This window comes from Pinus tabuliformis, chromosome 4_2 (genome assembly GCF_031772625.1).
Source record: "Pinus tabuliformis cultivar Carrire ecotype Pingquan chromosome 4_2, CPIR1, whole genome shotgun sequence".
NCBI classification, from domain to species: Eukaryota; Viridiplantae; Streptophyta; class Pinopsida; order Pinales; family Pinaceae; genus Pinus; species Pinus tabuliformis.
The window spans coordinates 350,354,896-350,426,984 of NC_142304.1; the positions used below are offsets into that span (position 1 = coordinate 350,354,896).

The 72,089-nt window shown below is 37.7% G+C and overlaps 1 pseudogene across 1 annotated transcript; it reads right to left on the reverse strand.

Annotated features, from left to right (window-relative positions):
* Nucleotides 1–17,881: 17,881 nt before the first annotated feature.
* LOC149169353 (pleiotropic drug resistance protein 1-like) lies at nucleotides 17,882–37,730 on the reverse strand (annotated as a pseudogene). The gene is made up of 24 exons (XR_016259785.1): nucleotides 37,369–37,730; nucleotides 37,130–37,250; nucleotides 36,949–37,037; nucleotides 36,718–36,802; nucleotides 36,009–36,168; nucleotides 35,836–35,911; nucleotides 35,683–35,736; nucleotides 34,886–35,278; nucleotide 34,824; nucleotides 34,498–34,778; nucleotides 33,945–34,261; nucleotides 33,681–33,841; nucleotides 33,479–33,582; nucleotides 33,246–33,387; nucleotides 33,096–33,127; nucleotide 32,490; nucleotides 27,931–28,157; nucleotides 27,457–27,789; nucleotides 27,063–27,342; nucleotides 26,556–26,772; nucleotides 25,854–26,080; nucleotides 25,581–25,752; nucleotides 25,235–25,489; nucleotides 17,882–18,151 (listed from the first exon to the last, which is right to left on the reverse strand). The product of XR_016259785.1 is annotated as a pleiotropic drug resistance protein 1-like (transcript).
* Between the last annotated feature and the right edge of the window lie 34,359 nt (nucleotides 37,731–72,089).

Consider the following 72,089-nt stretch of genomic DNA (forward strand, 5'->3'; position numbering starts at 1 on the left):
ATATTATATATGTCATTATGCCATGAATGATAGATCGATTTCGCTCACTTCTGCCATTCGTTTCTTCCAGTCATGAATGCATAGCTTAACTGAGACCTATTCATTAGGCAAGTTAGGAGTGGCTATACAGCGTGCAGTAGCCTGTGGTAGGACGCGAACTTGGGGAGAACAGAACCTAGATCGGGCCTTCCCGCTCTCCTTAACAGTCGAGCACCTAAAGGTCCTTATGGTCGAGTACCTCTCCTCTCCCTTGGGGTCGAGTACCTCTCCTCTCCCTTGGGGTCGAGTACCTCTCCTCTCCCTTGGGGTCGAGTACCTCTCCTCTCCCTTGGGGTCGAGTACCTCTCCTTATTAGTCGAGCGTGCTTACGCACCCTAAAGGTTCAATTTACTTATTGGCCTCCCAAATAAGTAAAAAAAGGTCGAGCCTGCTTACGCATCCTTAACAGTCGAGCACCTAAAGGTCCTTATGGTCGAGACCCCAAGGGAGAGGAGAGGTACTCGACCCCAAGGGAGAGGAGAGGTACTCGACCCCAAGGGAGAGGAGAGGTACTCGACCATAAGGGAGAGGAGAGGGAGAGGAATTTACCACAATCAGATGAAGCCGTTGCTTTCGATTTCTGGTAGGATAGGCAGCTAGTTATAGTGTGATCTTGATCCAGTTGAAGAACCTTTCGGAGTGATCAGGTTTTCACGATCGAAGCGCGAAGAATGCATCGTATAATAACAGATATAGCAATTTAACCCCGAATGCCAAGGCAAATGATCGTCGATTTCAGATGATCGTTTCAGTGATTGGTTCGCTTCGACTGCCTTTAGTTACTTATTTGAGAGGGGGGCCGTCCATCATGCTGTAGTTTTCAATCATACTGTAGTATTCAATCATATTGTAGTTTTCCATCATACTGTATTTTTTCATTGTATACGTTTTTCCATTGTATACGTTTTCCATTGTATACGTTCCTATCCCTTGATTAAGATTTAATCTTGGTCGTTGGAGTCCCAACAGAGTACTATAAGAAGAAGTCGATGGGCACTTGGAGAAAATACACTAGTAATTCGATTTCCTTGGCATATTGATTTCTAGAGAGCAACAATAATTTTCAGAGAGCCAAAGATCAAAGAAGTGAGTGAGAGGCAAGGACAGTGAGGCTGGAGGAATATTTCAAGATCCAATGAGTGCATTTGCAGAGAGGCAGAAGATGCAAAGTGAGGCTGATGCAAGGTTTGCGTAGTAGCCTCTAAAGGTAGTTCGATTGAAGACTCAAGAAGTCGTTTCAGTGTTCCGTTGGCAGAAGAATATGAAGAGGTCGATAGAAGAAATTCCAGAGTTAGTGGAAAATTGAAGAATCAACTCAGATTGAGTCCAGGTTGTTCAAATTAGAGCATGCACAGATCCCACGTAGAGGGTGACGCAAGGGAATTCGTAAAGGGTTTCAAAGGCCAATCTTCAGTGCCAGATTTTCCTATGGAGTGAGGAAAAATAATCACTAGATTTTTTCCAGTATTTTTCTTTGTAGGATGGCCAGATTTGGCATCCAAATTATTGTACTAATAATTCATTGTTGCATAATAATAAAACCCTCAGTTGTTGCACTGGTTTTCCCACATTGGGTTTTTCTGGGGACATTTGTTAAAAAATAATGGTGTCATTGTGTGTGTGTGTGTGTGTGTGTGTGTGTGTGTGTGCTAGTGTTTTCTCAGTTCTAGCGCTATTTATTTTTTGCAGTTTTATTTGTGAATGATGCAGTGTGATTAATTTGGTATTTTTCGTAGCAAATAAATTGTTAAAATAATTAACAATTAAAAAATTAATTCTAGTTGCTGCAATAGGATTTCAACAGTAAGTTGAAATTTTCACAGGCACTCATCCAGGGAAAAGCTCCTCTCAAGGGCAAACCCAACCAAAATTCTCTTCTTATAGAATCACTTTCAAAGGAGACTTACAAGAGCAATCCAACCACCGTGCAGTATTCCTTGACCAATAACAAGATCTTCAATGAGTCAACTAGGTTTACCTTACTGGAATGTAGCTTCTCAAACTTTCGGCCTCACCAACCAAGTCATCAACTTCGGCCTTTTGAATTCAGACCTAAAGTAACCCTAGAAGGCTAAGAATTCACATGTATGAGTCAAAACAAAGATTTTAGACTTCCTTCTTTTCAAGGATTACTCCTTACATTGTTGGGGTAATTTCCTTGTCTTCTAGCCTTCTCGCACTTGCTTTCTTCGCTTTCTATTTTAGATCGAACTTGGAGATATGTATGTTCACAATGGAGGTCGAACTCCTCTTATTTATAGTCTTCCACATGTCTCCTCAAGCCTACATTAGGCCAACTTCATGTAGGCTAGCTGACTTGGTCTTGGGGTCTTTCTAGACTCTTCTAAATATTAAAATATTTTTTATTTTCTTGTTACAAATGCCCAATAGGGTCTTTTACATTATGACAATGACTTTGACTCAAGACAAAAACCCTAGAAGCACTCAATGGGTGCTTTGAGCTAGGAACTAAAAACTTTGAGCATGAAATCCATGCTTTAATCATTTTTCTTCTAAAAAATATTTTTATTTTTCTCCTTTCGACAAGTATACATGAACTACATCATGTCATGAGCCAAATAGAAATTATGAAGACTAATACTAGTTACACTTTTCAACATAGGTCCACCTAGAAACTATGTGATCACACTAGGTCTATCTAGGTTTGTCTCAGACCATACAGGTCTAATAGGGAGTTCCACTGGCCAACCAACTCAAGAATCCTTTTTTTATTAACATCCTGCCCTTCCTAACAACATCTTGTCTGAGGAATCACATCCATTTCCTCCCTTGGACCTCCTCCGACTAGGTTCCAAGTCTCTAGCTCACTTCAGGGCCTTTCCCTCTCACTCTCTTGGCTCCCTTTTCCCATATGAGATCATTTATCTCTTAGGGAGAGGAACAAGTGTCTTTTTAACTATCTGGTAAGTGAAACTCTCGCTTAGTAATTTTTTTTTCTTTAGTGACTCTTTGGTTGGCATTGTTATCACTCCAGGAAACTCTCCTAGGTTGCAGCTCGGAGATGCCTGGTAACATATAATATTTAATATTGTTCTTAGAACTATTGGAATGGATGACGGTTTGGATCAAGTCAGATAACCATTTCAGCTCTATTCTCACTCAAGACATGCATGAACACTCTCACCAATACAAGGCTTTAGACCACTAATGCTCAATAATTTATAGATTTAATGGATAGATGGAGAATATTGATTGTACCAGTAGATTGCATACATAAACATAAATGAATGGCTAGCTATAGGCAAGAAAAGAAAATACTGACTGTACTGGTAGATGCATATATGACCACATATGAATGGCTACCTACAGGAAGTAAATGAGACTTGCAAATCTAATTTATCAATGCAGAGATAAGATGTCAGTTATTTGGCATTAGACATAGCAGAAAACCTGAATAACCATTCAAGTGCAAGCATATAACAGCAAAGAGAATGGACATTGAACATATAATAGCAAAAGAAGCTTATATTGCTATAATGAAGATGAGAAGCTTGAAGGAACAGAGGAGGAACAATCTCTAGAAGTTGAACCTGTATTACAGCTTACTTTTAGATATTTATAGCTCTTTACAATTCTCTCGAGCCTTCTGAGGCTCCAGAGGTCTCAATCTATCCCTCTGTCTCTTAAACAACTTTGATGCCCTCTAGGAAAGCATGGGCTCGGAGCTTTCTACTTCTGACAAAAGAGTAACTGCTTTCAGATATTTTGTGTAGTTTGTTGTGTTGTCTGGGAGTTCTCCCGTGCCAGAGATGCTCCACAATCATTCTGTTTGTTCTAGTTGTGTTGTGTTGTGGATGCATGATTGTTTGTGGTTGATTTGGCTGTGTTGCGTTGTCTATGCTCCTTGATCACTTCTGTTGCGGGCTGCATCATGTTGTGTTATCGCCTTTCCACCTCCAGCCTTCTGTCTCTATCTCTCATCCTCTTTTAGGTGATGGAATGGCTATTAGGGCCTCTGTGATCTCTTGAAAATGCTTAATAATGATTGTTTTCTGTTGTATACAGAAAACGTTGTAATACTGAGAAACCTCACCCATTCTGCTTCTTTCGGACTTCAAAAGTCCTCAAGTATGGTTTAATTATCTATCGGGTCCACCCCTGGGTTGCTGTTTTATGTCGCACTCGACCTGTTCTATGATTCCCTTTATATTTGGAAATACGTGAAAAATGCTAGAAACCATGAAAAATCAGCCTTGGTAGACTTGAAACTATATATGTTTTCATTCGGAAACACATCGGGTCTGGGTTTCATCGCTATCAGCACTGCCCTGTTTCCCATTGTATTTCGTTATATACGAAATACATTAAAATGCGTTAAAAATGACTTTGGTGCAAACCTAAAACCTTATGTATTTTGCTTCTGAAACCCATCGAGTCTGGGCCTTATCACATCGTGCACATAGATGCAAAGGCCCTGCTCCATGGTGATCACTGATAGTGATCCAACGATGTAATGTGGGCCGTCGATCTGTGCACACGATCGACGGTCCACGTTTAATCGTCGATCACATTCTCTCATTCCCCCTGGTCTGTACTGATAACCGCTGAATCGCCTTTGTTGATTGCGACCCACCGATCCGATCATCAGCGATCGCTAATCAACGGTGTCTTGCCAATTGTCATTGCCCACCTGTGACGATCAGATCTAGACCATTGATTGGCCAGGTCAGACAACTGTCGTGCATTTGGACTGTTAAGCCTGCAATAATGGTTTTTTAACTTTTTTTCTCTGTTTTAGCCTCCAGATAGTGTATTTCCGCCCTTCCAAGGGCTCTCCTCTTGCGCTGATTTTGACTTTGAATGATCCTTAAGAGGATTTTAAAGACTTTTGGGGCATACTTGGATCCGTTGTTATGATTTTAAGCAAACCTTGGAGAATTTGGGAGTGTTTTGGGTCCATTTTTGGGCCAAATGCCTCCAAGGCTAACATTGGCTCCTTCTGGGGATGAAATCCTCCCTGTGAGGTTTCAAGAACTATAGAACAATGTCTTTCCTATAAAAAACAAGATCAAATCTTCCTATGATTTTACAATACCAAGGCTTAAAAGCCTTAACTGAAATAAAGCTTGAAGAACAGCCCATTGACTGGGCCATCAAAAACATCTCCTCCTTCCTTTAATGTATCCCTTTTGAGAAAACAGTGACCAAATTGAAAATTGACCCTTTTTACCTTTCTATCAAAGGTTTCTTTCTCTTGGTCAATGTGTATATCAGCAAAATCATCAAAGACTTGCAAAAACCTATTGATTTGATCCTCTACTTCAAAAACTTTCCAACATTTGGTATTATCAGGCAGAGATGGTCTATATTTCACCTCATCTCTATATGCTTTCAACCTTGGATGTTTTGCTTGGAAGGTTTTGTACACCTACTGAATGATAAGGTATGCTTCATACTCTGTTGTGTCATTTGTGTCCTGAAAAGTTAATATAAAAGATGAATCAATGTATACCTCTGTGGGAGACACAAGGACTTCACCTGTTGCTGCAGCTTCCTTAGAGCAAGCCCAATCAAAGAACATGTCCCAAATTTGCGGGCCTTATTCCTCTATGATATGGAAAACTGGTTTTTTAAGCTGCGTAGAGGCCAAATAATAAGGCTTGGTAATGTCAAGACCGAGCTTATCCATGACAGCCTTGGGCATTGGATTATGGCTGGCTCTAGTGTCCAGAAGGCAATTATGAAGGATGTCATTATGAATAGACAGAGAAACATAGAATGATGGGGAGTTGTCTTCACACTTTTCAATCATTGGGCTGAGAATAACAGCTGGTGGTCATCTTGTAGATTTACATAATCAGTGGAAGCTTGGATGGAATTAGTCTCAAGAGCCTCAAGGATAGATTTCTTGAAGGAATCATTCTTCATTGGTTCAATCAGAGGCATAAGTATTTTTAGCTTCTGAATTTCTGATTGAAAATTGAAAGAAGAAGGGGACTTGTCAAGGCCTCCTACCTCTATGGTTGGAGCTTTGAGGATGATAGGATCAACTGTTGGTTGCTTCTGCTTATTAGCTTGTTGTTCTGCAGGGACAACAACTTTATTAGCAGAAGTTTCCTTGACATTATGCATCTTTGACTTCAGATTATATCTTTGCTGATCTTCAGTTTGTAGAACAACTTCACCATCCCATTCTTGGCTGATCTGGTCATTGAATAATGACTTCTCATAGGCAGATTTGGTTAAAAAAGTGGTGCTACCTTTTTCTTCCATATAATGGATCTCATCATCTTCTTTGAACTAATGTTCTTCCATTATTTCATTCTAAAAAGGGACCTTCACCCTTTGGTCTCCATTGGCATCTTTGTTTCTTTGCAGGATCTGCAACTGGTCATTTTCCCTTCTATATGGATTTGGATTTGGAGGAGAAAAGGTATTAGGAACTCTTCCTTTCCCATAATGTTGCTAAATCTTTAATTTGGAAACTTCAGAGGCTAATGACTCTATCATCTTGGCCATTTTATCGATCTTGGGATCTGAAGATGATGAAAGCTCACCCCTCTGTCTCCTTCTATTAGTATCACCTTTGAGCTTTTCTGCAGCCATGATGTTTGATTCTACTTCCAAGACTGCATCTTGCATATCAGCCAAAGAAGCACATCACCTCTCCATCAAAAATAAACAAAAGTCAGAATCAAAGGCATTGGCATAGATGAATCTAGTAGAGGTAGTGGTGGGTTTCACTTCAGCTGGTATCTTGGTGTACATGCAATTAAATCTCTTATCTCTTTAAGTTCCCAAACTCAGTGTGGTAGTAAAGGAGATCTTTCTTACCCCCCCAATGCTTTAGGAATGCATCATCTAAGGCCTCAATATCTGCTATAGATCTTGGGTTCAGTTCCCTGAACAATTTTCTAGCCTCTCCATCTAGGCTTTGGATAAAGACTCTCATCCAGACATCATCTTCACTAATGTCCAGGTTATCAACATAGCTATAGAATGACTCAAGATTTTCTTCAACTGAAACACCTTCAGTTCCAGTGAACTTAGGCATATACTTCTGATATTCTCCAGTAGACATAGCATTCAAAGGAGTGGGCAGTATTAGAGGTCCATACCTAGCAGCTATGATTCTTTCCATTTTGGTAGGTGCTTATGGACCTACCATAGTTGTGGTGGCTAAAAGAGTACTAGAAGTCTAAATGACAGAGGGTTGAGGAGTGAAAGATAGGACTAAAGGAATATGATGGATAGGAGGTGAGGTTTCCTTTGGGCTTACAACAAAAGGAAAACCGAAAGAATAAGGAGCTTTATGAATCTCTAAGATTTTTTCTTCGCTGCTAGTATTACTAAGAAGCTATACTCTCAATATATATTATTCTATTACAGGTCTTTCTTGAAGAGATATAGGAGATTGTTTAGGTTTACCTGGACCTAATGCTCCTTTCTGCGATACCTTTCTTTCTTTAATGATGTTTTCGGGGTCAGGTACTGGGTCAGCTTGTGACTTCTGAGGATTTCTCCGAGTATGCCTCACAAACTGAGACAGAACTATGATGTGGAGTTACTAAGAGGTTCGGCCTCCAGTAGAGTCACCAAATAGATGATTACAACCAAAAAGTGCCCAGACTTTGTCTATCATCAAATCTAGATCTATGTCGTTTACCAGGGAAACTGAGCTTTAGTTTCCTCTCCCCGGCAACGGTGCCAATTATGTTATCACTCCAGGAAACTCTCCTAGGTTGCAACTCAGAGATGCCTGGTAACATATAACCTTCAATATTGTTCTCAGAACTATTGGAATGGATGATGGTTTGGATCAAGTCAGATAACCATTTCATCTCTATTCTCACTCAAGACATGCATGAACACTCTCACCAATACAAGGCTTTAGATCACTAATGCTCAATAATTTATAGATTCAATGGATAGATGGAGAATACTGACTATACCAGTAGATTACATACATAAACATAAATGAATGGCTAGCTACAGGCAACAAAAGAGAATACTGACTGTACCGGCAGATGCATATATGACCACATATGAATGGCTAGCTATAGGAAGTAAATGAGACTTGCAAATCTAATTTATCAATGTAGAGATAAGATGACAGTTATCTGGCATTAGACACAGTAGAAAACCCGAATAACCTATTCAAGTGCAAGCAAAGAACAACAAAGAGAATGGACATTGAACATATAATAGAAAAAGAAGCTTATATTGCTAGAATGAAGATCAGAAGCTTCAAGGAACAGAGGAGGAAAAATCTCTACAAGTTGAACCTATATTACATCTTACTTTTAGATATTTGTAGCTCTTTACAATGCTCTTGAGCCTTCTGAGGCTCGGGAGGTCTCAATATATCCCTCTGTCTCTTCAACAACTTTGATGTCCTCTAGGCAAGCATGGGCTTGGAGCTTTCTGCTTCTGACAGAAGAGTAACTGCTTTCAGATATTTTGGTAGTTTGTTGCGCTGTCCGGGAGTTCTCCCGTGCAATAGATGCCCCAAAATCATTCTATTTGTTTTGGCTATGTTGTGTTGTGGTTCCATGATCGTTTCTGGTTGATTTGGCTGTGTTGCGTTGTCTATGCTCCTTGATCACTTCTGTTGCGGGATGCATCGTGTTGTGTTGTCTCCTTTCCACCTCCATCCTTTTGTCTCTGTCTCTTGGCCTCTTTTAGGTGATGGAATGGCTATTCAGGCCTCTGTGATCTCTTGAAAACGCTTAATAATGATTATTTTCTGTTGTATATAGAAAACGTTGTAATATTGAGAAATCCCACCCATTCTACTTCTTTCGGACTTCAAAAGTCCTTAAGTATGGTTTAATTATCTATCGGATCCGCCCTTGGGTCGTTGTTGCATGTCACACTCGGCCTGTTCAATGATTCCCTTTATATTTGGAAATACATGAAAAACGCTAGAAACCATGAAAAATCATCCTTGGCGGACTTGAAGCTATATATATTTTCATTCCAAAAACCCATCGAGTCTGGGTTTCATTGCTATTGGCACTGCCCTATCTTCCGTTGTATTTCGTTATATAATGAAATACATTAAAATGAATTAAAAATGGCTTTGGCGCGGACCTGAAATCTTATGTATTTTGCTTTTGAAACCCATCGGGTCTGGGCCTTATCGCATCGTGCACATATATGCAAAGGCCCCGCTCCATGGTGATCACTGATAACGATCTGACGATGAAATGTGGGTTGCCGATCTGCATGCGCGATTGACGGTCCACATTTAATCGTCGATCGCAATCGCTCATTCCCCTTTGTCTGTACCAATAACTGCCAACTTGCCTCCGACGATTGCGACCCACTGATCTGATCATCAGTGATCGCTGATCGGCGGTGTCTTGCACTGATTTTCGCTGCCCACTTGTGCCGATCAGATCCGCCGATGTGATCCTCTGATCAGATCTGGACTGTAGATCGGCCAAATCGGACAGTTGTCGTTCATTTGGACTGTTAAGCCTGCGATAATGGTTTTTTCACTGTTTTTCTCTATTTTAGCCTCCCGATAGTGTATTTCCGCCCTTCCAAGGGTTCTCCTCTTGCGCTTATTTTGACTTTGAATGATCCTTAAGAGGATTTTAAGGACTTTTGGGGCATACTTGGATTCGTTGGCATGATTTTAAGCAAACCTTGGAGACTTTGGGAGTGTTTTGGGTCCATTTTTGGGCCAAACGCCTCCAAGGCTAACAGGCCTCAACTAATTTTATTAATGAAAATAAAATAAAATAAAATAAACATCTATATTTATAACTTAAAAAGTAAATTAGGAATATTTACAAACCACTGAGAGGGTAACATCTCTATACTAGGTTTTAGAGTGACTCTAACAATGATTTCAAAACTACACGCTATGCAAAATTACTCTTTTTATTAGTATTTCACATAAAAATTATTTTAAATTATTTTATTCATTAAATTTAATCATAAGAAATTTATGTTTTAAAATCTATTAAATTTAGAAATTATTTAACATCAATCTACTTTTTTATATTTATATTTTAAATATTTTACAATGAAATATAATTTTATTAGTTTTTTAAAAACTTAAAAAAATATAATTTATTATTATCATTATGATATATTGAAATCAACTAATATATTATCTTAAGAAGAGTCTTTTCGGTAGAAATCACATAGAGAAAATTTTTCCAACGCGTTTCAAACTAGCTAGTGTGGTTCATCATGTTGACACCTAATCATCAGGATTGGGCGAATAAGTGTAACTGATGTAAATAAATAATAAGAAATATGAATAGTCATCGGGAGATGAAGTGAACAGTCTCTCCCTCATGTATATAATAAAGACCAACCTGAATGAATGTGAGTGAATTGATTGGGAGGAGTTACTACCTGGTCTTACATGGTATCAGAGCTAGCTCCAAAATTAGCTTTTGTGTAACTCCTGGTGTCAGTTTCCTGCCTATGTTCTGCCTATTTTGCAGAACTCACACCTCTGTCTAGTGTCAGTTGCCTGAAGCCTGCTCCAACCGTCCATACAGCTCCAACCGTCCATACAGCATCATATACATTTTATATTCTCTCTAAATAGTTCGCCCTCCAACCATCATGCTCGACGGTATCGCTGGTGACCTGTGTGAGCGTTCCAATCGTAATGAAATTCCTCGACATGCCTCTCCAGTATCCTTCCCCATGGCTACACAACTCATGTGCACATTGAATTAAATCAATTATTGATATTTCATCGTACCTGGAATAATTGCATATATTCAATGTGTATATGCATGAAGAAAATTGTTTTATGTGCATAATATACCTTTCTTGATTTTGTGTGAGCACCTGTTAGACTCTTGAAGCAGGTTGTCTGATACACAGCCTTGGTCGTCAAATACACATCGCTGGCCTGACCTACTCTAGTATTGCATTTCGTGTAGTGATATTGAACCTGGTATTGAACCCCATACCTTATTTCGATGTGGTGTCTGGTGGAGATGCGGGGTCTGGTGGAGGAGTACTGGTTCCTAGCTTCTCTTTTTAAGTAACAACGCATGATTCAAAAAAGGCATTTACTGCTTCCTGTGGAGAAACGCTCTGAAGATCGAAGCTGAGATCTCGTTTATGCTCTAGATTTCATCTAATCTCCCTCTCAAATTTTCAACAAAATTCCACACTCTCAACGTTTATGCATTAAAGCCAACTATGAATCCTTTTCCAGGTATAGCAACGTTTCCCCACGAATTATACTACAGCCAAGTTGCATGACTGAATGTCTTTGGGGTCCACTGAATAGCTATCACTGAACATATCAATAATCCGTTAATACACTGAAACCTCCTATGTACTTATTAGACTGCTAGTTTGAATATGTACTGATTTGTTATGTGAGTTATGCAACTATGATTTCTGGTCGCAATACATTCTAAATGAACTAGCATATTGCATATTTCCTTGGTGATGAAATTTCATATGGTGGATTTAAGACTGCTGGTTTTAATACACTGTTGTTTTAATTATCCCTCGTATTTTTTTTCAAAGTAAAACAGAGTTTGCCACCAGAAGTACAATTTTTTTACATTATATTGCCAGAAGTATTTTTTTTGCAATACACAGATTTTACAATGCATTCAATCATATCCATTGTGGGAATAGTTCTCACTGGCAAGGAGAACTATCTTGAGTGGTCTCGGATGATAAAACACACCCTCATTTTCAATGAGTTGTGGAAAGGAGTGTGTGTTGGAGATGGAGACAAAGAGCCAGAATAGCCTACCTCAGACAAAGATTTCGCCATTTGGGAAAATAAGAACAGTAAAGCCTATGCATTAATTGCAGCATCTATAAGTGAAGAGGTGAGTCGCCATATTTCGCCATTTTCAACTGCTTTCGAAGCCTTACAAAAGCTTAAAGAACTCTATGACTCACATTCTGCACTTGAAGTTGTTCAACTTGTGATTAAACTCTTCACTCTTGAATTACAAAATAATGATCCTCTTGCTCTTGCATCTGAAGTAAAATCTATAATGCATGATATCAAAGCCACTAAGGTTGAATTGGATATTCCTCTTATCGCTTTTCTCAAGGCACTTTATCCTACTTAATCCAGTTATCTTGAGTCATTGCAAGCAAATGGAAATATCAAAGATATTACCTTTGACTCTCTTGTGAAAAAAATTGCTGAAAGAGAGAAAGCTTTTGGAAAGAAGACAACCCCTGAATCTTCTAAAGAGGTTGTGTGCCTTGCTCATAAAGAGAAGAATCTTGCCCAAGATTCTTCTAGAGGAAGAGGTGGTCAAAGATGAAGAGGAATATATTTTAGAGGCAAGGGGGGCAGACACTCTCAAGGAGAAAAGTCAAATTTGCATTGCATACGCTGCAAAAGAAATGGATCACATGATGCCTCTACATGCAAGTTACCTTGGGACAAAATTGAGCAGCAAAGAAACCAACCCAAAGGTAAAACTAATGACACAAACAAAGGTAAAGCACCTGAATCCGCTCATGGTGTTGTGCCACAATGTAATATTGAAGTAAATGAAGACTTATTTAATGCTTCACTTGCTTCTTGGAAAAATGATTGGTTTCTTGATTCAGGAGCAACTTGCCACATGACTCATAGAAAATATTTTTTTGAAGAATTTACTGACAATGTTGATGGAGCAGTATACTTTGCAGACCAATCAAAACTCAAGCTATCAGGGCTTGGCACAAGCAGGCTTAAGTTGTCTGGTCTTCCAGACTTTATTTTGTATCATGTTTTATATCTCCCACGGTTGAAGAGAAACTTATTGTCCTTGGTCCACATCCGCCAGCAAGATCACTCCATTCATATGTTTGATGGCAAGTTTGAGGTGAGAAAAGCATCTGACCACTCACTTGTCATGAGGGGGATAGAAGAAGAAAGGCTTCTCAAGCTGCAAGTTACCTCTACTCGTGCATAACATTTCTCATACAACTCTCATTATGAAGAAGGTACACTTCCATCAAGTTTATTATGGCATGCTAAATTTAGACATTTGAACTATGACAGCCTTCGCTTGTTGAAGAAAAATGGTGTTGCTGGTTTGCCTACAATTCCTAGGAAACTTAAGCAATGTGATTCTTCTATTCTAGGAAAGCATAGCAAACAGTTTTTTCATGATTCACATTCAAGAGCACATAGAAAACTTGAACTCATTCATTCAGATTTATGTGGTCCAATGCCTGTTCCTTCTGCAAAAGGAAATAAATATATGATGACATTTATTGATGACTACACCAGAATGTGTTGGGTTTATTTATTGAAGAACAAATCTGATGATTTTTAAACATTCAAGAACTTTCATACATGGATTGAAAATGATGCACCATCTCATATTGGCTCTATTGGCATTGATAATGGAAAAGAATATACTTCAAATGAATTTGAAAACTATCTTTGCCAACATGGGATAAAACATCAAACAACTGTGCCTTATAATCCCCAACAGAACGGTGTAGCTGAAAGAATGAATAGGACAATCTTAAATATGATGCGCTCCATGATGTTTTCAAAAATGTAAAATTGATGTTTTGGGCTGATGCAGTTCTATGTGCTGTATATCTAAAGAATAGGTTTGTATCTAATGCTATCAGAAACAAGAGTCCCTATGAAATGTGGTATGGGCACGTTCCTTCGGTAAAGTGTCTTAGGGTCTTTGGTTCCACCTGTTATGCCTTGATACCAAAGGTACATAGAAACAAACTTGGTGCAAGAAGTCGTAAGCGTATCTTCCTAGGGTATTCAAACACCTCCAAAGCATACCATCTCTATAATGAAGTCAATAGAAAGTTTGTTGTATCTAGAGATGTAATCTTTCTTGAATCATCCAAAACTGACAATGTTGTTGAGCAGTGACTTGATCGCTTGGATAGATTTGCGAATGAAAAATCATTTCAAGAATTTGATAATTAGATTCCACATCTTGAAGGGGGGATTCCTATACTAGATCAACATGCAGAATCTTCTTCTGAAGAACTCTCTCCCCCACATGAAACAACAACAATGGATGATACTTTAAGTGATGTGATTGATAGAATTTGGAGACTCAATCTTGATTCAATCCCAACTCAATCAATGGAGCAGCCTGGACCATCTGAGAAAGGTCCCCCAAAGTGGCTAACAAAGACACTTGAAAGTGTTCATCCTAATGAGGTTGGAAAGATAGGAACTAGAAATTCAAACCGGCAAAATGGAGGTGATGTAGATGACTCTGATTCACCTGTTGATATGGATGTTTCTTATGATTGTGAATTGAATTTGTCTATAGATTTCAAACCATCTTCCTTCAAAGAAGCTGCTTCTCATGATGAATGGAAAGAAGCGATGGAAAAGGAGTATGATGCCTTGATAAAGAATGGCACTTGGAAGCTAGTTGATCCTCCATTAGGAACCAAACCAATTGGTTGCAAGTGGGTCCACAAGAACTAGTATAAAGCTGATGGCTCACTTGACAAGCACAAAGCCAAGCTTGTGGCAAAAGGTTTTGCACAGAAGGAATGGGTCGATTATGAGGACACTTTTTCCCCCACAGCAAAATGGGCTACCATCCAGATACTCTTTGCCCTAGCAGCTTAGAACGGTTGGAAAGTCCATCAAATGGATGTAAAAATTGCTCTCTTGAATGGAGATCTAAAAGAGAATGTTTTTATGTCTCAGCCTGAAGGATTTACTGTGAAAGGACATGAACAAAAAGTATGCAAACTTGTGAAATCCTTGTGTGGACTCAAACAAGCACTGCGAGCCTGGTATGAAAAACTAACTGAGCATCTTCTGAAACTCAATTTCAAACATTATGATCTCGATGATGCAATTTTATTTGTCAAGAGAGTTGGCAAAACAGTTGTATATCTTGTGGTATATGTAGATGATCTTTTGATGACAGGGAACAATGAAAGCCACATTGCATCCATAAAGAAGGAATTGAGGAAAGGTTTTGAAATGACTGATTTGGGCTATGTTCATTATTATCTTGGTATTGAAGTAACTCAACATCCGAAGTCCATATTTCTTTCTCAAAAGAAGTACATTGGAGATCTGTTGAATAGGTTTGGCATGACAGAATGCAATCCTCTTACTACTCCAATGGAATAAAACTTAAAGCTCACATCCATTGAATGAAAAGAATTTGAGGATGCAACAAAGTATAGACAGCTTGTAGGAAGTCTCAACTACCTACCTACTACCAAACCAGACATTTCGTTTGTTGTTGGAATCCTCTCTAGGTTTATGCAAAAGCCTTGTGAGGGACATTGGTCTGTTGCAAAAAGAGTTCTAAGGTACTTGAAGGGAACTCAAGACTTTGGAATCAAGTATACACAGGTGGACGACTTCAGCTTGATTGGATACTCTGATTTAGACTTCGATGGAGACAAAGAAACTGGGGTATCTTCCTCAGGTTATGCTATGAGTCTTGGATCAGGAGCTGTCTCTTGGAGATCACGCAAACAATCAGTTCCAACAGATTCCACAACAAAAGCAGAATATGTGGCAGCAACTGAGGCAACAAAAGAAATTGTGTGGCTCAGGAAAATTCTTAAAGATTTGCAAGTAAAACAAGTACAATCGACTCCACTCATGATTGACAATACCTAGGCAATAAAGTTGGCCAAGAACCCAAAGTTCCATGATCGAACGAAGCACATCAATACTAAATGTCATCTGATTCGACATCATGTTGAGGCCAAAAAGTCCATCTCCGCCATTGTTCCACTAATGAGCAAATTGCAGACATCTTCACCAAAGCGCTTGGAAGAGAAAAGCTTGAACGATTCAAAACGATGCTTCGACTCACCAACATCCCTTCAGATTAAGGGGGGGAATGTTGACACCTAATCATCAAGGTTGGGTAAATAAGTGTAACTGATGTAAATAAATAATAAGAAATATGAATAGTCACTGGGAGATGAAGTGAACAATCTCTCCCTCATGTATATAATAAAGACCAACCTGAATGAATTGATTTGGAGGAGTTACTTCCTGGTCTGACACATCATCACGACTAGATGAAGATGTGGATCATGGCACAACCTTAAATAGAGGGAAATGTAGAGACCAAAAGATCATTTCGCCCTCTATTTAAGCCTGTTCCATGATGTGCATCTTCATCTAGTCCCGATGATGAACCACACTAGCTAGTTCAAAATGTGTCGGCAAAATTTTCATCTATGTGATTTCTACCAAAAAGGCTCTTCTTAATATAATATGGATCATAGAAGCCTGAATTCATAGAATATATTATCCTATTAAAAAGTGGATAAAAATTAATTATTAATTTTAATATTTATTTTTAATTTATAATTAATAAACATTTAAAAAAATTCTTCTTTCTTCATTATTTTTAACAATAATGTGAGCTATGAAAATCTCATATTTTTGTATTTAGAAACCTATAAAAAAAACCTTATACTAAACTTACGATATTTTTATTTATTTATTTAGTAAGGAAAAAAAGTTGTATTATATTCATAGATATTTTGGAATATACAACATTTGACAGATAGCTGGAGTCAGCCAATAGGCTCATGAAGTAGGATCATGAGAATGAAAACTATAAGAGCCCGAGCATTGACATGCAAAACAATGGAATGATATAGATCCATATCAGAACAGGATATGACTGATTCATCTCTAGACATACCAAAATATATAAAGATCTGCTTAATAACAACATCTGTAATAAAAGAGGATGATAGAAAATAGAAGAAACATAGAAGACAACAGATTCATGCTACGTATCATATATGAGAAGAGAAGGAATAAAAAATATAGAAGAAACAGGTTCATACAACGTACCAGATATGAGAAGAGAAAACTATTATGCTATGTACCGGGGAGACAGAATTCTTGGATGTTATGCTGAATTTCTCCAAAAGTGATGGAAACCTGCCATAATTCGTTTGGAGAGGAAAGACCTTCTTTGGACAGCGCATCTGCGTCCTTGTTGAATGATCTTCCAATGTGGTGAATTGAGTAATCCCTGTGAGAATTGAGTAATCCTTGTGATGAATTGAGTAATCCTTTAAAGAACTTACGATCTTTAAAAACTTTATAAGAAAAGATACAACTTTGCCATCTTTAAAACCCCACAAATGAGGATCCAGCAGATATGAAATCAACCCAATTGTCAATTACTATAAACACTTAAAAAGATCTTGAATTAATTTATATTTTAATAACTAAACTTTATATTTTCATTTTCTTAATTTTATTGATTATAACCAATTTTAAAACATACCGTTTATTATCAGCACGCACTTATTTTGGAAACTCATTATGAAACTTTATATCTATATCCTGTATACCTATGTTAGTTGCCGAAAGTCTAAATTCATTATAGAAAATGCATATAGACATTTGAATGTAACATTTGTTGTTTCTTGCCTATGACTTTTCACATGAAATCACAATTAAACGTTTTCCACATATTTTGCTTTCAAAATTGACTTGCATCCATCACAAGCGAAATTTCATGTCCATTATTTTGTCATATGGTTTCATGTCAGAATTCTGACCTCTGACCAAAAATAGTTAATGACATCAACTATCATACTGTCATGCAATTTATTTAACTAATTAACAGTGAATTAAAAAACAAATTGCCCCCAATTGACCAATCGTGCGTCTTTTCATTAAAAATTGATTTAAAATCTCATTGAAATTGATTGAAAAATGATGACCTGGGATTTGCAGAATGCGGTCTCCTTTCATATAATATACAGGGGGGACAAGCTATATCCCTTACGAAAAAGAAATATACTTAAATAGAATAGGAAATATAGTGGTATATACGTATGTATGTACATATATATATACACATCTATAATCCGTCTTCTTGTACTCTGTAATATGATCGATCGGATAGATAGGACATTTTTTAGGTGATTATCTTGACTAGAAGTTGAGCTTTTTGATGGATATGGCAAAAATGAATGCAAAGAGAATGCTCCATCCTGCTGTCACGACTGCAACAGGTCCCAAGAAGCTGTGTCTGAATCCAAAATAACTTTTGATAAACTGTTTCAATAGCTCTTGAGTGCCGTCTGTTCGAGTCATGAGAGTTTCATAATCCCCAAACTGTGATGCTATCAAACCGTACAGAGTCCATGCAACAGGGCATGCCCAGTAGTACCATCTCCACCACACCGGAATTTTCTACATAAAATTTATTAAATATTGTTAGAGGTATTAATTGAATTGAATCCTGACAAAAAACTGTAATAGAATGCAGCACAAGCAATATGTGTCCATCTATGTTTGTTATGGTTGTAATGTTCAGATATACACAGTTGAATGAGCAAGTATTGCATGAATCTTGGCAGACTTGGATTGGCCAAAAAAAGCAATTCATGGAATTTTGTAAAAGTAGAATTTTGAAGTTTTGTGAGGTATCGGGGAAACAGGTTAGCTTTGACAAACAAGTTACATCAAGCCTTCTAACAAGTACCCAGCAGCAAACTATTAATTAATCGTTGTATACTTTGGAATATTATTGTTGGATTTTGTTGGGGATTTTTCTGTCAAAATCCCAAAAACACAATATAAAATGCACACAGAGACAATGCTCTGTTTTTCTCCAGAATCTTAACACAGCGAGATTATTAGAACAGAGTATTGCTCCCATAAACTAAGATCTGTATTCAAAAAAAAATGAAAAGCCTAATACAATGTTCTTCCTCTTCTGCTCAGAGGGATTCACCAAAAAAAAAACATGACATTACAGTCTACGCTGCTGCGTAAAAACATTCACAGCCATTTTTTTACACACATATCCAATTACTCTAATAACTACAATGCACATATCTAACTTGCATACATAATCTGAATAGTTTTTAATGAACAAAAATGGAGTCCCATACTGGGAACTACTCGAGGCTGTCCTTCTCGTCCTCGACTGAGTTTCATATTTACTGTGGTTGTTGAAAAATTCAATGTGAAACAGCTTAAACGCAACCTGCTTCCTTCTCGCCCATGCAGAAAATTGAAAGCTTCTGCCTGCTATGCTGTACTGCTCCATGCTCACTTTAACTGCTTCCGCGCCAATTCTCTGTTTCTCCATATATTTGAAATCATACATGAACGCTGCAAAACCCAAAAATTGCCTTTGGGCAGATTTCAAATATTATACGGTTTGGCTCCGGAAACCCATCGGGTCCGAGCTTCATCGCATAGCGCGCATATATGAAAAGTTTTGCACCCATGGTTTCCCCGATTGCGATATGCCGATCGCACTAAATACCGATACCTCCGATCATATATATATATATATAAATGCCCTGAGCGCGGACTTGAAAGTTTATCAAAAAACTATTTATAATGTTGTCGGGTCCGCTCCATCGCATTGCAACATTACTTATGTTAAAAGCCCCGACCCTATGACATTGCCGATAGCGATGTGCCGATGCGATATCGGCGATGTTTCATATCAATGCCGCTGCCTGCCTCCGATGCTCCAACCCGCCGATATGCCGACTTGCCGATACGCCGACACGATCTGGACCGCTGATCGGCCAGATTTAACGGTTGAGATTTAAAGTGGATCCTTAAGCCTGCAATTTTAAATTTTGAGTGTTTCTGCCTCCCGATCCTTGGTGGAGTGCGTGGCTATAGTCTTCATGCTGCTGCATGGCTCAACTGTTGCATAGTTGAAATTATATTTTCAACACTCCCCTTTAATTTCAACTGTCGGGCATTCAATCATACCCAAACACTTCCTCAAAAATTCAAAGCTTTTCTGATCCAATGGCTTTGTCAAGATGTCTGCGACCTGTTCCTGAGTGCTGCAATGTTGCAAACTGATTTCTCCATTGCTTACCAATTCTCTGATATAATGAAACCTTGTATCAATGTGTTTCGTTCGTTTGTGAAACACAGAATTCTTGGACAAAGCAATAGCAGAGCTATTGTCACAAAAGACCACTGTTGCTTTTGCCTGCTCTTGGCCTAAGCTTCTCAACATCCTCCTCATCCAAACTGCCTGACATGCTGCTGCTGTAGCTGCCACATATTCTGCCTCTGCTGTAGACAGTGCTACAATGGACTGCTTCTTAGAAGCCCATGAAATGGCTCCTGAACCCATATTAAAAACATAACCGGAAGTGCTCTTCCGATCATCTACACTTCCAGCCCAATCGCTATCAGTGTACCCAACCAAATCTGAATGTTCTGAGGCATGATATAAAATTCCAAACATTTTGGTGCCTTTGACATACCTCAAAATTCTCTTTGCTGCCTGCCAATGTGCCTCCTTTGGCCTCTCCATAAATCTAGAAATCAAACTAACAGCATACATTAAATCAGGCCTAGTTGTTGTTAAATACATAAGGCTGCCCACAATGCTTTTGTACAGGCTAGGATCAAAATCCTTGCTGTTGTGCTCTCTGTTGAGCTTTAATCCCATTATTGTGGGAGTGATTGCTGCCTTGCATTCTTCCATCTTATATCTGCCCAAAACTTGATTTACATATCTTGCTTGAGATATAAAAATTCCTTTTTCATTTTGATCTACTTCTATGCCTAAGAAGTATCTCAACAAACCCATGTCAGTCATTTCAAATTCATTCTTCATGACTGATTTAAAATTCTCAATGAGCTGATCATCATTACCTGTGAAAATCACATCATCAACATATAAGACAACAATCAAAATTTTACCATCCTTTTCTTTGATGTAGACTGTGGGTTCTCCTTCACACTTGTCAAATTCATTATCCAATAGATATGAATCTATCCTGTTGTACCATGCTCTTGGCGCTTGCTTCAGCCCATAAAGAGCCTTCTTCAATTTGCACACTTTGTGCTCTTCTCCTTTCTTCTCATATCCGAGAGGCTGTTCCACATAAACCTCTTCCATTAACACTCCATTTAGGAATGCTGATTTCACATCCATTTGGTAGACTTTCCATTTGTTTTGAGCTGCTATAGACAGCACTGCTCTCACGGTTTCCATTCTTGCAACCGGGGCGAAAGTCTCCTCATAGTCTCTTCCATACTGCTGCTTGTAGCCTTTGACAACCAGCCTTGCTTTATGCCTTTCAATCTTGCCTTCAGCATTGCTCTTGGTCTTGTAGACCCATTTCACACCAATGACTTCTTTGCCTTTTGGTAGCTCAACCAAATCCCATGTTTTGTTTCTCTCTATGGCATTCATCTCCTCATCCATAGCTTCTATCCATTTCCTATCTTTGATTGCTTCTTCGAAATGAATAGGATCATCAACATGACAATACAAGGCAAATAAGGAATTCATTCCTTCTTCATAAATATCACTTAGATTTCTAAATTTCTTACCTCTTTCACTTGGTGTGCAAGTGCTTGAAGATGCAGTTGAATTTCCTCCTTGTGGTGTGCTTGGAGAAGCATTCTCATTTATCCTCAATGGTGTCCCTTGCTGTCCTTGTGTTGGTGCTGCTGTTTGGGGATTCATTTCAGCCACTTCCTCTTCATCTTCATCATGAGACAAACAGTTCTTGACATTTACTGTTTTCTCTATGCTTCCATCCCAAGCTTCCTCCTCAATGAATTGAACATCTCTGCTGACAAAAAACTTCTTGGTAGATGGGATATACAGCCTGTAGGCTTTGGATTCCTCACTGTATCCAATGAAAAGACATTTCTCCCCTTTGCTGTCCAACTTCCTCCTTAGCTGATCTGGAATGTGTGCATAGGCCACACATCCAAAAACTCTCATGTGGGTGACTCCTTGCTTTCTCCCACTCCATGCCTCTTCTGGCACTTTGTTCATCACTGCTTTTGTAGGACACCTGTTCAAAATATATACTGCACAATTTACAGCTTCAGCCCAATACTCATTCGGCAAATGCTTTGCCTTCAGCATGCTCCTCGCCATATCCATGATGGTCCTGTTCTTCCTTTCAGCAACTCCATTTTGCTGTGGGGTGTACCTTGCTGTAAATTGTTTGTGAATTCCATTTTCTCTACAAAATCTTAGGAATTCCTTGGAGATATACTCACCTCCTCTATCAGTTCTCAAAACTTTAATATGCAGCCCGCTTTGGTTCTCCACAAATGCCTTGAAATTTTGGAATTTCTCAAACACTTCACTTTTGTTTTTAAGGAAATATATCCAAGTCTTCCTTGTAAAGTCATCAATGAATGTTAGGAAATATTGGCTGCCTGCTAATGATGGAGCTTGCATTGGTCCACACAAATCTGAGTGGACAATCTCTAAGGGTGCCTTTGCCCTTATACTTTTCCCTGATGGAAAACTTTCTCTATGTTGTTTGCCCAATATACAACCTTCACAAAGGCTGTCCGGCTTCTCTATCAATGGTAATCCTCTTACCATTCCTTTTCTGCTCAACAAGTTTAGACCTCCAAAATTTAGATGCCCGAATCTCAAGTGCCATAACCAGTTCTCATCCTTTGGCACGCTTTGGAAGGCCTCTTGGGTGACTGTTGCCATTTCCCTTTTGTTCTTCAAGTCTGCCCGGATCCAGAGAGGGAACATCCTGTTCCTTGTCATCTTCACTTCAGCAATGCATCTTTTGCTGGGTGGTATATCCATGATGGTGCACACATCATTTACAAAGTAAACATTGTAACCCTTTTGGATAAGCTGTCCAACACTCAATAGGTTACATCTCATTCCGGGGACATAGTATACATCTGCTATGGTTTTCCTTTCTCCTTGTTTTGTAAATATTTTTACCTCCCCTTTTCCCATAACAGACACTTTGCTATCAGTTCCTAGTGTGACCTCTGACTTCAAGTTTTGATTTAAGGCTGAGAAGAGGGCAATGTTTCCTGTCATATGGTTGCTGCAACCTGAGTCTAAAAACCATATGTCTTCACTATGTGTTTCAGCCATGTTACAAGCTAACAGGACATTATTTTGACTGCTGTTTTCTCTTGTAACATTTGCATTTTGTCTACTACTCATATCATGCTGCTTCTTTCTACAATCATTTGAATAATGTCCATACTTTTTGCAATAATAGCATTGAACATTAGATTTATCATACCTTTGTCCTTGAGCATGATGTTGTCCTCTTTGTTGGCTGCTGCCTTAGCCTTGGTTCTGATTTGGATTGTTGCCTCTTCCTTGTGCATTTGCTGGGCTGTTCCTTCCACCTCTGTTCTGGCTTCTGCCTCTTCCTCTCTTGTTTCCTCTGCCTTGACCTCTTCCTCTTCCAAAGGACATCTGGGTCTTGAAGGCTTGCTCTAGAGATGAGTTTTCATTCCTACTCAACCTCTTCTCATGTGTTATCAGTGATGCATGTAGCTCATCAACTGAAAATCTTGAGAGATCCTTTGTCTCTTCAATGGTGGTGACAATCGCATCAAACTTTGAGGGTAAGACCCTCAATATTTTCTCCACAATCCTTCTATCTTCAATGGTTTCTCCATGGGTTCTCATTTGTGTGATTACACCAATCACATGAGTGAAGAATGAGTCAATGTTATCTGACTCCTTCATGTTCAAGTTCTCAAAATCCTTTCTCAGCAATTGTAGTTTTGCTGTCTTTACTCTCTCCATGCCTTGATAGGCTGTCTTAAGGGTTTCCCATGCTTCATTGGATGTCTTAGCTGCTGCTAACCTTGGAAACACACTCTGGTCTACTGCTAGATACAACAACACACGGGCTTTTGAGTCCTTCTTCCTATTGCTCTTCAGCAAATCCTTCTCTCCCTGAGTTAATGCATTGAACTCAGTTTCATCTGCTGGTTCTTCAAAACCTTCCTCAACTATTTCCCATAAGTCTTGGGAAGCAAACAAGGCTTTCATAGTTATTGACCAGTAGTCATAGTTCTTCCCATTAAACTGTGGGAGCTGGGTGTTAAACATACCCATACCAGTGCTGGTGCTGGCCATTCCTTGTATTTTGAACTATGGCTTTAAATCCTTGACTGTGATTTTTTTTTAAAAAAACTGACTGTCTTCAGCAATAACAAGAGAAATGCTTTTGGGGAATACCTGAATCCTTCGTTGTTTGAGTTTTCTGTCTGTCTGAGAAGTTTTGCTGCAGCAACAACCTTCTCCCTTCAGCTTCTTTAACTTCTTTAAAGAGCCTAAGCCTACTCTGATACCACTGTTGGGGATTTTTCTGTCAAAATCCCAAAAACACAATATAAAATGCACACAGAGACAATGCTCTGTTTTTCTCCAGAATCTTAACACAGCGAAATTATCAGAACAGAGTATTGCTCCCATAAACTAGGATCTGTATTCAAAAAAAAATGAAAAGCCTAATACAATGTTCTTCCTCTTCTGCTCAGAGGGATTCACCAAAAAACGACATTACAGTCTACGCTGCTGCGTAAAAACATTCACGCCTATCTTATTACTCTAATAACTACAATGCACATATCTAACTTGCATACAAAATCTGAATAGTTTTTAATGAACAAAAATGGAGTCCCATACTGGGAACTACTCGAGGCTGTCCTTCTCGTCCTCGACTGAGTTTCATATTTACTGTGGTTGTTGAAAAATTCAATGTGAAACAGCTTAAATGCAACCTGCTTCCTTCTCGCCCATGCAGAAAATTGAAAGCTTCTGCCTGCTATGCTGTACTGCTCCATGCTCACTTTAACTGCTTTCGCGCCAATTCTCTGTTTCTCCATATATTTGAAATCATACATGAACGCTGCAAAACCCAAAAATTGCCTTTGGGCGGATTTCAAATATTATACGGTTTGGCTCCGGAAACCCATCGGGTCCGAGCTTCATCGCATAGCGCGCATATATGAAAAGTTTTGCACCCATGGTTTCCCCGATTGCGATATGCCGATCGCACTAAATACCGATACCTCCGATCATATATATATATATATAAATGCCCTGAGCGCGGACTTGAAAGTTTATCAAAAACTATTTATAATGTTGTCGGGTCCGCTCCATCGCATTGCAACATTACTTATGTTAAAAGCCCCGACCCTATGACATTGCCGATAGCGATGTGCCGATGCGATATCGGCGATCGCTCATCGGCGATGTTTCATATCGCTGCCGCTGCCTGCCTCCGATGCTCCAACCCGCCGATATGCCGACTTGCCGATACGCCGACACGATCTGGACCGCTGATCGGCCAGATTTAACGGTTGAGATTTAAAGTGGATCCTTAAGCCTGCAATTTTAAATTTTGAGTGTTTCTGCCTCCCGATCCTTGGTGGAGTGCGCGGCTATAGTCTTCATGCTGCTGCATGGCTCAACTGTTGCATAGTTGAAATTATATTTTCAACAGATTTGTAGTGATTAAAACCATGAATTCTTACCGGACGAGGGATTATGAAACCGCAGAAAAGCATCCAGATGGAATAGAAAGCCGAGGAGACAATGGCAGCCATGTTGACATTAGGAGTCAGAGCTACTGTCATCATTCCGTAGTATGTGTAGTACAAAAATGTGAAGAACATGAAGAAGAAAAACCAGAAGAACTTGTCTGCCTGCCATTGGAAGTTGACCATCGCGTACACGATCACTCCATACACCACCGCTTGAACAAATACACATGGCACTTCGATCAATACCTGTATAACATCATTGACATATTAGGGACGAGAAGAATTCAGAAAGCTTTTAGGCATTAATGGGAGGGATGAAATGACATTGGGGGTTTACTTGTGCGAGGGCATAAGGCATAGCAGAGTACATCCCGGCTGCCTTTTCTCTGTAAAAGACTGTCCTTTCAACATCCACTACAGGTTGGACTGAAGAAGCATTGTTCACACCTATGAATAACACAGCCGAGAACAGTGATCCCATAGCATTCAAAACTTTTTGTTGCTCCTTTCTGCAATAATGCATTTATATCACAAAAAAAAGATGATATAGCAGCTTGTAACGATAACAAGCATCCAAATGTTGTAAAGGCTGCAAGGTATAATTTCTTACATCTTTTGACCCATTCTCCAAAAGATGGTACCAAAAAGCAAAGCAGTGACCAAAGTGAAAAAGAAACGGACGGCATTGTACTCGGGGTTTCTTCAGTATGACCAGTGCTGCTTCCACAAGCAGGCCCAGGATTGAATTATCAAAGATTGGGAAATTGAGATTCGAAGTGTAAATTCTTCATTCCCGGAGCCGGCACGCTTAGTTCCTTGATTAGAACTTCATTTCGTCTGTATTTAAATTATATAATTTGTTAAGTCATGTGAAAAATAGATAATTTGGGTAATGATAAAAATAGAGATGATAAATATAGGTATAAAAGAGCACATAAAATTTGCAGATGAAAACAATATTATATTACAAGTAATCACAATTTTAAATAAATGAGAACAAAACTGTTAATATAATTTTCAAAAACTTGTACTGATAATGACTGCAGTTGTCTATAACGCGACTTTTTGAAAGCTTTTCCGGACGGTTTTTCCGGTCGAAATCCGGCAGGAATTTATTGGAATCGCAAGTTTGATAGCTAATTTCTGCACAATGAAAGTGTCCCAGGGGTTTTCCAGGGTGCTAAATCCAAATATGCAGTTAAAAAACCATTTTAACTGCAACAAATCAAGATTTAGCCTCAATTTCTTCCGCCGGATTCCGTCACCGGAATCTCCAAAAAGTCGCATTATAGACAACTCCATAATGACTTACTGGTAGAGGGATGAATTCCTGTATGCTTCTGCAAAATCGGTTCCAAGACGCAATTCTGCGCCCACAGAAGACATTTCAAGCATCCATGTCGCAGGATTGTACCCCTCCGTGATTTTGGGAACGCCTGGAATGGCCTCGAAATAGTGGATCAGTGTTTGGGATGGCGGCCAAGAGGACCAACGTATATCGTCTGCCCTCCTCGCTTCATCAACAGAAGCTGCAAATTTTCCAAATCCATTCTTATTACCACTTCAGCACTAAGAACCATAACGAGCTGTTTCCTTGTTTTGTAAGGATTTTGTTTCTTTTACAAATTCTGTATAAAAGAGGGATTTCATTTGTGTCTGAAGATTCCCAATAGTTATGTAGTTTAATTTACCAATCAAATAAAGAAATTTAAGATGTATAAAGCCACCCAAATATTTAGCATTTTATTGTGGATTGAAAGATAAACGTTGACTGTAATAATGATCCATAGATTTAAGAGAGTGTATTTTCAGAACATACCTCATCGAAAGCTTCAAAGATGTCAATGCTGGGTTGATGAATAGTACAAACAACAGTTCGGCCTGTGTCCACAGTGTTTCGGACAGTTCTCATCACAATAGCAGCAGCTCTTGCATTCAGTCCTGATGTTGGCTCGTCCATGAAGATTATTGAAGGATTTGCAACCAATTCAACTGCTATTGTCAATCTCTTACGCTGTTACGTTCACTCCAGGAAGCCCGACTAGAGCTTGTCTCAGGTTATTCAGTTCCACAAGATCCATAACTTCATCCACAAATGTCTGTTTATGTTCGAATACAATACCCATCAGTTAAATTGAACTCCATTCCGACATAAATACTCTTGATAATGCTGTTAAATTAGAGATTTGACGATATTAGAGAAAAGGGATTACCTTTCTTAATGCAGTATCGACCTCAGATGGGAGACGAAGCCAGGCAGAGTATACCAGTGACTCATAAACAGTAACGAAAGGTGAATGGATATCAGTTTGTTCGCAGTAACCCGAGATACGAGCAAAGGTTTCTTGTTTTTTGGGATAACCAGAGATGGTGATGGACCCTTCGATGTATCCACCAGTTTTCCTTCCAGCAAGAGCATCCATTAGGGTTGTTTTTCCAGCTCCACTCACACCCATTAAACAAGTGAGGACACCAGGCCTGAATGTTCCACTCACTCCACGCAATAACTGGAGTCTATTTTCTTCAATTCCTTGTTGCCTCATTTCCTGTAATATGTACAGCAGTAAAAATTACTGACAAGCTTTAAAATCAAATTATTAACAGCCATTACAAGGGAAAACAGAAAGGTTTTCCAATATTTTCTTATTAATAGTAATTAATTCAAAAGGATGGGAAGCTTAACGTACTGAGGGCATGTCTACAAAGTAATTGACATTGTCAAAAGCCATCGCCAGAGGTTGAAAAGGTAAAACCATTCCTTTCGTTCCGGATTCTCGTGTAGAATTTGAAGCAGCATTGTTCGTACCAGAAGCTTGAATCTCTTCATGGTTTTCTCCTGGCATCGTCTGCATTTCATTTATACTGTTTCTTTTCACAACACCGGTTTGAGCTGTCAGCTTTTGTTTCAAATCATCTTCATGATAGGAAATGCAGAAGACAGAAGATTAGACAAACACACGGGAGCTCACAGGTGCAGATCACCAGGAGCTCCCACCGGCAAATGCATTCGCTTCCATTATTCATTAATCATCAGGAATTAAATAGATACATAGGCAAAAACAGATTCCTAATTAATAGGAACTGAATGTCAAATAAAGAGCAAATGATAACTACGTAACCTATTCTCCATTAATTTCTAACATCCCCCCTTAATGGAGAAAGGGATTTTTAAACACACCTAAAATGTCCCTAAACAAATCAAACTTCAGTCTTCCTAGTGGCTTAGTGAATTGTAGTTCCTGTGTCCTTGGACACCGAAGGAGATTGAGATAGCGAATCGAAGGATTCATGCATAGGCGATTGTTCTCCTCTTATTTCTTCAATCATCTTCACAACATGACTCATCTTTGGGCGTTGCTCAAGGGGCACGGACACACAGACCATTGCGATTTGAAGCATGCCCACCATTTCCTACTCGATGTTCTTGTACCTCATGAGTTCTAGATCAAATACCTCGGCTGTCCATTCTTCCCTCACAACAGATTGTACCCACTTGGGAAGATCTATGCTTTCATCAGATGCGTGTCGTTGAACAGGGGCTTTCCCAGTAAGAATCTCCAGGAGTAGCACTCCAAAACTATATACATCTGCTTTCTGAGATATCTTTCTTGTCTTGGCCTGTTCTGGAGCCCTGTATCCCGCAGCTCTTGATGCAGCAGATGCAGGACTAATAAGCACAGCAAGACCAAAGTCTGAGATACAAGCATTTCCACTCTTATCTAACAAAACATTGGAAGACTTGATATTCCCATGGGCCAGCTTGGGAGATTTACACGAGTGGTGAATGAAGGTCAAACCACAGATTGCACCCAACGCTATTTTCATTCTAGTTGTCCAGTCAAGCGGAGTTCTCCCAGGACCAAGATGCCACAGATTTTCAGCAGACTTATTTGACGCCATCAAGGCTTGCTGAGGCGTACTTTTCACATCCAACTTGTAGAGTCCTCCTATGCGAATACCTGTAGCAATGGGCTTCATCTGATCCAACAAATCTTTAATAATGCAATAAGATTTAAAAAATTCTACCTTGAGGTCCTGATCTGTGATCTTGGACACAGAAATCAGGTTCTTCTTAATGCCAGGAACATACCACACATCAGATATATTCCTGATCTTACCATCAGGCAGAGTAACAAGGACATCTCCATGTCCCTTGATCTCATACCCACTATTATCTCCAAGATAGACTTTTACTCCAGAGTTGGATTCTTTAAAATTTCTGAACCATTGCTTTTTACCTGACATATGCGAGGAGGCTCCAGAATCCACGATCCAAATATCTGATTCATCCTCCTCAGTAGCAGTGTCACCCTCGGCCATAAATAGTCTAACATCCAGATTCTGATCTGGGTCTGTATCTGCATCTGCATCTGCCAAATGACCTGCATGCCTTTTCTGATTGTACCTCTCTTGATTTGCCTTCTTCTTGCGACAAAATTTAGCAATATGGCCTATCTTTGTTTAGTAATCTTCGGCAAAATCACATAATCAATCTTTTGTCGACGCGTTTCGAACCAACCAGTGTGGTTCATCGTCAGGACAAGTTGAAGAACTAATCTGGCTTAGCTTGATTAAATAGAGTGTGCAGAGACTCCAACGGCTATATAGCAACGGCTAATTTTGACCTGATGATCAAAGTCAAACTAATAATTTTATTATTAATAGAGACATATTATTAATAGTTAATTGAATAATACAATAAATTTATTGTTTTAAATATAATGGTCATTAAATCTACATATTTATTAAAAACCTATATTTATTATTATTCCTAAATTATTTAATTACAAATAAATAGTATTAAATTACTATCTGTGTATTTATTTAATAATAATTGTTTATATCTAGGGATCCAATGGTAAACTAGATATAATGGTCATTAATAAATTATGGTAAATTAATAATGGTAAACTAAATATAATGGTCATTAATCAATTATATCTTCATATAACCTATATTTATTATTATTCCCAAATTATTTAAATACAATTAAATAGTATTAAATTACTATTGTTCTTAGAATTTAGTTACAATAGGTAAAAGTTTAAATCCAATAAATCATTTTAATTTAATATTTAAATGTAAAGGCCCATTCGAAATTAAAATAATAAGTTCTATACAATAATCTATATTTTCTTAATAATTTATAGTTCTAATATTATTAAAAAACAATAAATAGTATTCTAGTTAAATCATTAATATTCCTAGAATATAGTTACATTAGGTAAATACCATAATTAAAGTACATGTTTATTAATAATAGTATATCCATTATCTCAATGTTATTGGTATATCATATATTTCTAATAATTTCTTGTTTATCATTTAAACCTAAGGGTCATTTGGTAAAACTAGATCACCTCTTATCATTAATTTAATAATTTATATTCATTAATTAATCAATAATTATTTACTAAATTTTTTATTAAAATTAACTATGTTATTAGTTAATTATCTTATTACTTATAAGGTTTAAAAAAGGGGGTCTTTATTAATTCGATATAAGGAAATCAGTTAAAGGTAAAAATCAATGTAAAAAATCTAATCTAATTCTAAAATACCCCCTGGAATAAGGTTAATACAATAATTAGCCCGAAATTACTTAATAACATATTAATACCCTATGCACTCCATAATAATAAGACAAACCCGCCAAAACCAGAACTTGAGGAGAGGGAAGACAGAAACCCTAAGACTTAACAAAGGGGAAGGAGGAGGCTAGGAAGACAAGGCTGGGACCCAGCAACTGCTAATCTTCCAGCCATCATCCCTATTAAGATTGTTCGGCCTTTTCTCAATCTCCAGGGCCTCTCTAAATTTGCGATGGTGAAACTGCGCAACTTTGGCAATGACTTGAGCATCTTCTATACAAACATGATGCATAGTCTTCCCCGCATGCTCAGCCAGGGTTGAGGACTTGGTCCTACCATGTCTTAAGTCAGCCGAATGCTCGCTAATCCGTCAGGAGCAGAGTCATTTCTATACGAGGTCATACCTTGTGGTGTCATTTCTGATGTGTTGCCCCTCCTCTGATCAGCCATTGCTCTCCCTTTTGGCTTGAACTTTGTTATCAATGCAAGATCTGGATCTTGAGGTTTGAGAGACGACCTCCTTTCCTCTTCATGTAGCAAAATTCCAGTAAGCTCTTCAAAACTTGGAGGCTTTTCCCTTGCATTCAATCCAGTTATAAACATCTGATAGTCATCTGTCATACCGTTCATGGTGATTGTCACCAGGTCATCATTTGCCACGGTTTGACCGATATCAGATAGTTTATCTTTAACTTCCTTTATCCGAGATAAGAATGACGAAACAGACTCATTCTCCTCCATCTTGATTGAGAGGATCTTCTTCCTGAGGAACAAGGTTCGGTTGGTGTTCTTGATTTCATACATGTCTTTGAGAGTTGTCCAGATCTCATTCGCTGTCTTGCAATCCCGAATATGAGGGATGATGCAATCTTTAACTGACAATTTTAGTAGGACCTTTTCCTTCAGCTCCATTTTCTCCCATTCTTGAGTTGTTGCATTCGTTCCACCATTTGCAACAGTTGGCTTACCTTCATCACCGATGACAATGCTGTAGGTATTCTGACCTTCAAGCAAAGTCTGAAGCTTAAATTTCCAATTTATGTAATTGGAACCATCCAATTTGCTGCTTTCATTTAAATAATCTGCCATCTGAGAATTCATCTTGAAAAAAAAAAAAAAAAACAGGTTACCCCGGCAACTTAAAAAACGAACAACTCTCGATTATCACAACAAATTGAATATGGTTGAATTACAACAGTTGTGAAATACAAATTATGAATAAAAAATCTGACTGCAGCCTATTGAAAAAAAAATGTTTTCCTATGTGTTTAGCAGACAAAGTTTCCTTGATACTAGTGACCTTCGCATGATGCAGAAACTTTGGTGGAGATATAGAAACTCTACAGCGGAATGCACCAAACACAAGCCGGAACGCTGCTCTTATGGATTCACGTATAATGGATACGTCCAACAATTAAAAAAAAAATAGATCGATTCTGGCCCAACGTGCCAACACTCCAAGGCACCAAAGGCCGCAACAATCGATCCACAGAAATCAATCCACTGGAGGGCGTAACACCAATTCTTGCTCTGCCTCCGCTCACCGCACGAAATACCATAGCCTGCCCACCAGCAATAAAATGCAGCTTTTCTGCCTTCACACAAGAAATCACACGCAAGAGATCACTTGCGCTTTCTATCAACGCCGCCTTCACCCTTCAAAACGCCTTCACGGCAACAAGATTTCCCTCACGCATTCAACAGAGAACGATATTGGCACAGAGTTCACAAAAAAAACAACACAGAGGATTGGACAGATATACCAAATTCTGGAGCCACGAGTCGGACTTCGTTGTTGCTGCACTCCTCCTTTCTTATCCGCACAGCCAAAACGTGTGGGCTCCCTTCTCGTGTCTTGACAACGTTCAGCAACTAGCCTCTTCGACCAAGCAGTAAAGGCTCACAGCAGATTCACACTGCATTCCAGCTCTCTTCATGCAGATCGCTTCTCAACACGCAACCGCAGCAATCCTCCACGGAACCTCACGTCCTCATATCTCTATAAATCACATGTCCACTTAGCAAGCTCTGATACCATGATAGGAAATGCAGAAGACAGAAGATTAGACAAACACACGGGAGCTCACAGGTGCAGATCACCAGGAGCTCCCACCGGCAAATGCATCCGCTTCCATTATTCATTAATCATGGGGAATTAAATAGATACATAGGGAAAAACAGATTCCTAATTAATAGGAACTGAATGTCAAATAAAGAGCAAATCATAACTACGTAACCTATTCTCCATTAATTTCTAACACTTCAGAAATTAATGCTTGAGGCTTTCCTAGAGCTGGAAAAAAGAAACAGAACATCATTAATTTTGTTTTCTAAATATGAATTCCCGTCAAGATACAAAGTATAGTACTGAAATTAGCCGAAATCATGAGCAGAAGTTCAAGAGGACTTACGATCTAGATACTGCAATGCCCGTGTGTAGAGCATGTTAAATAAAATATTGAACCCCACGAGGGCTCCAATCGAAAGCCAATACCAGTTATCGGGAAAAAGGCCGCGAGATCTCATTAAGTTGACGCCAACGTTGTCTTTTGGCTGAAACATTTTAAATAAGCAAATTATTAGTTCCTTCTATCACAAGACCGGTTTTCAATTGCAGGCACCATCTAGTCTGCAATTTACTTACCTTTTGCCATCTAGTTGCCGTAAACTCATTTACTGCAATTCCATTTTGAACATACATGAGAGGAGAAAGCCAGTAACCCCATATCCACCATCCTTTAATATCATCTGCAATAGGAAACCACGAACACCAAACATTAGTACTTATAGTTATTAAGTGGCTTGCACAGCTTTTCTATTCAATTTGAGCTTGAGAGCTTGTATACTTCTGGATATGGTGAATCCTCCGAGAACGAATATGATCAAGAGGGCAAACGAGCCGAAACTGTTAGCCACTATCCGATTGCGTCCCACGGCAGCTATAAAGCGAAAGAGGCCTAAAGACATCTGATGGACTGTAAAGAATAGCACAAACTGTCGGAAAAATCTGCAGGGGAAGAGAATACCAAGGAAATTTGACATTAGATTTGAGCATAAAAATCCACAACCAGAACAGAGGAAGGTGGGGCTTCAAGATCATCAAACTATACCTCTGAGGATTTGGGGCAAAACCTATGGTATAATATGTGATAATGATCCACAAAACAGACTCCAACAGGGACATAGGAATTCTCATAACCCATGTTGGAAGTGAATAAGCCCAGGCTGGGTAGAACTTGAAATCTCTCTGCTTGTAAAACACTGGGAGCTTGTCTATTGTCATCGACAATTCTGCCAGGCCATTGAACATCACCACCACTAGACCAAAGAAAAGTGCCCCAAAGTAAATGGCTCCGTCAGACAAATTTCTGTGATGCATATTGGTACGGAAGAAAACACTCATGGCAATGCCAGCAATGATAAATATCTGTCAAAGAGAAATCATATTTCAGCTATAAATATCCCAAATAAATATAATGAAGTTTAGAATAGGTAAATCCGATAAACGGTTTACATAGGATATTTAAACAAAAAAAATCAATTCCATAATAACAAGTTATATTTGTTTGAAAGTACAAAATCTACAGCAAAACAAAAACCACTTTGAAATAACTAGAAAACATCTGATAGTTTTGAGAAGAAAATACAACAATGAAGTATTGCCTGAACAGTTTTGAGGATATAGACGAACGAACTTCTCTTCATCAGCAAAATTTCTCTATCAAAGCATGCTCTGAAAAGTTCCATTTTGTTCAAACCGTATTCCTCTGTTGTGAGAGCTGACGGGTGGCATTTCTTTCTATCGTATGGAACCGATAACTCTGCATTCAATGCGGCCCCAATGTGAAAAGACTGGAATGCATCCGCAAACTGCTTCACTGGAACATAACGGTATGTTTGCCTTCTGTCTGCCCAGTACTGCTGTTGATCTTTGAGAGAAGTCACTTGTTCAATCGATTCAATACAATTCGATGACATTCGTCAGATACCCTGATCTTAATGTCACAGCTGACCAATAATAATTTCAGGAAAATTGCAAAAAATAAGATACCTCCTGCAAGAAATCTGCAACACCTTTCCTCTCAGGGCATTTAAATCCCATGGACTCTAAGAACTCGAGAATGTTTTCTGGAGGACCCTGGTAAATAACGTGACCTTCTGAAAGTAGAATGACATCGTCGAAGAGATCGAAGGTCTCAGGGGCAAGTTGCAGGAGTGACACCACCATCGTCGAATTGAAAACGTGGACATATTGGCGTAGGCATCGAACAATCTGGTATGTTGTAGCGCTGTCCAGGCCGGTGGAAATCTCGTCCATGAACAGGGCTTTCGCAGCTCCAACTATCATTTCCCCAGTGGTAACTCTTTTCTTCTGCCCTCCGGAAATGCCCCTGTGCATTGCATCTCCGACCAGTGTGTCCACGCATATGTCCAACCCCAAGATCTGGTCCAACCATCAATAGCAATACAAATATTGTTGGTTCATCCAAAGAAAACTGATCCTAGGTTAAATTTTAACTACAAGGCCTCTTTTCCCACGCTTTTTGGGGCCTGAAGATCGATTTTACAATTCCTAACATTTTAATACTGCAATATTAACAACTTTAAACTGCTATTTTAGAATTTAAATTGCTGTCTAAAGGTTTTTGTTAATTCTAAATGTTAAAATCCTAACAACTTTAACCTGCTATTTAGAATTTAAATTTCTTTATTCTAAATGTTAAGTTGCAATCTGAACAACAGATTCATCACAAAATTTTATTAGAAATCTTCTAATAGAAGGACTCGCTTTAGTTAACAGGAAAACAACACCATATTGTATTTGAGAAAACAGCTATAACAAAATACCTTCAGAACATAGTCCGTGAGCAGGTTGGCTTTCTGGCCCTCTAACGCAGTGGCCTGCACAAGAAATAGTCAACCATTCTCGGTAAACTTATTGAAATTCATCTAAATTTAATTCAATCTTAACGGATTTCAGAGCAGCTGCTTGTACTCTACCTTCATAAAGACATCTATATCGCGATCTGGTTTGATTCCCTGATCCTTTTCCCTCCTAGTAGTTCAGTTAATACGTCTACAGAAGAGAGAGATAGCGGATTATTCGAATTGAAGACACAAAAATCTATAGCAGCGGATTTAACAAGATCCAGAAATAGAAAAGGTATTCATACCATATCTCGACCCGACTCCTTGGCACCGCGCAGAGAAGTCTAAGGTTTCTCTCACAGTCATTTCCCCATTGTGCAAATCATTTTGGCTGATGTAAGCGGATGTTCTCTGTGGCACGAATTCATCCATGGTATGTCCATTGTAGTTTACTCCACCTGTAACCTGCACCCGGACAATACAGTTGGGTTATTCAGAGCATTTCTTGGTTCTCGCTTCTCTGGATCTATTACTGCACTTAAAAGAAATGATGTGGATTTTGCGGCGAGGAAAGAGGTGTGAAATATAAATAAATAAATTGATCCAATTTGAGTGATCTATGACAGTTGAGCCAAAAAAATTAGAGAATAGAATATTAAACTACATCGATGCTTGGATCTTTAAAAGATTCTTTGGCCGATCAGATTGGTTGTAAAACACAACCCAGTGCTCAATAGATTTAAACTGGTATAAGTTAAATTCATACGATTCTTGAATTTAACTGCGTTATTTCTTTTATGCTACGCAGGTGTGAACATCAAAGGGATTTGAAACTGATGGGCCCAGGATTTGAACTGGAGACCAGTGGGACCATCACAGTATTTGAATTGGTGACCCCGTCGCCCCCTGTGAACCCATCTTAACTTAACTATGTTATTAAATTCATCCGAATCTTGAATAAATTTGATTTAATTTTGATTACTTTAAAAAACATAGAATAAAATCGATGCATACTTTCAGACTTTTGTCCAGTTTTCCGGCCATAGCCTTGAGCAAAGTCGTCTTGCCGGAGGCTGGCGGTCCAAGAAGAAGCGTCATCCTGTCAAATATACGTATAGCTTCAAAGGCTTAGAGATTTGCAGGTAAGATTTTTAGATTGAATTTCTGTCACATTTATTTGTAGCTGGTAAAGAATGTGATATCGGGATGAAATTGGCAGGAATTCAAGAATGAAATTCGTTTTACCTGCCGGGCTTGATGATGCCACTGACATCATGAAGAATTGTCATGGTTGCCTTCTTGCTGTTGTACAAATGAAGCGACCCTAAAACTGCCTGGAAATCAAGATAAATTCTAGATGTTACAAAAATCCGACAAACTCATAATAATCTACCCATAGTTTGTCCATTTGGTATGGAAAAACTACCTCGACCATGTTAGCAGTGTAGTTGATAAGCGTGGGTAGTGCTCTGCTTCCTACGTAGGCATTTGCATCGATGTTCAATTGTGCGTATCGAACTTCGATCTCGGGCAAAACGATGCCAACGCTGCAGAATTCCGCCCAAAAAATCCACAAATGTTCATTTAAGCTAAGGCACGCTAAAGCTAAGCTAAATACTCCCGGAATTGGGTTCTGTAAAAAACAACATAATAAGCTTCTCAAACCTGTCGATCCTCTTTCGGAGAGCCTGAGAAGAAAGCGTTCATTATCTTCGTCTGCAACTTTGACAAGCCTCTCCATCAACTGCTGCCGATTCTCGGGTTCGATACCCCTAACGTCGACCTGATCAACACCGACGACTTTTTTGTCATTCACATTTGCAAGAATCGCAGTTCTTAACCGCTCGTAAGTGGGCAGCTTTTCAAGAACCGCCCACTTGAGCGCTTCCTCGTCATTCTGGCGTTTTCGGACACTGGAAGACTGAGAGAAAACGCTCTCGGATCGCTCGAACAATCTTGTACTCGCCGATCGCAGACTGCCTGTCCATGTTGTTTCATCAGGCTCTTTGCTGATAGACGAACTCATATTTTAGTCCCCCCAGAGATTCCAGATCAAATCCTGTTAACAACTTAGAAGATTGGTATTCCACTTAGAGATTTTTGGGCCCCGTGAATGAATCAATCCCTGGCAATGTCTTCTGCATTTTCTTACAATAGCGGGACAACCCAACCTGTCACGCCCCTAGGGTAGTTGGAATAGTTGGAAGACTACCGCAGGTGTAGGGGCGTGACAGGTTGGGTTCTCCAGCTATTGTAAGAAAGTGCAGAACACATTGTAAGGGATTAATTTTTGTTATTGTTTTTGGTATAATTGCAGGATGATAATGAATGAATATGGGCTTCATTAAGTATAAAAGATAATTATGTTTACTGGGTTGCGAAACATAAGCTAAGTAATGTTAAAGTGAAAGTAGGCGTAGTCCACAAATGTTAGTATTGGTGAAAAGAAAGCTGTCGATAATCCCGCACCTTACTACCAACGATTGAAAGACTACCAAAAATGTAGAGACGTGACACAACCTGTCTAAAAGCTTCTATGAGAGGCTTATTGGGTAGTTCATACTCATAGTAACACGCATATATTTACATATAGAAACTGGGGACGAAAAATACCACGTGTTCATTTGACGTAACTACAAACGAACTTCGGACGGCTATGGTCAGATTCTGAGGTCAGGGTAGGAATTTCAAATATGAGGCACACCACACCTTACACTCTGGAAAAAATAATTGGTTGCATTTGACGGACAAATTCCATGGTTGAGGGCTCTCTTGCCTTGTGTGGACAGGAACGTCTCCGTTGCTTTTGGGAGTTGACTTTTAATCACATGGTCAAACATGGCCGTTGTTCAGTTATTTATGGTTCAACTCTCTTTTGTTTAGTTGAGATCTCATTTTTTTGAGCAAATTGATTTAACTTAGATATTATTTTTGGGATTTCACTCGGTTATATTAAGTAAGTCATTCATTTATGAACATTTTCATGAGAGGTAGTCGTAACTCATGCCACATTACCTCGGGTAAATTTGGAATTTTCCACACAATCAAGCTCACTTAACTTGCTACCCCATTTACAAAATCTTAACAAGGTCACTTAACTTGCTACCCCATTTACAAAATCTTAACAAGGATTGTGACTCATAAACCATTCAAGGAAAACTCTCTTCGCTCTTTTGTATTTAAATATTGATGAGCTTTAACATTGATTTAATTTAATTTATTTTTCTAATATTAAATTTAAAAATAATTAAACATAACCCAAATAATTCTTTAATATTTTTTATTATTAATTAACATTAATATTTTTATTTTTATTTTTAAATTAAATCTCATTTAAAAAACTCATAACTCACATTAACTTCCCATATAAAATGCTTTTATTGCAAAATAAATGGTCACCTCCATAATATAAAATTTACAAAATTATACATTCTTTGACTCATCAAAATTTGAATTTATAACTAATTCTCACAAGAAAATTCTTCCAAATTATAACAAAATATTTAATACAAATAATATAATTTATTTTCCCAAAACAATAGATGTTCCCAATATAATTAATTTTTTTTTAAATGATGATGATGACGGTTAACGTCTGCTGAGACCAAACAATGGTCTATCGGACCTAAAGAAACAAATTATTTATTTTGATTTAAGATTTTATTCCTATGCTCAAAAAGCTTGGAGAGAAGCCTCCCGAGCTCACTATAATTTTGACATTGTAAAAGGCTAGGAAGGTCAGTATTCTTACAAAGATTGTGAAACTGAGATCTAATGTGGTTGTAGGCGGGGCACTCTAAGAGGAAGTGATTTTCATCCTCGATGTTCCTATTCTCACATATATGGCAGATCTTTCCATCAAAAAAATTTATTATTGTAACTATCTAATTTAAATTATGGTGAAAAAATATGTTAACCTATTGTGATAATACTCAAATACAAAGAATATCTTTCTATAGATTTTATTTGCATGGGTCAAAACATCTCAATTCTTATAACCCATAAGTGATTCCTTCTAAGAGAGATTCCAATTCAATGTAGCGAGAATAACTTATGGATATATTTGACTTGCGACTATAAGATATATTTTAATACTAAAATATAACATTGCTTCAAATTAAAAAGTAATAATAGTATTTTAAATTGATTAAATTAAATTTATTTTAATTTTGTTTTGATTAATAAAATTGTAAACTATTTATTTTTTGGATTTTTTTATAATATACATATTATATGAAAATACTTTTAAATAATAATATTTATATTAGTAATTTTAATATTTCAAAATTTTAATATTTTAAAATATATATAAAATATAAATAATAATTATAAATTAAAATTGTTTTACCATATAATTAAAAATGATAATTTCTATGGATAATTATGATATTTATATTTATATTTATATTTAATAAATATATATATATATATAAAATCTAGGTATTTATAATTTATTATTTTTTAATCAATGTTATCTATATCAGTCCAGATCCATTTTAATTTTTGAACTATTAAGTGGATAGGGATCAAATCTCTCGATGCGCAAACCTCTTTTTCAAGTGTAAAACTTGAAGAAAAGTTTGCACCTTGAGAGATTTAATCCCTCTCGGAGCTTGATAGATCCGGAGTTAAGATAGATCTATGCTAGTTTAATTATTAATTAATTTTTTTAGTTTAATTTTTATTTTTATGTAGTTTAACTAAGTCAAAATATTTTAATTAATAATTTTATTTTTATGTAATTTGACTGAGTCAAAATGTTTAGATAGCATAATATAATAAACATTACATTTGTTCCATTCTAGGATGGAGAGTGTCTCTAGACCAAAAAAAGTAGTTAAATTAATATATATATATATATATATATAGTGAAATGAGAGGTGGTTTTTCCGCATGTGGTATTGATGAGCCCTTATTATAACACTTGTTCATATGACATTTTTTTAATTAACTAATTTAATTAAAATGGAAAAAGGGAAAAACTGATTTTGATTTGTGTATATTAGTAAGACTATTGTAGACTATTCTATGAAGGTTAAATTCCTATGGTCCACCTAATAATTATTGATAATTAAATTAAAATTGCAAAAATTATTCTAAAATAACGTATATATTATTAAGAACTAATATAGATGTATCTTAACTCTATAGCTAAACAAAATCTCTCAAAATACAAATATTTTCTCAAAATTTATACTTAAAAAAAATTAATCCGAGAAATTTTAATTTCTCAACTTTTAATAAATCATATATATATATAACAAAATTATAAATGGTTAATCTTTATCCAAATTACCTCAATAAATTACCAATTTAACTTATTTTAGATATATATAATTTGAGAATATATACTATTATTTTACATTAATATTTTTATTCATAAAATAAAATAGTCTTCATAAAAATATATTTAATTTATTTTTAATATAATATAAATAAAATAATAATTTCAATTTATGTAAACATGAATCTTGCTTATTTGCTAATGTTAAAATTTATTTTAAATTTTAATCTTTACGTTTATAAAAAATTATGTATTCAATTTGCTGTCATAAAATTATATTTATACTGATAATATTCCGATTATCATTTATATTTATCATTACAATTTTCATAATTATATGAATGAATAATATCATAAAGTAACAAAAGAATTCCATTTTTGATTTTCAAAATCTTTTTATTCCATATCTCTTGACGTCCTGAACTATGTTCATTTTCCTTTTAATTGGTAGCCATTGTTTATATTTTTATAATGTAATTTATATTAATAACTACCAAAATTATATTAATACATGAGATTGGTATATACTATCAACGTCAATAATCAATAAATATGTAAGATGGTTATAAACCGATCAATCTCATTTCAATGAATATGGATTATATATATATATATATTAAAATATTATTATCTTTCTATTATAATTATTTATAATATAAAAATAATTATAATGGAAATATATAATAATAATTATTATTATATTATAATAATATGATAATATTATTGATATTTACGAAAATAATTTCGGCGAAGATCACATGAGACACATTTGTCGACGCGTTTCGAACCAACCAGTGTGGTTCATCGTAGTGTGGTTCATCGTCAGGACGATGAACCACACTAGTTCAACTTGTCCTGACGATGAACCACACTGGTTGGTTCGAAACGCGTCGATAAATGATGTCTCATGTGATCTTCGCCGAAATTTTTTTCGTAAACTTGATATGGATCATAGAAGCCTAAACTCTACTATTATTGATATTATTAATAATATAATAAATATTGATATTATTAACGAAAAGGATTATTAATATTATAAATTTAATGGATTATAAATTTTACGAAATAATATTAAATATAAAAGATTAATATTATAAACTCAAGGGAATAATATTAGATCCAAGGGATTATGGTTGACCATGATATGGAGACAATCTTTGTCATAATGTGACATTAGACTATGGTTGACCATGATTGCTTTTCATATAAGGACAATCTTTGTCAAAATGTGACGTTGCATCATGGTTGACCATGATTGACCATGGTTGACCATGATTGACCTTGGTTGACCATGATTGACCATAGTTGACCATGGTTGTTATTATAATCCAATAAAATAATAAACCCAAGGGGTAAATACTAAAAAGCCAAGGGATTATAAACCCTAGGGAATAACAATAAACCCAAGGGAATAATATTAAACCCTAGGAATTTGAACTTTTATATTAATAAACTCAACGAATTGATATTAAAAACCCAAAGGAATAATAAACCTAAGGAAATGATATTACACCCTAGGAATATGAACCCCTAGATTAATAAATCGAACATGTTGATATTAAAGCCAAGAGGGACAATAAACGCAATTGATTAATATTAAATCCCAAAGGGATTATGAACTCAAGGTATTAATATTGTAAACCTAGGATATATAAACCCTAAGATAAATATTATAAACCCTAAAATAAACATGGTTGACCATTGTTAACCATGGTTGATTTTCATATTAAGACAATCCTTGTCCCAATGTGATGTTGGACCATGGTTAACAATGCTAGACCATGATTGATTTTCATATGGATACAAGCTTTTTCACAATGCGACATTGGACCATGCTTGACCATGGTTTATTTTCATATCGAGACAATCTTTGTCATAATGCGATGTTGGAACATGATTGGCCATGGTTAACCATGATTCATTTTATAAAACATGGTCGAACATGCTTCACCTTGGTTGACCATGATTGATATTATAAACCCAAGGGATTAATAGTAAAAACCCATGGGCTTATAAAGGCATGGGAATTACATTAAACCCTAGGAATTTGAACCTTTAGATTAATAAACCCAATGAATTGATATTAAAAACATAAGGGAATAATATTAAAACCTAGGAATATGAATTCCTATGCTAATAAATCGAAGAGATTAAAATTATAAAAATAAGGGAATAACAAACCCAAGGGATAAATACTAAAAACCCAAGGGATTATGAACCCAAGGGAATAATATTAAAATAAACCCAAGGGATTAATAGTAAAAACCCATCGGCTTATAAAGGCAAGGGAATTATATTAAACCCTAGGAATTTGAACCTTTAGATTAATAAACCCAATGAATGGATATTAAAAACGTAAGGGAATAGTATTAAAACCTAGGAATATGAACTCCTGTGCTAATAAATCGAACGGATTAACATTATAAACCTAAGGGAATAATAAACCCAAGGGATTATGAACCCAAGCAAATAATATTAAACACAAGGGATTAATATTATAAACCCAGGGTACATAAACCCTAAAATAAACATGGTTGACCATGGTTGATTTTCATATTGAGGCCATCCTTGTCACAATGCAACGTTGGACCATGGTTGACCATGATTGATTTTTATATGGAGGCAATATTTAACACAATGTGACGTTTGACTGTGGTTGACTATGATTGATTTTTAATTTTCATATTGTGAAAATATCTATCAGAATGCAGTGTTGGACCATGGATAACCATGATTGATTTTATAAAACATGTTTGACCATGATTGACCTTGGTTGACCATGGTAGACCATGCTTAACCATGATTTATATTATAAACCCAAAGTAATAATAAACCCAATGGATTAATACTAAAAACCCAAGGGATTATAAAACCAAGTGAATAATATCAAACCCAATGGAATAATATTAAACCCTAGGAATTTGAACATTTAGATTAATAAACCCAAGAAATTGAAATTAAAAACCCCAGGAAATAATATTAAAGCCTAGGAATATGAACCCTTATATTAATAAATCGAAGGGATTGATATTGTAAACCCAAGGGATTAATACTAAACCCCAAGGGGCTATGAACCAAAAGGAATAATATTAAACCCAAGGGATTATTATTATAAACCAAGGTATATAAAGCCTAAGATAAATATTATAAACCCTAAAATAAACATGGTTGTCCATGCTTGACCATGATTGCTTTTCATATTGTGACAATCCTGGTCATAATGCAATGTTGGACCATGGTTGACCATGCCAGACCATGATTTATTTTCATATGGAGATAATCTTTGTCACAATGCAACGTTGGACCATGGTTGACCATGGTTTATTTTCATATTGAGACAATCTTTGTTGACCATGCTCAACCATGGTTGAACCCCTAGATTAATAAACCCAAGAGATTGATACTATAAACCCAAGGGAATAATAAACTGAATGGATCAATACTAAAACCCCACGGGATTATGAACCTAAGGGAATAATATTAAACCCAAGGGATTAAATTTATAAACCCAAGGTACATAAACCCTAAGATAAATAACCCAAAAATAAACATGGTTAACCATCACTGACTATCATTGATTTTCATATTAAGACAATCCTTATCATAATGCGATGTTGGACCATAGTTGACCATGCTTGAGCATGATTGATTTTCATATTGAGACAATCATTGTCACAATGCAACGTTCGACCATGGCTGACCATGATTGATTTTCATATCGTGAAAATCTTTGTCACAATGCAATGTTGGACCATGGTTGACCATAATTGACCATGGTTTACCATGATTGACCATAATTTACCATGATTGACCATGGTTGAGCATGTTTGATATTATAATCCCAAGGCAGTAATAAGCCAAAGGGATTAATACTAAAAACCAAAGGGATTATAAACCAAAAGGAATAATATTAAAATTAAGGGAATAATATAAACCCAAGGTATATAATCCCTAAGATAAATATTACAAACCATAAAATAAACATGGTTGACCATTGATCACCATGGTTGATTTTCATATTGAGACAATATTTGTCACAATGCAATGTTAAACCATGCTCAACCATGGTTAGCCATGATTGATTTCGATATCAATACAATCGTTCTCACGGTAAGACGATAGACCATGCTTGACCATGCTTGACTATGGTTGTCACAATGTGACATTGGACCATAGTTATTGACCATGGTTGACCATGCAAGAACACATTTATAACTGGCATTAACCATTATTGACCATGGTTATTGACGATGGTTGACCACTGATGATTTCCATATTGGAAAAATATTCATCACACAGTCACGCTTGATCATTCATAACCATGATTTGCCATGGTTGACTGTGGTTGATTATCACCATGTTTGACCATGATCAAGCATGGTTGACAATGGTCGTTTTTCAATAATTGTCACAAACCCATGGCATTAATATTATAAACCAAAATCATATAAAGTGAAAGATAGATATTGATATAAACCCAAATATAAACATTGCTCCTTAAGATTAATACTATAAACCTCATGAATAATATTATAAATTGAAGGTATTAATAAACCCAAGGGATTAATACTAAAAACCCAACATATTACAAACCAAAGAGAATAATATTAAACCATAGGAATATAATTGAATAAATTGAACAAATTGTAATGTAATGCAACATAAGGACGTATGATGAAAGGAAAAAAGAAAATTTCAATTGAAAATATTGGAATATAAGAAAAAACAGTTCACCATATAAATTTAAACACCATTCATATACAAATTTTAACATAACAATACCAATGGAAAACAATCCATTGTATTGACATTTAAAATGAACAAGAGAATTTAAATTAAGAAATATTTTTGTCTTTACATCATAGAATTCTACTATGAAAATGAACTTCAAATACTTCATCACAAGGAAAATATTAAGCATCCTTTTCCAAAACACAACCAAATCGATGAAAAAAGTAGCACCAATTCAAATCAATAACATAATGATCACGACCCTTCTACCTTTCCAACCAATCCCTTCTTGTTTTTCTTCCAGATTCTCTTTGGTGCACATGCAACAAGTATTTCACATCTGACTTCATTTCATGTAAAATCTAGACGTGTTCATCAACAAAATCATGATGAAACCCAAGTTTTTTATCAAGCCTTTTCCGAATACAGTGTAAGAAAAATTATTGCTACAACAATAGCACAAATCATTGAGTCGTGATACACAACATCATTATTTTCCATATATTTATATCAATGAGAAAATAAAAAAGAATTAGTACATACATATGTAAATGTGGTTACTAAAACACGAAATAAATATTTTCTAAAAACAAGAGACAAATTTAATATGATTGAAGAAAACAACACCAGAAAGAAAAATTAGCTACAATTCGACTGATTAAAAAGTAGTGACATCATAATAAATTATTTAGTCAAGTAATTTTTCTAATTAATTAATCAATTAACATTAATTATTAACAAATCTATTTAAATTATTGAGAAGTAGAATGAATAAATTATTGATATGTATATCCTTGATGGGGGTGTCCAATCATCACAACAGGAGGTTGCGTGTTGGAGTGTGGAGCCAGATGGTCCTCCACGTGTAGCACGACATCATAAAGGTCATTGGGACCTGAGCTCCTCCTGCAAGCGTTACTTAATGTGCAACAAAGGTAGGAGGGTGGCCATTGGAAACTGTTGGGTGATGAGGAGGGACTGTTGGGTGCGGGAGAGCAGTAAGGTATTGGCGTCCTCGCTCAGGCGAAGGCTTGGGGTGACGGTGCAGGACGAGTTCGATGCAGGAGATTATGCAAGGGACTGGAACTTGTAAGCACTTTGGCTATGGGATCCGAGAGAGAACTGGAATACTTGTCACGATGAGAATTTTAGTCCTGGGATTAGAGAGTGTGGATGGTGGGCTTTTGCTTCCCCTACCTCACTCTGGGTCTACTTCAGGAATGGGATTGCTCCTTTGGAGAGGAAGTATGACGGATAATTTGTGTCGTGGCTCTTCCCCTAGAGGCACTTGTCCACTTTAGAGACTGGTAGCACGGCCCCCAGCTCGTCGACAGATAGTGGGGAGGGATACGGTAATTGCACCAGGTATACAGTGAACCCTAACATTGGGGAGGTAAGCAGTGTATTTTTTGTTTGGTCCATATTAGGATTATGTGGTGGTGCACAGGTGTTGTTGGGAAAAGTATCCAATTCGGAATGCCCCTATCCCACTCTAAGGTGTGATAGTGCCTTAGCAACAAACGAGGTAAACTAATTGAGTATTCTTCTTTATGAAATGTAAATGAGGAAGAAGGATCTAACTAACCTGTGTCTTCCGCTAGTTTGTCGATCCAAATCACTCCTCTCTTCAGTAGCTCCCAGCTTCCTGCTCCTTCACCGGCCCAGCTTCACCGAATTCCTACAAGATCACAAGAGAGAGAAACTACACAAAGATACAGATATACATTCATAAAAAGCTCAAGATCAGATTAAGCTAAACATGTAAGCATAACAAAACATCATTGGTATACAACATGTAGGATAAACTCAAATAGTTTATTGATAGAATAAGAAAGTCCAAGAGGAGATACAACCAAGTGAGTTCCGATCCAGCATCTACCTCCCAGCAAAGGAATCCCTTCCTCTCCTCCAACAAAGCATAAATCACCCAATGTACTAATCTCAATCTCAAACCAACAGCAATTCTCTGCAAAGTACAAAATTCCAGCCCCCTGAACCTCTGGGTGAGAGATCCATATATAGATGTAAGCAGAGAGGATGAGTCAACTTATGTTTTGACTTGTGGCTTCTCTCTGTCAGTTCTTGCTTCCACTTGGAGGTTGAGAGCCTCTTACTCATCACTAGTCGAATTCATTGAGGCAAGTGTCATTGGAGAAGATTCTGGAAGCTTCCAGGGTCTTTCCACCTCGTTGAATGAGCTTGCCATTTGTCATTTCCCTCTCAGCGCACCCTGGTAGTGCTTCCACCTGCGTTGCAGTGCACCTAGCCAGTGTAGACTCTGCATTTCAACGCAGGCAGCTAGTGGAGCCTCTGAATTGATCCTGAATTGACTATTTCTGAGTGATTTTTGGTGGAGAACTTCTGGGAGAAGCTGTCATTGGTTGACCTTGTTCCTTTAGGAGCTGTAACAACATCTTTAGGGACTTTGGATCCCTTGAATTATGGACATTTCATGCTTATAGTTGTAAGGCACAAAAATGTCTATAATAGTTGCCCCCTAAAGTATGAGGCCGTTTATCGGGTGAAATGCTTTATTAGGAGGATCCGAAGTTCATTCAATGCTGGGAGGAGACCTGTAATAAGATACAATACAATACATTATTTTTCATACTGTTTTCATGATCTAGCTGAGGCGGGCATTCCCATGCTCAGCTTTATAAATTCATTTTTATGTACATAGGACAGACAATTGTCTGATGATAGACTGATGATCTTGCTGAAATCATCATCCTTTGGTAGGATGATTGTCTGTGCTGCAATACTGTACATGTTAATGTCTTTATTTTTCCTGAATATATATCGCAGCCCGGATGGATGAAACTAGATCCGGGGTCTTCAAACTCGTTCGATCTTCACTCTAAGTACAATTCGATCCATGTGAGAAATGTTCTGAAGTCGAACATGGAAAGACATCGCTTGATTACCGGTCAATGATGTAAACCGTTAACAAGCGCGAGAGGAATCACCGATAATGATAATGACCCTCAAGGTACTGTAGTACAATTCACGTGGTGTGAATAAAGGACTTGGCGTCGAACACCACGCAAAATCTTTCGGTCGAAGGTCATTGATGTATACCTGTCACCGGAAGTGAGAAACTTGCCATTGAGGTATGCAAGCTTCAAAGTACTGAAGGGGGTGTCCCTATATCAACTTCTTGGATAATGAGCTGATGTCGACAAGAAGCGATCTGTCAAAGGAGGGCCTTAATGTATCCCACATCAGTGACACGGAACGGAGCAAATGATTTTGATGGAGGTGAAAACGATCTGATGATATATAGTTCAGGGTGGCGGTTATGAAAGAATGAAGGATAATGTATGGTAGTGGATGGGACACGGTTGACTTCTCTGGATGACTTCTCTTGAACATATCGGCGACACTTGTGTGATGGATTGGTAGCATTTACCCCAAAGGTGGATGGTATGGCGAGACCATGGCGATGTGACCGGTGAATGAAACAACTCAACCCGACTCAGGCATGGAGTGGAAGTGTCATGTTCAAGAGCGACTTGCTACCAATAAAGTTCTTTGAGTTTCTTCCCAATTTTTCCCCAGTCATTGCTGACCAGTACCTCTTTATTTTTTTCAAGCTTGAGGAGGATAACATATGCTTGTTCTATAATTTTCCCTTCGGGCAAACCCATCGCTATGTTTTAACGAGCCTAGCGATAGTGAAACTCGTTCTCATCTAAAGACAAGTTTGTCGCTATTTAATGTTTTTAACGAGTCTAACGACAAAGATAACTCGGTCCTTTTCATTTTTAGAGAGTCTGAAAAGGTACGTAAAGTCAACTCCGAAAGTCCTTTTTCGTCATCTAATCCCTTAAGTCTGAAAAAGTATAAAACAATACAGAAGGGATGAGTTTTCGATAGTTTTAACGAGCCGAACAAAACAAGCGCTCGATCTTTTTGTGCAATAATCCCTCAGGTCCAAAAAGATTAAAATCTAGAGGAGGGATAGCACTTCCGGTCGCTTTAACGAGCTGGAAGGCCAAAACTCGGCAATCTTTTCATATTTTACAAGTCAGATGAAAAGAGCTTAAAGGAGACTCGTCTTTTGAGGAACGAGTGATAAAACGGGTTAGCAACTGATTCCAGGTAAGGGTTGGAATTTTCCAATCACGGCAGTGTCACAAGGATGGCTAGTGAAATCACTCTTCGCAGTTGTTCCTCAAAATGGGTAAACAATCAAATGGAGGTGAATGATCGGCCAATGGAAAAGTGGAGGTGACGGTGCAAACACGACCAAGGCTTTAGTGGCTGATAATGTTATATTCACGGTGGTTATTTACCGGAGGATAGTTCATTTTTTAAAGAGCTTGAATGCGGGTTGAAACACTTGCTCGATCTTATGTTTATTTTTTAACGAGCATGAACTATGTGCTAAAACTACTCGATCTTATGTTTATTTTTTAACGAGCATGAACTATGTGCTAAAACTGCTCGATAATTCATGGTCTAGTTTTGATTTTTTACCATAAATAGCTTTGCCTTTTCAAAGATAGTACTGTACCCTCAATTGCTGCATCAAACTAGTTAGAAATGAATAACATTTGCTTGAAAATGAGATTAAAACATTAATATTTCACTTTGAACTACGTAAAAAGCTATTAAAAAGTGTTTTTACCTCTCATTTTACCATTTCATTTGAACTTGGTTTGTTGGAGCTTTGGAGGTGCCTCTTCCCCCTTGATTTTCATCAGCTGATTTCGGGAGATTCTGTGGACGATTCTCGGTGCCGTCTGGACCAGGTAGGAGCTAAACCTGAGCTCTTTCATTTCATGGTTTCCTTTCTGCATTCTGTGCTTGATTTCCTATTTTTCTGAGCCCTTGGGGTTTGATGGGGTCGCTCTGCCATCAGCGCACCTTGTGCACTCGAAACCTGCGTTGAATGTCAAGCAGCATGAAGGCAGTTTGACCTTCAACGCAGGTGGAACACTGTGTAGGTGCGCTGGGCGCAGAAAAGGATTTTGTTGCACAGTTTTTGATGAAAATTTTTGCCTGTTTCTCATCAAAACCAGGATCTAACTCATCTCATGTTTGTTTTTCAGAGATATTGGAGAAAAATGACCCTTACATGGCGAGAACGAGAACATGAAGAAGAGGACATGATTGCCCTACATGATCCGGTTACGGTGAACGCGCTGCGGAACTGTGGTCTGCTGAAGTTCTTCCGCATCTCTAGCATGAGACAGCAGATCAACCTACTGCAGTATTTGCTCGATGCTTGGGATCCTATCAACCAAGTTTTCCAGATTAGGGGCAAATCTATCCCCTTGACCGCAGTAGACATTTACTTCTTGACTGGCTTGTCGAGGCGGGGTGCCCCCATCTCTTTGTCAGGTTTGGCCCGAGGGAGTGACTCTGTGAGAGATTATGTCCGCCAGTATTGCAGGGAAGGATCTCAGCCGAGTAAAGACGGCAAGATCGTTATCCGTGAGGTTGCTGACAGGTCCCTTAGGTCTATCCTGTACACTATTGGTAGGATGGCTAGTAGTGCGTCTCTTCATGTGGCCAACAGATCTTATATGCAGCATGCCTTGGAGTGCCTCCAACCGAAAATATTCAACTGGTGTGATGCAGTACTTCTTCAGATGAAAAGTCAGTTGACCAAGGTAAAGGACGGGAGGCTGAAGAACTTTGGGTTCGGTTCTATTTTGACCGCCTTTGCTTTGGAGAAGATACCACTGATGCAGCCACAACACATTGCACTCGACTTGCCTTCTCCTACTGAACCATGCATGCAGAGATGGGTTGACCACATGTCTAGGCATGCTGGTCAATCTCAGATTTCTTTCCGATACCTTCTTCAGGTGGTTTGAGCGTCAGGAGATGGTCTATTCCGAGTATCCATATGTTGGCATGGACTTCCGGAGTGATCCGGATTTAGTACTGCCAGACGGCGAGCAGTGGGGCACTATTGGTAAAATCTTCGACCATATCACTGTTTACTGCTTTTATTTATAATGTCCTTGTGCTTTATTCTATCAAGACTTTAATCAAACTCATGTGTGCATGCAGATGTTGGTCCTGTTCGTCCAGTAGTTCGCCTGAGAGTGCCAGCCGCTGCCCCAGCAGGAGAGGCTGCCGGGAGGGTTATCCTTCGTGACCTTGATGTGGCCGAGACCCTTACAGCTGTGCAGGAGCAGGTTGAGAGCCTTACTCTCGGTATTCCAGATGTGAGGATCGACGAGTTACCTTTACAGTTGCAGCGGCATACTACTGGTGTGCCTAGACGATGGACTCGTCTCTTACGCATGATCGCACAGGTTGTGACGTGTTATCACGAGCATCACTAGACTAGGGTGCCCCCTAGCATTTTGAGTTTTTGGGTCATGTGACCGATTTTGTCTTGGTTACAGAACATTATATGTAAACCATAAACAGCTTATATATATATATTTTGATTTTCAGGGTTTTATTCTGGTTGAGTTATGTGATCCATATGTACAACATTGATGATGTGTTTCTTTTTATAAATGTCGCAAATGTCTATCTAACACATAGTTTGCTAATGAGTCAGTTAATGTGTTAAAGTTTCTGGAAATATGTTGGTATTGAATTAAATCAAATTGTCTTTCCAAAATTTTAACTCTTAGGAACATGCGATAAATGGCTGGATTTCGGACGGAATATATACCATTGAGTTGTAGTATTACGAGTTGTGAGTCTAGCCTGACGATTAGTCGGCGTATACCATGGGTGATGGCATCAGAGAGCAGTTCTATCAATGCACTATACTCAGCGATGTTATTCGTTGATTGCCCAATACATACACCTCTGAAACTTACTAACTCGCCGCTTGGATCAAAAATGGCCCAGGCTGCGGAGGACAGGTTCCGCGAACTACGACTCGCTCCGTCGGCATACCCAACACACGTCTCCAAAAGGTTTGACATCTGCAATAAATGTAAAAAGGTGGATTACTCGACCAAAACAAGCACTTCAGCGAAAACAAAATACAACAAAAGCATACTGGTTACTATTTAAGCATAGTAACGCTTGAGGTACAACCCATTACGGGGTTGTGCCAGTGGAATTCCGTCATAATCCATTAACTCATAGGCTCCTTTCGCTAACACTCGTTTAACAATATAGGGGCCCATCCATAAAGAATTAAATTTACCTGCTCCCAATTTATCGGATTCTTGGTCGTAAAGCAAGACCAAGTCACCTTCTGAGAAGACACGGGGTTTGACATTTTTGTCGAACTGCACCTTGACTCGTTTCTTATGGGCTTCGTTAGCCAAAGCGGCATCACGACGGGTTTCATCCAATTGGATTAATTCCAAGAAACGGGCCTCTTCTTCTGAAGTTCCGGGGAGGAGATCAATTGCGAGTTTAAGAGACGAGATTTCACACTGGACAGGTAAGACTGCTTCCAGGCCATATACCAGTTGGAAAGGCGTGAACCCGGTCGCATTCCTTACCGATGTTCGGTAAGCCCATAAGGCTGAGTACAGGATTAGGCGCCACCTTCTTTTGTGAACTCCGATCATCCTTTGCAACATACGCTTCAGGACCTTATTGATCGCTTCAACTTGTCCGTTGGCTTGCAGATAATATGGGGTAAAGCTGTCGTGAGATAGCCCTAGATTGGCAGCTAATTCAACCATCATGTGATTGCGAAAATGCGATCCATGATCCGTAACTATACCCTGTGGTACGCCGAATCTGGCGACTACATGATTGAAAAAGAAAAGGGCAGCTGTTTCACCAGTGTTATCTAATGTAGGCATCGCCTCGGCCCATTTGGTAAAATAGTCAACGGCGACTATAATATACCCATGCCCCCGGTCGAGGTGGGGTTACATGTCATGAAATCGATGCCCCATTTGGCGAAAGGCCCAACAGCAACTATTGGCTGTAAAGGTGCGGGTGGTCTTCTGGTTTTGCTATCAAAAATTTGACAAGCATGGCAACTTCTGACTACGGTTATGCAATCTTTGAACATGGTTGGCCAGAAGTATCCTGCTCGTAAGATTTTTTGTGTTGTAGCATATCCAGATTGATGCCCCCCACACGCGCCTGAATGACACTCATTCAGGGCTTTTTCGGCCTCCTCATGGGTGAGGCACCTTCTCAGAACTGTATCGATACCACGACGGTAAAGCGTATCACCGACGATCATGTAGTCTTTTGCTTGGTATCGTATACGTTTTTGTTCAGAGTGAGAGGTATTTGGCCTGAATTTTTGGGTCTGGAGATAAATTATTATATCTCCATACCACTCATTGCTTGTAGATATCAAAAACAAATTCTCATCCACGATTGATTCTTCGGATGTTTCATCGTTGGACGACGATGGGAGATCGCACAATAATTCTGCGAAAACTAGAGCTTTCTTTGATTTGGATTTTACAAATTCCAGATCAAACTCTTGAAGGATTGCTATCCATTTTGAATATTTTCCCCCCAGCAACTATCGCGACAATATATAAGTCATGGGGTTGCAATCAGACAAAATGGTAGTTTTCCGAAAGAGGACATAGTGTCGAAACCTTTGTATCGCTTGAACAGCTGCAAGCGCTAGTTTTTCAACATAAGAATATTTACTTTCTGTATCATTTAAGTTTCTACTTAAATAATATATAGGGTGTTCGATTCCATTGACTTCTTGAACTAAAACCATTGCGATGGTCGTATCTGCTGCAGCCAGATACAGGTTAAAGTCTCTTTGAACCATTAGGGAGGAAGTTTTGTTGGTCGACGATCGTAATCCCCCCTTGAAAGGGGAATGCAATCTTTCTAAAATAGGTCGACACAACAGCTGCCATGGCATAGATCCACGGTCTTCCTAGTAGGATGTTGTAATCAAGATTCCCATCAATGACTTCAACATCTATTTCTACTGTTTTTCCCCCTAGTTCAATCTTCAAGTTATTTAGGATACCATATGGGGTATATGTCCTTCCGTCGAATGCTTTTAATGTTGTCGTGGATCGTGACAAGGTTGGAGATCCTAAAGTTTTCCAGCAACTCATCGACATAATACATGTAGATGCCCCCTCATCAATAATTGTTCGATGAACAGTTTTGTTGAGGGCTTTCACTTGGATAAGGAAAGCTAGTTGAGCTGGTAACTGAGGATCGTATCCTTTGTGGTCAAAGGATACAAGATTGGAATCCTTAGGATCAACCCCACCAATGGCTGATAACAAAGCCTGCCTTTGGGATGGGCAATTTTGTAGTACTTCAAGAGTCGACATAGTGGATGGCGATTGGGCCAAATCTTCCACTATGTTATAATGCTGCGCTGCTCTGGCGCGAGGATTAAATGTCGACTTGTGTACTACTCCCTTTGGCGGTTTTATTGTTAATTCAGGAATGATGGGTGGTACAACTTCTGTCGAAGTTGTTGTCGAACTACTTGGTTGATCTTTTTCTTTGCCGTTCGACAGCTGCGGATTCCCGTAATCTTTGTTCCTTGTCGAAATCAAAGCATCATTTTGCTGCTTCGAAATCGACAACATTAGCACTTGCGACGGGGAAGCATTTCCACTATCAACCAGATTTGTGCCTGGATTTGGAAACGGATCAGTTAACACGACTGAGGTTTGCGAACTCTTAAAGAATATTTTAAGCTCAGCTTTGTATGGAAATTGTGAGGTCCAATGATCCTCATCACATATGTGACATCCCGTTGAGGGTGGTTTCCTATTTCCAGGAGGGTTTGAAGAAGTTTTTTCAGGAGATGATTCACCCTGTTTCTTCTTCTTCCCTTTGCTTTGCTTCTTCTTGCTTCCTGGTTGTTTGGTTTCTTTGCCCTTATCTGCTGATACGGCATTTACTTCCGAAGCAAGAATTTCATCTTTTGCATTTTGATCTGAAATCTTACGGGCCTTCTTGGAGTTGGTCTTTGTCAATTTTGCGTTTGTCGTGCCAATCACGCCATCACCGGCATGAGAGTCATTGTTCGATTTAGGAGGAGGAGGAATTGAGAATTCTGGTCTAGGGGCGTTAGGTATTTTGTCGTAGAGCGTTCCAGACTGAGTATAGACTAAGTCTAGATATTGCGCACGGAAGATAACTTGCTCTTCCGTTACGACTCCCCCCTTTGCCACATCTTCAGTTATAGCAGGAAGTAACGACTTGATAAACCATTCAGCTAATAGCTGATCGGGAGCGTACATTTTTACCATCCTACGACGACGTCGCCACTCATGTATATGATCAGATATGTGAGTGGTCGTTGTCTGTTTGAAGTTGGTTAAGATTTCCGTTCCCGTTTCATACCTTATCGGTAATTGAAAATGGGTTAAGAAAGTCGTGGCTAAGGTGCTGAAATTGTCGAACGAAGCTCTAGGCAATTCAATATACCATTTTTCCGCTGGACCCGTTAACGTCCTCTGAAAAAGGCGAAGCCTTATCGAATCATCGTTTAGGGTGTTTGATGAACACCATAGATGAAATGTCATCACGTGATTCGATGGGTCCTCACCTGGATTTCCATTAAATTTAGGAATATCTGAAGGAAGTTTGTGAGGAATCGCTGGCCACCAAGGGGCGTAAGCAATTGGATCGTTTGTTAACCGGTGTAAATCGGGTAACTCTAAAGTTGCCACGAATGGTAACTGTTGATTCAGGTTAGGTGAAGCATACCCAGGATACGATGGAATTGCCTGAGCAGTTGGCCTTTGCATACCAGCATAATGTAATTGATGCTGGTATGACTGATACGGTTGGTGGACATGACCACCGTAAAGTGGTTGATTTTGACCGTTTTGAATGTACGGTTTTCCACTGTTCGCAAAGATCTGCTGCTCAGAACCTTGGTATACTTGTTGGAATTGTGGTTGTTGATATTGCACCAGCCATGGTTGCGAAGCCATGTTCTGTTGCGCTATACTAACCGTTGGACCAAGGTGTGGGGTAATTGTACCCGTTTGGACCTGTGTCGCCCCACCAGTAGGCGATTGTGGTTGAGTCACAGGGTCAAGAGGCTGTTGCATTACAAGCTGAGAAATCTGAGGTTGACATACAACAGGCAACGTTTGAACTTACGACACGGTCACAATAGCTGGTGTAGTCGGGATGTTCGACATAGGTACACATTGTTGCATAGAATACACAACCCTTGGTTGTTGAGGTAGTATAGGTACCCAACCACTTGATGTAACTCCAGTATAACCTGAATACTGTTGTGAACTCCCGTATGGATATCCTCCCGGAGGGGGTAATGAAAGGGCATACTGCCCCCCATACGGTGGCAATCCGGAACTCAAGGGGATTGTCTGTCCTTGGGGACTGGATTGCCCAAATTGACCTCCAAATGGATCAATTTGGCGAGTCTCAACATAAGAGTTGCCGGATATTATTCCGGAGGAACAAACAGGAATGGACCATACTGTCGAAATAGTCCCTGGGTGGACTCCTTCTAGCGGTTGTGAGCTAGTCGGGACAGATGGTATGCCGGCAAACATTGTCGGAGTGACGAAAGGGAGTTCTGCTGTCGCTGTGTCATTCGACACAATCCTAGATGTTGACGGTTGTTCAGACATTTTGATTCTATCCAAAATATTACCTAGCGATTCTACAGGAACTTCCACTGGTGGTAGACTAACTTTTGATGTCGAAGGAAATAGAGTGACCCCGACTCCAAAATGTGTTGGAGTACTTGCTTGCGGATCTTCTACAATTTCCTCTATCGCAATCAAACCAGGTGGAAGGGGAAGACCGTCAGGTCCGTAAAATATTTCTGGTGCTGAAGAAGGGGTTGAATCAACAACGACAGATGTTTGAGGAACAAGACTCTCTGAACCGGTTACAGATGGAACTGGTTCAGTAACACAAGTGTTTGCTCTCAGACTAGGATCAGTATCACTGTCCCTCTGTGGCTGTTGAACTTCTTCTGTAGAGGCAGGGTTTCCAGAAATGTTTGGAGTAACCGGAATCTCAGATGTTGTTGGAACACTTGTTCTAACTTTGATAGGAGATTTCGAACCGGTTAAACGAGTTCGCTTTGTCCGTACTGTTTTCGATTCCGGAGACAAAGACGGTTGACTCGTAAGCCTCCGCGAACGACGGGGTTTCAATTGACTTTCTTCCACGATTGCGGATTACTCGATCAACCAAAATACAAAAAGCGGAAAGTTTGTTTCCGAATTAAATGAATTTTTAGACGCTTTAGACACAACTTGCTTTTTCAATTTTAAAGAGTCGAGAAAAAGCTAAAGATGACTCTAGTCTCCTTCGATGTTTTAACGAGCCCGAAGTGACAAATGCTCGGATGGACTTTTTCCGTTATAGAGTCTGAAAAAGGCCAAAAGGAACTGCTCTAGAGTTCTAGGTAGAGGGTGTGCCAAACTTTTCGCAAAACCGCAGAATACTTTTTAAGGTACGGGCGGTCAATCTTCCCGAATGCTGTGTTCAGTGCATTGCGATCAGTAGGGCGGCCGACACGGCTTCCTAAGGATAAAGGCTTTATTCCTATAGGGGTCTCCCAATGTATACTCGACGGTACGTGGGAGCACAATCCGTACTGGCGCTATCGTCTCTCAGGAGGAATCACCCAACCATCAGTGAGATTGACAGTCACCAGGTTTTACGACGCCGGAACACGTCTCTAGCCTAGACCTCTATGTTGTGCGTTAAGTTACAAAGAGTTGTTAAGTTCATTCAATTTATTTTAGATTGATCTTTCTTAGAAGTTTGCCTTTTTGGATCACCACGAGATGTATGATACAATTCCTAAATGCAGTCTAAAGATGATAAGCAAGCTTTTATATCTTTTCAACAATGAAAATCCTAGCTACAAGGGGAAAAGAAAGACACAATCTTTTCTCAAAGAGCATAGATCACACTGTAAATGCACTTTTCCTAAATCAAAGCATGCAAACTATCAAAATGCAAATGCACATATGCATGTATTTGTTTTCGCTTTCTTAATATTGATGCCTAAAAAGAAAGCTGTTGTACAAATTTGAATTCGATTTCAAGTGAAAACATAAACAAGTCCCTTTTTTCAAAATCAAAAAGACAATTACGACACTTTATGATTTACTTGTTTCGACAATAGAAATGCATAAATTCAAACCAAATGACAAAAGTAAAAGCTCAATCAACTGTGAACAGCAAACAAACTCACTCCTAAGATCAAAATGACACTTACGACAGGTCTAGATCTAAGGGCGACAGTATGACTAGTTTACTTTTGTAATGGGAAACTGCAAATGATGTAACAAATACACAAAGAACAAATACAGTTTCTTTATACAACTGAGGCGGAATTGAGGCAAAGAAAAGGGGTTTCAGATAGGTACACTGACTGATAACAGGCTACAAAAAACAGAGATAAAACTGAGCAAAAGGAAGCAGGGATCCACAGCTGCACAAGGCAAAGGCTGATCAGCGCACCCTCAGCACAGAGAAACTGAACTTCAGCGCAGGTATCCTTCACGGGACCTGCGTTGAAATGCAGAACCTCTTCACAGAGTCTGCGCTGAAGCAGAAACAAGAGTTGTTTCTGGGTTCTGGGTCACGGTTTGCAGTTAAATCTACAGTTTTTGGCCGGATCAACGCTATCAATTAGGTACAATTAGGAGGATGATTTAAAGGAGGACTAAGATCTATCACAAAGGGTTGTTAGAGTACTTGTGGATCAGTTTGTTCAGATCATAAAAACAGGCCCAGTGAGTGGCCTAGAGTGGCAAATCTCTACTTTGCACTTGAAAATGGCAAATGCATTTCGATTCGGCACTCCTGAGTTTATGAGAAGAACAACAATAGAAACAAAAATAAACTAACAAGATACTCTCCCCAGCGGAGTCGCCAATTTGTTGTTGGGAAAAGTATCCAATTCGGAATGCCCCTATCCCACTCTAAGGTGTGATAGTGCCTTAGCAACAAACGAGGTAAACTAATTGAGTATTCTTCTTTATGAAATGTAAATGAGGAAGAAGGATCTAACTAACCTGTGTCTTCCGCTAGTTTGTCGATCCAAATCACTCCTCTCTTCAGTAGCTCCCAGCTTCCTGCTCCTTCACCGGCCCAGCTTCACCGAATTCCTGCAAGATCACAAGAGAGAGAAACTACACGAAGATACAGATATACATTCATAAAAAGCTCAAGATCAGATTAAGCTAAACATGTAAGCATAACAAAACATCATTGGTATACAACATGTAGGAGAAACTCAAATAGTTTATTGATAGAATAAGAAAGTCCAAGAGGAGATACAACCAAGTGAGTTCTGATCCAGCATCTACCTCCCAGCAAAGGAATCCCTTCCTCTCCTCCAACAAAGCATAAATCACCCAATGTACTAATCTCAATCTCAAACCAACAGCAATTCTCTGCAAAGTACAAAATTCCAGCCCCCTGAACCTCTGGGTGAGAGATCCATATATAGATGTAAGCAGAGAGGATGAGTCAGCTTATGTTTTGACTTGTGGCTTCTCTCTGTCAGTTCTTGCTTCCACTTGGAGGTTGAGAGCCTCTTACTCATCACTAGTCGAATTCATTGAGGCAAGTGTCATTGGAGAAGATTCTGGAAGCTTCCAGGGTCTTTCCACCTCGTTGAATGAGCTTGCCATTTGTCATTTCCCGCTCAGCGCACCCTGGTAGTGCTTCCACCTGCGTTGCAGTGCACCTATCCAGTGTAGACTATGCATTTCAACGCAGGCAGCTAGTGGAGCCTCTGAATTGATCCTGAATTGACTATTTCTGAGTGATTTTTGGTGGAGAACTTCTGGGAGAAGTTGTCATTGGTTGACCTTGTTCCTTTAGGAGCTATAACAACATCTTTAGGGACTTTGGATCCCTGGAATTATGGACATTTCATGCTTATAGCTGTAAGGCACAAAAATGTCTATAACAACAGGGTAGCTAGATTCGTCCCCACGGTGGTGCAACTAGCGGAGGAGGAGTCAATTGTATGCCAAGACAAAGAGGTTGCGCTCATAGAGGGGGAGCTGGTCACCGTATGGAAAATTTTCTATCATAGGATGTGCCCAATTCAGGCTCAAAGTTGACCAAGAAACGCCACTCTGATGCTGAGGCAGCCATGTCCCCAGGTCGCTCCTCGAGTCGCGTAGAGGCCCCGACCACCCTTGACTCCATTTTGGCACAATTGAAAATTCTCCATTTGAGCATGGAGACTCTGAGGGAACAATGTACGATGACCAGAATGAACTAGTGGCCTACATCAACGACCTCCAACACACACAAAATGAACTCCTAGACTCCATAAATGGCCTTCGGTGACAGTTCCAATCGACAAATGACCACCACTGTGCATTGGAGACACGAGTGGAGCATATTGAGTACCACACGCATGAGCGGGAAACGTTCGTTGTAGCCCTGCCACTGTTTCTCCCCAACCCACCCCCGTAATGTGTAATTCTGGAAAATTATCTTCTTCTGCTACTTTTGGTTCGGAAATAACCAATGACACAGGTTGTCTTGGCTTCTTCACAGGCTCAATCTTGTCCAGAGAAGAACTGTTGTTAGCTCTCAAGCTTGTTATTTTGCCTAATGTGGTAGCAATGATGTACTAAGATAATCTATTGATGTATTTTGTTTTTAAAATTATGATAATATAATGCAGCTTTTTTGACTGACAATTTTTTTTTTATTTTATATATTGATATGTAGACAAATTATTAGAAGTTACAACAACAAATATTAAAAAATATTCATATTAATTTGAAAGCTATGATAAATCACTAAAGTCTATTGAAGATAAATATGTTACAATGATATGGAGTCCAATAGTTTCTCCTCTTTCTTCCTAAGTGTAGCATATGCACTCATTCACATTTTTTCATAATGTTGAAAAGAAAAAGATTGTGAAATATGTAAACCATCTATGAATTTCACTCTTGATATAGTTGTAAATGTCAAACCCTACCTCTCTTTATCTCTAGTATCTACAATATATACATTGCAAATTCATCTCTTGTGATTTGTGTATAGTCGGGGCCCATGCCATTTTCAAAGGAATATGTTTAAGATTCCCTTTAACAACATATGTTATGGGGACAATGTTTAGACAATTTCTATCAAATGGAACACCAATGTACTTTCCAAAAATAAATGTAGTGAATAGTGGAAGTTGAGGTGACTTTGAACCAGACATATAGAAGATATCTCCAATATATCCATGTGCACCATTAACCAACCCATCTTTAACCTACAAATTACATGTCAGCATGACACACTCTCCACAACACAATAACACTTCACACTCTAAAACATGATCATAATTTTCAGTTATTTATACTCTTCTTGTACGTTCCACAACACATCTTACAATTGGGCAATTTAATGATTTTAGCATTTTTTAGTTGTGGAGATTAACAAAATTATTCATTTCAAACAAGTGATCTGAAGAATAAAATAAACACTTTTCCTGTGGATGTAAGAAGTTGTCAACACGTGACATGAGAAGATCCCAATCATGTAGAAAAGGATATGCATTATTGATTTTAGTTAAAAATTGTGAAAAGAGGCTTGTCTCGGATCATCTCCTTATTGCCTAAAATTTTATCCAAACTCATAACAATGTTGAAGCTTTCCCACAACATTTTCCCTATTGTTTTGCCTGCATACAAAGGTTTATCATTAACAGGAGGTAGCTGCCCAAGGTCACCCACAATAATCATGGACCTACCACCAAAAGGAGAAGCCTTGTTATCAGGAAAGGATTCTCGCATACACGAAACTATCTATATGAATAACCTTGGACCTATAAAGCTCATTTCATCAATCAAGATATATCCAATGTGCCTCATTTCTTTTTAAAACATTGTTAGATCATGACCATTCAACAATTTCATATCTTTCATAGGAATTTTCAAAGCAGAGTGTATTATTTTTCCATGTATATTAAAAGCAACTATACGAGTTGGAGCAATAAATAACAATGGACTTTTATCATCCGTTGTTGAAGCAAAAGAGCATGAGAAATAGAATGAGTAAGAGAAAACTTTCTAATTCCAACTATTCCTTGAATAATAATTTGCAAACGATCACAGTTTCAACCATTAATAGCGACATAAAATTATTTCAAAAGTAGCTTGTTGTTTCTATGATAAAGAGGAAGGTGAAAAAATTATCTCCCCAGTTGAGTTTCCATTAACAACACCTGTAGACTACACATATTTTTCAAATGGATAGCCTGTTCTGCAATATAATTTGACACCATTCTTTCCTACCAATTATAATGAATATCAAAGTACCTTCTACCAAGATTGTCAAGGTCAAAAATATTTACATTGATGGGAGAAATTATTCGGGAAAGAAGTTACCACTCTTTAGAATCTTAATCAACATTATCTTCATGAACAAGGGACTCCACATATTCTTCATTACTTTCATTTGGCAAAGGAGCTCAATCAATATGCCACACATGATATCTTAAATTCCTCTAATTCTCAATGACAATTTCACGTGAAAGTCCTATATCTGAAGCAATGTCATGAAATGGATTGTACAAAAGCAACTCAGTCTAGAAAAATGTTTCTAACTCTTTTGACTCATCATTGGGAATAACATAAAACTATGGCTATACACGAATGATAGCATGACTATCTCGTGGTCTCCATGGCTCCCGCTTACGGTAGGCATCAAAACTCCATGATCTTGTTGTTTCTATCAAACACAAATGTTCTAGAAAATGGGGTTGGGTTTGATAAATATGAAAAAAATTGGCATGAAATTCCATCAGAATTTAATAATAGTTTTTAGAATGCTTTCTTCCCAAAATTCAAGGGAAAAAAATCGTGTCTACACACAACAAGTTATAGCTTTAGAAACATATGGCAGGTTTCTTGTGTTCCAATGTCATGCTCAACAAACGTTTTTGCAAGAAACCTTCTATATGCAAATAATGCAGGAGCCTCACATACACTTGCACTAGCAACCCTTGCCAACATTTCATGATAACTTTCAAATCTTCTTTCCACCTTTGAAGCATATTTTGTAATATATTTCAAAATTGCATGTCGAGAAACAACTAGTTGACAATCAACATTTTCTCGCTACAATGTTAGAAGATCAACATCATTTACATTTAAGTGGTCATTGTTGCATGATGTTTCATATTTATTTTTCCCTTTTTTATCTATGAACAATATAGAATAATCACAAACCTTCCATGGAGCATCATAGTGGTATGAAAGGATAGACCCCTTTTTTCATAAACAAGAATCAACATGACATTTTGTATGTATTTGGACTTAGTTCACCAAATTCTCATAATCTTCATGAGGATTGGAAGAAAATATTAGCGAAGTATTTAAAAGGAATGGATCATCATTAATACTTAAGGAATCATGACATTTCGATGATGGATGTCACGTGTATTCTAGGTTATTATATATTTGTCAAAGTAGCACTTTGTTGCATGAACATTCAAAGGGTTGGACCAATATGATGTTCCCATATTCGAAACTCCTAGAAACCATAGGAAACCATGGATGTGCAGTGAACCTCTATGCTTCCACTCATACCTAACAAAAATAAAGATGTAGTTAAGATATATAAACCAATAATAACAACAAATCTTTTGTTCCAAATCCATAAACAATATGAGAAAAGGAATGAGAATGAACTTATACCAAATTTCCTTTGCTCCAATTTATTTTTGAAGAACTAACTCATGAAAGATATTGAATATTTGGTGCATATACATAGAAACTATATATGGATATTGAATAACATTTTCAAATTTTTTTACATGCTCATTTTATCGATTGCAATAATTGTTTGAAGGCATAGTCAGGCCAATTTGTGTCATTTTCACTTAATGTGAAAGACAAAGTTGGGAAACCCAACTGGGTAATCATGTTAGTGAGTTCAAAACAACACTTTCTCCAATATGCACTTATACCCATAAGACAAGAACCAAAATTCATTAATTTCTTAGCCAATTTATTGTTAGGCAGATCACTAAGTTGTTGATGCAATGCTTGAATAGTTGTAGGTGAATTTTCATGAATATTCTTCTTCAAAAAGAAAGAAGTTTTTCTTTGGAAGCAATGGTGCATAATCATATTCAACACGAAATATTGAAACCGAGGATGGTTTCCAAATCCTTAATCATAATAGGATGTAAACCATATTCGTGCTTTTCAATGTTACAAATACATGTATGTAACCAATCAACATCACCAGTGTGGAATAAAGTGGTGAATTACATGTTTAGAAACCCTTTAGTATTATATTTTTTGATGGGAGATGTACAAATATCTAGCCAATCCAATGGTTCATCGGGTGTAGAATATGTATTTTCAATGAATCTTACTATTCAATCTACTTCCATGCATTCATTAGGAAAGCAAGAAACAAAGGATTATGGATGAGAGTACAAAGGATTATCCCTCGACGTTTCAATCTCCTCATCAACTCTCGCTATTTCATTGAGATCACTATCAACATATTTTAGCCTGTTAGACACATCAATAGGTATTTATGGTAGAGAAACAACTAAATCCATATCAATTTAAACATCCCTGTAATATTTATCCATCTAAATTTTTTAAAGCAATGCATCGATCACACATTGTCTCTTCACATAACATTCATAATGTTTGGAGTGAACACCACGTCTTCTCACAATCACAAAATCAAGTTTTTCAACACATCATGGAAGCTTATTTGCAGTCAAAGATATATCTTATGGAAAACTAATTGTATGCCCACTATATTTATACTGACCACCACGAGCATGTGTCACTTTTAATATTGGATTCACTCGTGCTATTAGCATATCTTTGACTTGCGTTAAACTCTCAGAACCTTAAGTTTTTCACCAAGATCCATGGTGTTAAAGTGAGAGAAATGGTGAGAGCCTCTCTCAGTCTTACATCTTTTACAAATGGGCCTTTCGTGCCATCTAACAACTTGTATACCAGGATAACATTCAGTACACACTTGGCACACTTTCACAACAGACAAATTATCAATCCTAGACCAAATTTTTTTATGACATTCAATCATATCATTACTAAAATGATGGCGAGCACTTTAGTTTTCTCTACCAAAGACCAATATAGGTTAAGGATGATGTGAAACAAAGTTCCCAATTGGAGCATTCATTTGAACATTTGTTTCCATGAAATGATGGGAATCCATTCTTCTAAATTAGTTGCAGCTGAGTATGTTCTGCTTACAAAAATTATAAATCATAATGTTAAAATGAGAGATATAAAAAAAGGTAGGTTAAATTTTTGAAGTGAACAATAAATTAAAGAGAGAAAAATATATATTTTCTTGGCTATTACATCGTCTAGGTTCAAGTTAAGGAACCGATAAAGGTTTCCTTGGTTGTGAATGTATTTCTCTACCCTTATTCATTGGAATATTGTTATGCAAAACAAAATAAAATATGCATAAAATAATAAAAATTATATATTCAAATGTATAAACCCTATGAAAATAAATTCACTTGAAGCACATGTGTTGTTCCAAGAGAACAAGTATGCAGATATTCTCGAGCACTAATGATATTGTCTATAGAGTTACATCGAGAAACACTAGTTCCCACATTTGTAACAGAATGTCCCAAATTGTCAACCATCCTAGCAAGAATATTACTATCGGAAAAAAGATCAGATGTTGCTAATTTTGGAATGGAATCATTCTGCCTATCTTCCATTATTGGATGTCTTCCATCATTTCTAGAGCCCTCATAGTTTGCACTTCTATGAAGACTCGCTATGTATACAAAATCTTCCCAAGGAAGATTAATGTCAGGAATTTTTTCAAAACTAGAAAAAAATGGAGATGTACAAAATCTAAGGAGACAAACATTTGAAGGAAATGTTCTTCCCATGAAACACCCAAGTTTTTGTACTTACGGTTAAAGAGTTCATCGTTCTGATGATTTATTGAAGTTTGGCAGTTAAATGATCAAGGTTGAACTTGAGGAAGGGATAAAGGTTGTATTGGTTCTACAACTATTTATCGACCAATATTCATTGGTACATTATTTTGCAAAAGGTGATAAACAAAAAACATACAATAATAAATATATTTCATTGAGATGTATAAATCCCATGAAAAGAAAAATACTTGAAGTACGTATGTTGTTCCAAGAGAGTGAGTATGCATATATTCTAGAGGGTTGTCGATATTGACTATATAGTTGTTGCAAGCAATTGCCCACCCCACATTGGTAACAGAATGTTCCAAATTGTCAACCATGCCAACAACCATACTATTATCACCAAATAAACCAGATATTGCAAATTGTTCATTAGTTGCATTGTGCCCACCTTCCAATATTGCATTTCTAATTGTTCATTAGCTTCATTGTGCCCACCTTCCAATATTGCATTTCTACCACTATTTGTAGAGGACTCGTGGTTCACACTTATATGAATGCTCTCTTTGTAAACATATTGTTCCCAAAGAGGAATATTGTCAAAGAAGTTTGGAATAGTAGAAAAAATTGGACATCTTCAACGTCCAGGAAAACGAACATTTGAAGGAAATGTTCTTCCCATGATACTACTCATGATTTCATACTTATGATTAATGACTTATCATGTTCATGATTGATTGAAGTTATTTTCTTTTGTTGATATGTGGCTCTTCACGCTTTTATTGCATCCTTATTCTACTGATACCATTGTCGTTGGTATTCGTTTGCTCTCTCGTGTGAACCAGGAGAGTGAGGTATTTTCAAAGTATGTTTGGTTCTTCCTTCACTTAACATTTCGACAGGAAATTTAAATTTTATTGAAATTTTGATTTTCAATTCCCAAATAGGTTAAAATCTAATATTACATGTTGAACAAGTGAAAATCTTAATCTTTGCTAACTTTATACATCAATTAAATTTCAATACTAAATAAGTTTAAATATTAGTAATCAACCTTTCGAATTTCTAAGATATACATATATAAACAATATTTCAAATATTGTAATACAAAAAGAATCATCAACTGTGTTATTTGATATACTAAATAACAAAAGAGTGTAAGAATTCCATAGAAACATAACAAAAATTGACATGACTATCTTGTTGAGTGCAGAATTGAAATGAACATGACAAATATCCTCAATAACCAAGAAATCATATACGAATATGTATATAGCCAAATGTTTTGAAGCCTTTAAGTTAAAACCATGACATCCACAAGAAATTGTGGTATCTTATCAATAAAATCTTTCTTTGGAATAAGTGGGAAAACATTTCCATTTTGAGACACCAAAATAGAGAAAGAAATATGAAATGCATTGTGCAATATTCCAAATAAAAGAAGAATGAAACTAATTGCCAACAAACATACCAAACATTGACATGGCTATGTTTTCAGTATATAGTCAAAATTTGAATTACAATGATCTTCAAAATTTGTTCAAAAGATTAAACAAACATAATATATGTAACAATGTGTAACAACAAACATGTTGAAGCCTTAAAGGCTAAATTATGATATCCACATGTAGTGGTGAGAAAACATTTCCATTTTCAATTAGATCATTGAAATGTTCAAGCGATCACACATGGAACCTGTATCTTTCAAGAATGAAGATACTAGCAACAATTGTTGTTGTGCGTAAGCTAGTCAAAAAATCATATACCTTTAATTGCACTTCCATGCAACCCAACATAAGTACTTTTCCTTCAATTGTACCAAAAGGAAGGTACCAAGGGAATTTTCTATTAATATCCATAGACATGGTATCAAGTAATCTCCATATGAACCCCCAATTATGTTCAAAATATTCTAACCTTCGTTCATTGCAATCTTGACCGAATTCAAAATTGTTTGTTTGTTCAAGTGACCAAACAAAGGTAGAACCATTATTTACAAGACAAAAAATTTGATTCATGTACATTCCTAATGACATACATCGTATGTTAGTGATAGGAACAAATGAAAAACCCTAATGGTTTCTTATAAGATCCAAACAATAGATAGTGTAACCATATGTAGGGTAATCATCATGATCTTGATCTAAATATAGACATAAAAATTCCTTTATAGAAGATAACCTCTTTTGGGGGCGTTACACCACCATAAGGAAGTTTCATCCTCTTCCAAACCATGTCTACACTGTTGCAAATAAAAAAAATCAAATCCATGTTTTTGTACTCGTGTTTCATCGTAAACCCAATCATATTTTCCTGGACTGAATTCCTCCAACAAAGAGAAGAATCCCCACTCCCCAAGAGTAAGAGCTTCAATATTTCTAAAGGTCTTTGTGGAAGGGTTCACTATGAAATAATTCTTTGAGTGCAAAGAACTTCCAGGCACATGGATCACAACCATTGATCCAACTTTACATTGAATTTTGTATCTAGAATGAAGAAAAGGAAAACACATGGGAGATATGTGTCCTTTATCATTAAGGTAAGACCCAACAAAGTAGTTATTCTTGATATGAACTGGAAAAGCAATAAATCCAAATTCGTTGTTGGCACATCGATTGCAACTAGTGAGGAAAATCGGGTTTTGCAATAAAACACTCCATTGTTTACAAACCAACTAAAATCTCATCAACACCAATAAAGGAAGTCAATGAAATATAATCTCAATAATCTGAAATGGTAGAAATTTCCAAATAGTTGGATCTATGGGAAAATCAACAACTTTCCTAGAAGCAAAGTAAATATTGTATATTATATTTCAAAGGATCATTTTTTTTTAAACATGCTAATTATGATATTAAACCTGTTAAAAATATGATTCATAAAGATCAACATGTCTCACAAATAGCAACATCAAATACATTCAACAATAAAATACTCGACAATAATACTATCTAGCAATTTTATAACCAAAGAATCATATTCCTTTTTCCTTTCAAAACTTGAACATAATAAAACATATAAAATATCAATCTCAAGGGTTTACAATATTAAACCCTTGCATTTATTAACAAATAATTCCAATAATTCTGAAATCACATTATAATTCTTTTTATAGTTCCAATAAATCAACACACACACACACACACACATATTAAACTGAAAACTCGTGCCTAGAGCAGCTCACAGACATACATAGTCCTCCCTAGGATTGGACCACAAGACCTGTCGGATCAAACTTTCCTACCTAACCATTGGACCACATCCTTGAGACTCTATATATATAACCCCCATTACACCAATATGAATTATTCATATTAAAAATACTCCACCTTTGGACTAATGCAAAACCTTAGTGAGAAAGAGTAATGGGCATGCCCCTTTAGTATTAGATTAACATATTTGAAATTCTCCCGCATGTATGCTCAAGTATTGGTAGTTTTAGTGGTTTTTTTTGGTGCATGCTATGGTTTTTCTATAATAATTATATAAATATTTATTATTTTAAATTATTATTTTAATAATTATTTTATTTATTTTAATAATTATTTTAATAATAATAGCTTTTTTTATTTACTAGATGTCTCCAAGTTAATGTTATAATCTCTACTTCTTATATACATATGTATTTAAGCATTAATTGTTAATTTATTAGCATTAGGATAAGCCCGAGGCTATGATGGTATTTTCTTTTTAAAGGTGTATATTTTCAAATGTGATGAGTTTTAAGTGGTTTTATTGATAAACATGGATGGATTAACATTTGATAGCTAACTTAGCTATACCCTTGGTACCATGGGGAGGCCTACGAACTCTTGCGAAGAGGTCTCATTGCTTGCCACCTAGTGATTTGACACTGTATGGAAAATACCATGAACATTTGAGATTTTTATTATTGGTGGATTGAGTATGGCCTCATCTGATCCTTACACATGTAGAATCCCCAATCTAATGGCTAATAGAACTTAGGGTTAGGTTGGACAACCATCTTCAGGGGAATATGCTTCAAAATACTTTCATTCTTCGTTGCCCGCATGACGGGAGGAGCTCCATCCCTACTACAATGGTGAGCCTTCTTCCCTTCTCATGGGAAGGGCTCAACAAAGTAGAAACCTTTCTGCTGCTCGATGAGGGATTCTGATTTCTAGGTGATCCTCATTACCCCTTAGATACTATTGCAGACCCTATGACTTTTACAAGCACCCTTTTTTTATTATTGCTTACTCCCTTGTGGGATTTATCGACCTTACCACGAAACTTTGTTATTATAGGTTATAAATATTTTTTATTATGCAGAATGGTCTATATCCTGAGATCTTCGCTCAACAACGGCTTTGCTCCTTCCATCTACAATTGGTAAGTTTCTCTCTTCTTTCTCTAATGCACGGAATTAAGGTATATCACTTCCCTACTAATCATGTACTTTATTTATCTTCCTACAAGGCAGTAAAAGGTGCATGAGATAGGAGAGAATTCCTACACTGACATAGGTTTGTCCCTCACCTCCCACAACCAATGCCTTAGATATTTAGGATTATTATTACCATTTAAATTTTTACCCTAAAATTTGTTTTTTCATAAGGGTTTACTCTCCCTGAAAACCCTAACTCAAAATTAACCAATTCCTTTCCATTGCATTTCCTATCCTATGCAGGGTTTTCCCTTGGAGCTCTAGTGTGAAAGGATTTTGACCGATATTCTCTATTCCATTCTTAAAGTTTCAGATCTAAGTCTTCCACGTGCCAGGTTTTTTGTTGACTCACTTTTTTCTACCCTTCGGGTCTCTCGTCGAAGACTGATAGCTGGAGCCATCATCCGTTGGGAAATATACGAAGAGGGGGGGGGGGGGGGGGGGGGTGAATCAGTATTTTCAAATCATCAAAATTTTCAACTTCATTTCCTGATTTCTGTACGCGACTTTACAGAAGGAACCCACGTGTGTACGCGACTGTTTTTAAGACAACTAGCGTATATCCAGTAAACTTACTATTTAGTTAATTCATCTTCTGTTTATTTTGATCCAGTACATCAATACTTCATTAAACATTAAATAGATAGTAACCATGCACAGTAAGAAATAATTAAACCCTCTCACATAAGTAACACACATGAACACCAGGATTTACAGTGTAAACCCAATGTGGGAAAAAACCACCTGTTGTTGTTGTCTCTGTCTTCTTTTTAATATAAAGAAATTTTTTTACAAGCTTGTACTGGAGCAGACTCATACTTGTATGCAAACACCCACCTACAGAAGGCTACAACCTTCACTCGCTCTTGAGCTCCTACTGGAAGGGAGCTCCAACCCCCTGAATCTTGTACTAGCATAAACTCATACCAGTACGCAAGCACCCACCTGCAGAAGGCTACAACCTTCACTCGTTCTCAGTTCCTGGTGGAATGCAGCTCCAACCCCTTGATCTGATTTACCAGCTACCATTGGAAGGAAGATTCAACTCCCTCATTGAAGGCTCCAACCCTCAACACCTCCAGGGACCACGTTTCATAAATTTTCATACTAGATCCACTTGCTACAACACATCACAACTTGTAGGCCACGTTTCATCAAATTTTCAAACTGGACCCACTACCAACATTTAAGCT